The 72,089-nt window shown below is 42.6% G+C and overlaps 1 protein-coding gene and 1 pseudogene across 1 annotated transcript; one reads left to right on the top strand and one right to left on the bottom strand.

Annotated features, from left to right (window-relative positions):
* Positions 1-17,967: 17,967 nt before the first annotated feature.
* Positions 17,968-64,841, bottom strand: LOC124803106. Its single transcript, XM_047264263.1, has 6 exons — positions 64,801-64,841; positions 51,215-51,711; positions 36,595-36,694; positions 30,392-30,505; positions 23,438-23,593; positions 17,968-18,246 (listed from the first exon to the last, which is right to left on the bottom strand). Exons 1-6 carry the CDS (start codon positions 64,810-64,812, stop codon positions 18,187-18,189), a joined length of 939 nt encoding a protein of 312 aa, XP_047120219.1. The 5' UTR covers positions 64,813-64,841; the 3' UTR covers positions 17,968-18,186.
* Positions 28,700-28,817, top strand: LOC124803631 (annotated as a pseudogene).
* Positions 64,842-72,089: the final 7,248 nt, after the last annotated feature.

Here is a 72,089-nt window from a genome sequence, read left to right as displayed (position 1 = left end):
GCCGCTTCCATCAGCATGGCTGCCTCGTTAGCAGTCAACACGTCTGTCTCGGTACTCCCGGCGTAACTAACTGTCTAAGCTAGTCCCTCGGCCGTTACATACAGCCATCAGCAAAACGTCTTCCACAAGTTGCAGTACTGCAGTAGGCGCTCAACCAACCTCATTGCCGTAGCTTACATGCGAGCACTTATCCTTATGAAACATACCCAAGCCGCTGTTACCAGACAATGGGCCAAAGACGCTACGACAGAGGGGCCGCTATCGATAAAGGCTCTCGTTCGGCGCCATTGCCTTACCGTTAACATGAGCGTCAGAGGCTCAGACGCGATCTTAATTACAAGTGGCCTAATAATTTTGGATGATCTAACTCTCGTAAATAGTGAGCAACAAGATCAATAACTGTTTATCCGACAAACAGGCAATTTTTTTATCAACTTTCGTGTACCGTTCCTCACAAGCGACTTCTAATCAAGCTGCGAGCCTATAGGGTATCGTCTCAGTTGTGCGACTGGATTCGTGATTTCCTGTCAGGAAGGTCGCAGTTCGTAGTAATAGACGGCAAATCATCGAGTAAAACTGAGGTGATATCAGGTGTTCCCCAGGAAAGCGTCCTGGGACCTCTGCTGTTCCTGATCTATATAAATGACCTGGGCGACAATCTGAGCAGTTCTCTTAGGTTTTTCGCAGATGATGCTGCAATTTACCGTCCAGTAAGGTCATCCCAAAACCAGTATCAGTTGCAAAGTGATTTAGAAAAGATTACTGTATGGTGTGGCAGCTGGCAGTTGACGTTAAATAACGAACAGAGTGAGGTGATCCACATGAGTTCCAAAAGAAATCCGTTGGAATTCGATTACTCGATAAATAGTACAATTCTCAAGGCTGTCAATTCAACTAAGTACCTGGGTGTTAAAATTACGAACAACTTCAGTTGGAAAGACCAAATAGATAATATTGTGGGGAAGGCGAGCCAAAGGTTGCGTTTCATTGGCAGTACACTTAGAAGATGCAACAAGCCCACTAAATAGACAGCTTACACTACACTCGTTCGTCCTCTGTTAGAATATTGCTGCACGGTGTGGGATCCTTACCAGGTGGGATTGACGGAGGACATCGAAAGGGCGCAAAAAAGGGCAGCTCGTTTTGTATTATCACGTAATAGGGGAGATAGTGTGACAGATATGATACGCGAGTTGGGATGGAAGTTCATTAAAGCAAAGACGTTTTTCGTCGCGGCGAGATCTATTTACGAAATTTCAGTCACCAACTTTCTCTTCCGGATGCGAAAATATTTTGTTGAGCCCAACCTACATAGGTAGGAATGATCATCAAAATAAAATAAGAGAAATCCGAGCTCTAACAGAAAGGTTTAGGTGTTCGTTTTTCCCGCGCGCTGTTCGGGAGTGGAATGGTAGAGCGATAGTATGATTGTGGTTCGATGAACCCTCTGCCAAGCATTTAAATGTGAATTGCAGAGTAATCATGTAGATGTACCTGTAGCTCTCAATTACACTACCTCAATATGACACCTAAACGATAAGATCATGTGGTCTGGAGACTGAATTTATGACAGCAGAACAACTCGGATCCCAAGAGGCAGAGTTCTTACTGTGGGGGCTGTTTAACATATTCAATTTCAAAGAAAACATCTGACTTTCCATAGGGCTCTGTTTCTCGCAGCCAACATGATTGAGCTGATTTGCGTGGTTTTCAGCTGACTGCTTGGCTGCGTTAGGCTGCCAGGCACGTAATTCTTCTAGTGACCAGAACCGTTTTCCTCACACCTCACTGTTGCACTCATGCGCGAATTGCCGTTCAAAGGACTCCCGTAAAAAGGAAATCGCCAGCTTGGCAAATAATTGCAATCACGACAAACTGAAATTATTGACAATATCTGCATACTGAGGTTTCATTAATGGCTGTTAGACATCTCTCGTCTGACCACATAACACACATAAAACGGTGAATCAAATTATAGTGGAAATTAATTCACGTGCCATCGTGATATCATCGGCAGCCTGAAAAACTGGCGGACGAAGTGTATTCCAGTTATAACACCTCCGACTTTCTTCTCAGAAACTAATCACACAAAGCTGCAAAACTTGTGTCACTGTTCCATGTAATCTCCCTACAACTGTATACACCCTGCTACCGAATACATTTTTCACAAAGACGACGCTATGATTCCATGGCCTCTGCGAAGTATTTCTTTAGAATTCTGGTTTGACCATTGGAAAATCGCTGATGCAACAGCATCATGGCTAGTGAATACGCGACCGCGCATATTGTATTTAACCGTTAGCCAAAAGTCACTAAGAGCCAGGATGCTTGATTTGTTGGAGGAAATAGAAATTAACAGTAATAAGAAAAACGTGTCGTGATCTAATGGAAAACAACCAACGTGAATTTAATCGTAGCTGTTTTATCAAAATTTTTGAAGATAATCTGTGACAAAAATGTTGCACGTTTGGATTTTGAAAGCTTTGTTGCGATGGATCCGTTTGAACTAGTTCCGCATGAAAAACTACGACCTGCACTGCTGTCTTCCCCATGGCCATATGCGCACTCGCATGCCTGCATCGACCCTACTGCATACACATGGTGGGAGCTGATGGTACCTCAGTCACAACGTCAGACCATGTGTTTCTATTTTTTATTTTAATTCGGAGATTGCAATAATTTTGTTCTGTACATAATTGTTATAAAAATGGATATTACGTATCTTAATTCTGCCTTTGTTAATTAGTTGCATTCCGATAACTACTATTCGCTGTTATGCAGTCTGGATTAAGACACTACGAAACTCATATTTGTACTGTGAGTTGCATTTTCCATTGTCGTTTTCTTACTTATTTCATAATTCGAATTTACCGTATTTATAACAGTTTATAGCGGTATTTGAATTGAAACAGTTCCACCTGCCGAGTCGTCTGGAAAGATTTGATTGGTACTGACAGCCATACACAGCGGTTAGTGCTAATGACCTCAAAGGGTGACGAACAAGCCTGATCAGTTTTGCATAATTTCATTAATTTGTATTTGATATTCCTGTTATTGACGAGTTAAAGTTCATAACGAGGATGTGTAAACTTTGTACTTAGGTAACTTGTTAGTGAGCATGGTATTGTGATGTATCGTATTTCGCTCGCAATATCTTTATCTTTGTCTGTTAGTCTAAGACTTCAGAGGTCCATTTGTGCAGGCAGTTTAAGGCTCTCTCACGCTATTCTACATTCTACTCACTGAAATAAGAAAATATAGAATGAATATTCATACGTTATAGAAACCCTATTTGTTCGATTTTGTTGATCTGACATATTTGGAAGGAAAAAGTACTGCTGTCATAGTAATGTTTGATTAAACACAAAATCAGTTTGTTAAATGAAATACTTTGGCTCGATAACGTAATTTAAACAAACCCCTTTCATTGATATATAAATGGAATATTAGCAAATGATCTTCAGAGATCACACCATGAAAGAAAGAGTTCTAGAACATAATACACGATGTATTCGGTTTCTGTCTGTTTAGCTTATGACTGAACCGGTATTCGATCTTTTTTATTACGACTAATTTAAGAACTTGCAACTTTTTTTTTTTAGTGAATGCGGTATTTTTGTATCTTTCCTTACATTTCACATTTTCCTTTCCATCTCTTTCAAAGTAATTTATGTCTTTAAGCTGGTCTAATGTCTTTATTTTTGATATGTTTCTTTCGCTTATCGCCTTATACGAAACAGAGGAGAATCGAAGCATCTGAGATCTGGTGCTACAGAAGAATGTCGAAAATTAGGTGGACTGACACGATAAGAATGTGGAAGTTCTGTGCCGAATCGGCGAGGAAAGGAACATTTCCGATACACTACCAAGAAGAAGGGACAGGGTGATAGTGTAACACAAAATGGCTCTGAGCACTATGGGACTTAACATCTGAGGTCATCAGTCCCCTAGAACTTAGAACTAGTTAAACCTAACTAATCTAAGGACATCACACACACCCATGCCCGAGGCAGGATTCGAACCTGCGACCGTAGCAGTCGCGCGGTTCCGGACTGAAGCGCCTAGAACCGCACGGCCACCGCGGCCGGCGATAGTGTAACACAGTTGTCCTTCATGCATATGTAACGTTCCAAAAAAATTCTTTATTGTCCATCTTATAAAAATCGATTGGAAGTTTTCTGGCTTATCTATTAAAGTAAATAACCTTGAACAAAACTGCTATAAAGCATATCTATGTCTAAATTGTAATAAGATTTATTTGTATAAGATTTTTGTAGAACATTTTTTGAAAACAATTTATTTCTGAATAAGATAAATGTGTTTAAAGAAATATTGTCAACACTCAAAACTGGTACACGTTATGGGTATTACAGTCGTATATGTGAAATGTAAAGGAGGGAGTAATTCCCATGTCATACACGATGGAAAAGCGAGAAACGGAGTAAGTGGAATTATCTGGCACACTAAAGCTATGTAGAAAAAACAAGAGTGAACTTAGTCTGTAGGCAGAAGAGATAGTGGCAATACCTTAGGCTTAGTGTGAGAGTGGCTTATGTATCAATCATTGTCTAAATAGCCTGATCTTTTATAGTATCACTGCACTTGCAGTTGGGCGCAACGAAGAATTTATTACACCCAAAAACATTAAGAGCCTTGGCTGGTAATGCGAGGATTTTGTAGCCGCCACACAGAAAGCTCACAGCTCTTGCCTGCAGCAAAAGGTTAAGAATATTTAGAACTGTTACAGCTTCAACTTCTAAATTTTGTGTCTGTGTTTTTGAAATAATGATTTGTTACTACCATAAACTGATTCATGGAACTTCATTTTCCTAAGACATATATGTGTGCAACATCCCTTCCTAGTGAAAATGATTCCGAGTATCGTAAAATTGTAAAGAACTAGCATTTTAGAATCTTAATCTAGAAAAATATTTTGAAACAATTTTGTTATATAATCAGTAAATGTCTTTTATTGAGCATTAAATCTAAAGTTTTCTGAAAGTTACAATTTTGCTGAACTCAACATGTAAGTTATGAAATGAAAAGTAAAGTTAGGTGTTAAGTTTTGTGGATAGTATCTGCCAGTGTGTGAGCTTGTTAAGGGATAATGGTACACCAAACAGAGGCAGCCACCGATGTAGAACATACGTCTACTCACCGGTTTTTGATGTTCAGTATTGGACTGAAGAACTTCTTCTGCACTTCGATACACCCATTCACACCTCTCAAAACGTACCTTCTTTGACATTAGAATTATTAGATGCATCTTGAAATCTGAGCCACTTTCATATAATATGCATACCAGATGAAATATTTTTGTTACGATTGGCGTGCTCAAGAATTTCGGTAGCTTTGACGAAATATACTTGACTCCACAAGCCATGTTAAAAAATTCGGTCTTTCAGTTCTCCAACAAATTCTTGTCCCTACATCGTATCTCCCATCTGATTTACGTCCAGTTTGTGTTCCCTTTTATAATATTGTGTTTGAGATGATATCCATTCCGCAACTCTTGTTTATATATCTTCCATGTTTGAGCTTTCCCTTCTTTGTACTGGCTCCCCATCTGAGCTCCTAATATTTATAGAGATTCTTATATTTCCTCCAGAGTCCTCTTAATTTTATTATAGGTGATGGTTATGTCTGTCCTAGTCATTCATGCTTCTCTAGCTATCCCCGCATTCCCATCTTGCATTTTCTGACAGTCTAATTCTAAGATGTCTGTGTTCCTTTTTTTTCCTGTTTCATTTCTAAATTTCTATAATTTCTGCTTTCATCAGTGAAATTCATTATTATATAGCGTGCACTGTGATTATCTGTAGTCGAATATAGAAACAGGTAATTTTTTGAATCTTTGTTGGATGTTTTGCTGTAACAGAATATAAAAAGTGATTAAATTGCTATAGCTTTGTTTAATATTTATCGGTAACCAAATGATGCATTTGGGATAAAGGTGGTCGCCATCAATGAAGGGTAATGGCAGTCAGCAGACACACGTTAACAGATAGTCACCACGACTGGTAATTCAACTCAGAATGTAAACTGATTGAACCGTGCGCGGCTCGTGTTCGTGCCGCTTATTGCTTGACGTCTTGTCTTTCCTGTATTGCCGTCTCGTTTCTTATTCGATTTACTGGCGTCACTCAGTTGCTGGCTTGCCTGCCAGTGAGTGGCAGCAGCAGTGCTTATCGGTAAGAACACTGTCTTACTATCTTTGACGTGACCGCTAGTATTTCCGGGTCGTCGTGTGTCGGGAGTTCAGTCGAGATTGGGCACCAGCGAGGTCTAGACAGCGAGTACTCGCCCGACCATTTCCGGGCTCCTTTAGTTGGTCATCGGAGAAAGACGAAGGTAATGAGAAGTAGTAGAAATGAGAACAGCGAGAAACTTAACATCAGGATTGATGGTCACGAAGTCAATGAAGTTAAGGAATTCTGCTACATAGGCAGTAAAATAACCAATGACGGACGGAGCAAGGAGGACATCAAAACCAGACTCGCTATGGCAAAAAAGGCATTTCTGGCCAAGAGGAGTCTACTAATATCAAATACCGGCCTTAATTTGAGGAAGAAATTTCTGCGGATGTACGTCTGGAGTACAGCATTGTATGGTAGTGAAACATGGACTGTGGGAAAACCGGAACAGAAGAGAATCGAAGCATTTGAGATGTGGTGCTATAGACGAACGTTGAAAAGTAGGTGTGACTGATAAGGTAAGGAATGAGGAGGTTCTACGCAGAATCGGAGAGGAAAGGAACATGTGGAAAACACTGATGAGGAGAAGGGACAGGATGATAGGACATATGCTAAGACATGAGGAAATGACTTCCATGGTACTAGAGGGAGCTGTAGAGCGCAAAAACTGTAGAGTAAGACAGAGATTGGAATACGTCAAGGAAATAATTGAGGACGTAGGTTGCTACTCTGAGATGAAGTGGTTAGTACAGGAAAGGAATTCTTGGCGGGCCGAATCAAACCAGTCAGTAGACTGATGACCAAAAAAAAAATCTTGCGGGATGCTTGTGCAGAGAAGTCGGGTGGCCAATGGCCATGTGTTCCCTGTGCATGGTTGGGTCCGAGCCAGTGTCTCTGGGTCGGCGTGCGTCCGAAGAGAGTCTGGACGCAGCAGCAGAGAGGTCCGGACAGCTATGACTCGCCCAACCGTTGCCGACACACATCACTTGAGTGGAACGACCCTCGTTGGTCGTTCGGTCTGTCGTCTTATCGGACGACGTGTATTTGCTCGCCGACCGTTCCTGGATTCTCTGTGCGTGTCGATTTGTGATTCGTCCTTGTTATTCCAGAGTCACTGGTTTTAGTATTGTTCGAGTTGTTTATGGAAGTGTTTTCGCCGAACAGTGTGTAGCTTGTGTAGTTGGACAGAGCAGTTATAATTAATGCTCTCTGTGTGTGTGGCAGTGAGTCGGTTGAGAGCCAGCAGCAAGCAAGTCTCTGCAGCGCGAGGGCAGGCCGGGACTGCTGGCAGTGTGCTTCGCGCTGTCGGATCGTGTGGCGCAACCTGCAAGAGCGAAAAGTTCGTTGTCCACCGAACCTGGACGCTGAAGTTGAGTGATCAGTTAATCTGTTATGAAACCTCAACTATTGTGACATCTCTTCGTTCATTTGTGGCTTGTTGCCCCCTTGGCCGTTAGGGCTAGCAGCACCGTATGATGTGTTGGAGTCAGCGAAATCCTGCAGCCGTCTTCCTATGTTGTGATTAATTATTAAATTGACTGTTACTTACCAGTGAAGTGCACCAGCGGTATTTTCCGCCCTGCGGCCGTTAACGCTCTGGTTACTGCACTGGTCGTTAGCGTAGTTTGTAGGCAGTGTGCCTTTTCCTCGTCGTGTTGTTGCCGTCCAGCATGGCATGTAATTTGACAGACTTTTAAGTTGTTTGGTTCATATTTAGTTAGAGTGGTTATTGTTTCCATGGCTGTCTTTAGACGCCAATTTCTGGATGCTTAGTGCTGTTCATATTCTCGTCCTAGACTGATAGTCTCCATCGTTTTGCCGTTGATCGGACGGAAGGGAGTTGGTTAAATTGGTTGGTCCTTGGGCTGTACCTAGTTTGGGTTGCCACCTGATTACCTAACTTCAACTCTTGGCTGCCTGTATCACCTCACCTTACGTTTGAGCTACATTTCCAGGCTGACCCTTGGAACACTTCTGAGCAATAATTGTTCTGTTCGTTTGAAATTGTGATTTTCATTGTAGTTAAAGCACTGTGCGATGCCTTTGATCCTATATTAATTCAGTTTTTTTTTAACGATAAGGCCTTCAGCCGTGTTAAATTAAAGTTTTGAGCATTGATTGTTTTAGACAAATTTCTTTATTCTTAGAAATTGTTCTATCTGAAATTGTTTGTAGTCCAGACCCGAAGCCGTTAGTTGTTCCATGTGTTATGTGTGGCCTTCAGCTGAGGATTTGCGTGAAACCCTTAATAAGGCCTTCAGTCGAGTGTATTCTCTAAAGGAATTTTTTTTATCAGAAGCAAGATGTTTATTCTAAATTATTTATCTGACTTGTTGTTCAGGCATTCAGCCGTTGTTTCAAATTTGTTTGTGGCCTTCAGTGTGCAATAAGTTAATCAGGCTTCGGCCATTCTTTGTAAGTTTAAATGGAAATTTTCTTGCTTAGGAAACATTGTTATTAATGTGCCTTAATTATAGCTGTCATTCAGATGTGTAGTGTAGGCCTTCAGCCATTAATTGTTTTCATTCCATTTTTAAAAAAAATTCATTTCTAAGCTGGGCCTTCAGCCGTTCTTGTGTTTGCTATGTGTTTTTGGGCCTTCAGCCCAGAAAGCATCTCACGTTTTCTTTAACTAAGCCTTCAGCCGTATTGTTTAATAGTCATCTTTAAAGCCAGTGTGTAAATAAGTGGTTCCTAGAAAAATAAAGTTGTGTTTTTTTTGTACAACTCACAGTAACTGTTTACGGGCTCATCCACAATCTTAGGCTTATCCTGTGTCCTCTCTGACCACCTACCATCCAGGTCTCTCTGACCCTGATTTAGCTCCTAGTAGTACAGATGTTTTTGTTATTGGTGATATTGTATGGTAACATGGTAACCAAGTTAAAAGCAATTTCCATTCACTATGCAGAGAAAAAAAGACTTGTCTATAAAATGGCGATGTATGGGGTAATATGTTACAATTTCGTTTTGAGGGGGCTATCTGCTAATTAATGTGTGATACGAAAGTTGAAGTACTGTCGACAACAAGTGAACTTTATTGTTATTCTTCAGGCTTTCCCGGCGAGGGGTTGTCATGTTGATTAATCGGGTTTTTACACGATATTTCAACTTCGTGACTCGCAGTCTTTTTCAGGTGCTGTCCGATACTGATTCCAGTCTCTCTCTCTCTCTCTCTCTCTCTCTCTCTCTCTCTCTCTCTCTGGTATTGACAACCTCCTCTCAGGTCTTCTACAATATCTGAGTGTTTATCAGTTGACATTTACTCCACAAGGATAAGATAAAAATTATTTGTGTGGATTAAAAGGATTGACTAAGACTTGTCTGAGCTCGACAGGATAAAATACTGTGGGTGCTAGGGAACTAGCGGTGCGAGAAAGAACAATGTTTGTTCTTCTTCTTCTGATTGACTCTTGCTATACCAGCGATAATGCGATGAAGTCGTATTCGGTAAAGACAGGGATGCGGTTTATGAGGTCCGCGCACCTCGTCCGTCTCAGCCCGAAGTGCAGCCCTCTCCTCTGTCATGGCAGGTTTGAGAGCGTTGGCGACAGCATAATCGATCTTGCGAATGCTGTCGGGACTGCAGCAGCACGGCCCTCCACTCGCGCCAACACCGGCGGAAGTGGCGATGGCATGTTGTGCGGGCGGGGCGTGGTCCATTGCCACCTCGTCTTGAGCGGTGATTCGCCGTCGGCGTGTGTGCCGCCCCTTCCCGCGGCCACAGCTCTTAAGGTAACTACAGCCACGGTACTTGGCGGAGTGTGCGCCGCCGCAGTTGGGACATATAGCGGCGGCGTCCCTAGGCTTCGTGCACTCGCGTGAGAGATGTGGCTTTGCACACTTTAAACACCGGTGCAATCCGCGGCGAAGTGCCCCAGCTTCTGACAGCGAAAGCACTGTACAGGCTTCTGCCTCTTCTGCTTGCCGTCGAGCCCAAGCGCTTGGCCCAGGTGGCTGACGATCGCGTCTACTTGTTCTCCTCGTCTTCCCTTCCCGCGTCCAGGCATGTTGGCGCAGCGAGCGAGAGCAGCAGCGAGCAGCAGCGACGTGGTCCGCGGCGAGTCAGTAGCAAGATTCCAGAGTGTTTTTTTTTTCTTTATTGAGTTTCGATTCCCCCCGAAGGGGGTGGGCTGGCAACAGCTTAGTATGCCGCTCTTCAGCCTACAGACTTCGTTTTAAAAAGATGAAGGTAATAAGTGATAAAAACTGGCGATAAAATCGGAGACTTAAGTGCTAACATGACGACAAAATCGTGGAACTTAAAACATAGAACAAAGGGACGATGATGCTAATAGAATACATATGAAGCAGACAGGTAAAATAACAGACAGACAATTAAAAACACGGCGACAGTCTGGTTTCTGTTCGCAAAAGATATAAAATTCACACCCAGCGACAGCATGATTTCTGTTCCCCAACACTTTGGAAAGCTGAACAACACTGAACATTCACTCGAACACTGCACTAAAAAGTTGGCAAATATGACATACCACAGCCGAGAGCAGGTTGTGGGAAACTGGACAGATGATGGGAAAATAAAAAGGGGGGAAGGGGGAAGGAGCGGAAAAACGAAGAGGGGAGGGGGGAAAGGAGCCGATGGAGGATGAGGACCCTACGAGTGGTGGGAGGTGTTGGGCAGACGCGACAGGGAGTGGGGAAGACAGAGGAGGGGAATACAAAAGGACACGGGAGGGAGGAGAAGAGAGGTAGGGAGAGGTTTGGCGTGGAGAAAACAGGATGGAAGGGGGGAAGAGGGAGCCCAGGGAAAGGATGGAGGAAAGGAGGGGGCTCAGGATCAGAGTTTCTAGGAGGGATAAATGGAGGGAGCGAGGGCATCATCCGGGAGGGGGAGTTGATGGAAGCCACCTTGGGAAAGTTCGAGGAGTAGGAGCAGATGGAGTAAAGGAATGAGGTCATAGAGGTTCCGCGTGGGGGACGGGAGGCGTATACAGAACGCGAGGCGGAGTGCATGACGCTCAAGGATCTGGAGCGACTTATAGAATTTGGGGGGGGGGGCAGATATCCAGGCAGGACTGGCATAACAGAGGATGGAATTGATTTAGGATCTGTGGGTGTGGATGGTGGTAGAGGGGTGCAACCCCCATGTCCGGTTCCAGACTGGAACGAGTCCGGTGTTTATGCCCACGCTACAGCCGTTGCTATTGGTCGGGAACACCACAGACAGAGCGCCAGACGAGGCGCGGACCGTAGAGGGAACGCCTAGCACAACGTAGGCATAAATACCGGACTCGTTCCACACTGGAATCACTATCAGACAGCACCTGAAGAAGACTGCGAGTCACGCAGTTGAAATATCATGCAGGAAATACGCAAATGACCGGCAGAAACCCGATTAATGAGCATGACAAGTGAACTTGATGCTGAAAGTTATCTTAGCAGAAGATCCATGTGTGTTTTGTAATAACGTAGAGCAAATCTTTACATACTTTGATAAGTATTGCAGACAATTATGATTTCATTGAAGTGTAATAGAATAAACCAACATTTTTTACTGTCTACTCCACCTTAACCTGCAAGTTGAACCAGTACTGCCACTATGCAAGACAAAAGTATTTATTTAAATGTTATAGAACAGTTTAGTTAAGACAGCATTTCCGCGTGTGTTTTATATTGTCGCAGTAGAAATCTTAAGTTTTTAGATAAATAATATGTACATTTGCGTTTTGATTGTGTTTACTTATTGTCGTTGATAAAGTTCGACGTTTTACTTGCAGTGAGGGAGATACGACGAATCCCTTTAAGTTTTTTGCTTGTGAATATAATCAACCTCTTGAATAGAAGTGTGCCATTGTTTTCTTTAGGCTTACATGTTTGTTAAACGATACTCTGCAACGGAACTCTTCAGTTCCCTCCTAATCCCACTAATGCAAAAACCGTATGTGAAAAAGTTTAGAGAGAGATAGATTATTAACAGATTCTGCCGCGCGTCTCACTGGTTTTACTTTGATGGAGACCCGCCTGCCGTGCTTCAGCGTATGTTAACATCGGTTTCCACCAGTATCTCAGTGTGAACAGAGAAGAAACATCTGCAGTGACTCTTGTAATTACGAGGGTTGTTTTTTAAGTAAGGGCCGTTTTTGTTTTTAAAAAAAGATACAAATACTTTTGTAAAAAAACTTTTATTTTCTGATTCTACACACTTTTACCTATTTTTCTACGTAGTTGCCTTGTTTATTTAAGCACTTGTCATACCGTACAACAAAGTTTTTAATTCCCTCTTCAAAGAATTCGGCCGCCTGCTCCGTCAGCCAAGAGTTCACGGCCGCTTTCACTTTATCGTAGTCACTGAAGCGCTGCCCGCCAAGATGGTGTTTCAGGTACCGGAAAAAGTGGAAATCGCTAGGGGTAAGGTCGGGGCTGTATGGTGCATGGTCCAAAACTTCCCAGCCAAAAGAATCAATCAAATCCCGAGTCTTTTGAGAGGTGTGAGGCCTAGCGTTATCGTGCAGGAGCAAAACTCTTTTTGTCAGCATACCGCGCCTTTTGTTTTGAATTGCTCTGCGGAGCTTCTTTAGAGTTGCACAGTAGGCATCTGAGTTGATTGTCGTTCCTCGTGGCATAAAGTCCACTAGCAAAACACCGCGCCGGTCCCAGAACACAGTTGCCATAATCTTGCACTTTGACAGCGTCTGTTTGGCTTTGACCTTGACGGGTGAGGTTGTGTGTCACCATTCCATCGATTGTCGCTTGCTTTCGGGAGTGATATGGGATACCCATGTTTCATCTCCAGTGACAATTTGACTCAACATGTCATCCCCTTCTTCCTCGTAACGAATCAAAAAGTCCAATGAAGTGGCAAAACTCTTCTCTTTGTGGTCCTCTGTGAGGAGCCTGGGTACCTACCGAGAACACAGTTTCTTAAAGTTTTGTACAAAACCGATCTTGAAACTTGTGGAAATTCCAAAGAAAGAGTGGAAATTGTGAATCTTCTGTCCTCACGAATCTTTGTTTCGACTGCAGCCACCAAATCATCAGTGATCACAGAGGGCCGGCCTAAGCGTTCTTCGTCATGGTCGTTTTGACGGCCATTTTTAAACTCTCTAACCCATTGACGCACTTTACCTTCACTCATTGCATTCAAGCCATAAACTTCTGTTAACTGACGATGAATTTCTGCAGCTGATAGGCTTCTCGCGGTCAAAAAACATATCACTGACCGTATCTCACACGCGGCGGGCGATTCAATAATCGTAAACATTATAAAGTAGCACAGCGATACGTACACGTCAGCTACAGAACTGCAACTTGCATCAGTGTGAACGGGAAGGATGCCGGCAAGTGGCGCGGTGGCTTGTTGCGGCGTCCGCGCGAACTACGGGACTATACGCGCAAACGGCCCTTACTTAAAAAACAACCCTTGTACCTCCTTTTAATACAATTTAGACAGACAGCAGAATACTCCTCCTAACAAGTCAAGGAACAAGAAAGTAAAATCTTATTAAATAACAATTTTTGGCTTGTATGAAATGATGTTTATATTGCCAAATTTAACAGGTGGATCATGCTCTCCTTCCAGTAAGATGTGCCTGTTGTTCCTAGTGGATAACGAAAACTAAGGTACTCAACAGAACCACTGCCTGGCATGGTCGCTTTTCAAGCTCGCACGGGTTCACCAACGCTTGTTCCCACGTGTATGCAACATGGACGGCACTTTACCGATGAACTCTGGAGACACGCCCCTTGTAGACTCGCTGACTAACCCCAAAAGACAGCTCAGAAATTAATTATCATTTTATACCCCCAGGCGACATATTGGCGTCAGTCGAAGGTTGACATCTCGCAGATTCAGTAGGAAGCTGTTGGGGTCCGACAGACGTCCTGACGTCAAGAATGTTTACCAAAACAGTGGGGGGAGTTAAGACGCTTTCTGGGGCTCGTATAACGAGAGAAGTGAAGTTGCCTTATCCTTCTTTCTGATAGGTGACACAAATGAGCACGAACACGTGCTGACGTGCATTTTGTAGAAATAATGTTTGTTGACACGCCAGAGTTAGTGAAACGAACGAGTACAGATGATATTCAGTTCTGTAGGGCGAACAAAAAAGACATTCGATTTCGGAAAGCGTAGAGAAGTCTTTCGGTTTTGGAGAGCGGCGCAGCGAACATTCTTTCTTGAGGCGATAGAGAAAAGAGTGACTGAGGATAGCGGCTCCTGGTTCTAAGATGGATGGCTGACTCTTGAACTTCGTTCCAGATACGAGGAAGCAGCCAGTGTGGTGAGCATTCACGCTGCGCTGTTAGTATTCAATTGAGGTCGGTGTCCTGTGAAGTGTAAACACCTTTCGGCCAATTTGAGACGTTTCACAGCCATTCTTTCGCAATTCGGTACTGATGTTCGTTACAGTGAATCTTGAGCTACCGTTGACTTGATCGTCATCTTGTCTGTTGGATGTACTGATTCTGGTGCATGTCTAACCTTACCTTGATGGTATGCAATTATTTCTGTCAGATCATTCAAAGTTGAGTCAGTTGTGCTCTCTGGAAGTAACGCCCTTCTACACTGTGTTTCCCTGTACCCTGCTGGTCCATTACCTGCATCTGAGATAATATGATTCTTCATGTATTTATTACTTTAAACATAGCTGCGCTACAGCAACGGTTAGTCTGATGTTCATGTATTTATTGTTATTTTTTAATGAAGACGTCAGTAATGTTAAATTCTTTGTTCGTGTATATAGTTCACGGTTACTATATATGCAGTAATAGCATTCATCTGGATATTATTTCAATAATTAGTTAACCTCACATCACTTGAATATCCATTAACAAACGCAATCAGCCCTACTTATAGATCATGTAAGTTTCCTTCTAATTAGATAGCTCCCTATCAGCTGACAGGCCACAGGATGTAATTCTTTATTTTTGTGTTAATTATTGATGATGTGATATCCGGCGACCCTTCTATCAAAATTGTTAGCAGTAGTAGAATCAACTGCAGATATTTTCATTTGATTCCTCCCCACATAGATTTAATTTTGCTTAACTCACCCTGCCAGGATGTTTACCCCCCTACCAATTGTGTAGACATGTTTCATTCATCTTCTAACTCGCCAGAATCTCCACATAACTCCCCCGTCCCCTTCATGGCTCCTACTGCATTGACTTGTTTCAGCATGTTCCGACAAGTGACACGTGTGTTTTGTACTGTTACAGAATAAATCTTTACTTATTTTAATAACTTATACAGAAAATAATGTTTTGATACAAAGATCGAATATGTGAGATACCGAATTTTCCTCTCTGCGTGGAACCTTGTCCATCGTAATCCGTAACACAAGCAAAGCTTGTAGTGTTCATATATCATCTTTGGTGCAGTTAGAAGTTGTCTACTTCGGTCTATTGCACTAAAATATTATAAAAAGTGACGTTGGCGGATAAACATGCTTTTCTTTTAGTAGTTGATTATGGAGAAACTGTAAACATTTTTTCACGGTAGTGGAACATAGTCATCTGTTGAAATACTGTAAGATACACCATTATTGTCGATATATTTACATATTTTTTAATGAATTTTAGACACGGAAATAACATAGTGACATTTAACACAAACGTTGTGTGTGTTGCTGACTTTTTTATACATAATACAGACACTATTTAAATGGAAATGCTTTAAGTTACACCAATACTGAAAATATCTTTATGTATTTCGCGGAAATTATAGACGTAAAAATAACATTGACGTAAACGTTGTGTGTGTGGTTACATATTTTTGATAAATGATAAAGATGTGGAATTACTGTACATTAGACCAGTATTGTCAATCCATTTTTCGGTAAATAAAATAGTTGTGGAAATACTCTAAGTAACTCCTTTAACATATTTTTGGTGAACCTTCTAGATGTAAAAATAACACTGTGAAAGAAAGTGTGCATCAGTAGCGCCAATAAGAGAGCCATGTGTATGTGTACTGTTATAGAACAATATAGACGTAAAAATAAAATTTTAGTACTTAATTTGGAAGTACATTGTGGACTGAACCGAGTGCAGTACGATTATCTAACTTCACTCACAGACAAGTGTAGTTTAACCCATAAGTTACACGACTCGGAGCATGTGTGTGTTTTTTAGTGTCGTAGAAGTAATTCTGTGCTTATTTTGATAAATAATACACGCAATTTAAAAATTCAAATAGTTAAATGTACGTAGCAAGAAGTGTAGTACGGAGATCGTACTTTGCTCACTGAGAAGTGGTAAGTACAGAGGACAGGATGGGGATTGTCTGTTTTGTTTTAATGGCTGGAGAAAAGCCAGGCTATGATTGGTTGTTTCATTTTAACAGCTCGTAGGACACTGGATTGTGCCTGCAGGAGAGGAAAAGATGCTTCTATTGTCTTAAAAATTCTCCTACTGGCTACCTAGCATTGGTTTAGTATGGAGTTGAAAAATAGTAAAATGTTGGGTATTCATTGAAGGAACTAAATATGTCTGTTGTCTTAGAAACTCTGATTACCCTACGGGAGTGACTTAAAAAGAAGCAGAAAAAAATCTTATTAGTTGCTAAAACACTGGGCTGTAACTGGGAAATCCGAATATAGGTATGCTTTCCTAGAAGCTCTCTGACTGGCCACGGAGAGAGCCTTAAGATCCTTAAAAGTTTTCTTATTGGTCAATTTTCAAGGAAAGGGACATGGCATAGGAGAGAGGAAGAGGCGTTTCTTGTGACATGGAAATGGAATATGTGTGTATACGGTACGTACATGCGCACCAAAAAATGTTCCAGGCAGCACAACACTATTCGCTGACATTTCGTCTTTAAGTGCGGGAGATATCTTGGGATAAAGACAGCAGCTGTCTTCCATGGTCGCTGACGAAACATCAAGGTGCTGTTTTATATATCTACCATGGTCTCTCAACTCAGAAGTTTCAACTAAAGGAAGAAAGGAAGCAAGGAGAGAAGGAGGGAGGAATGAAGGAAGGAAGAAGTCATTAAAGAAAGTTTTAACCAAAGTAAACATCGAGCGTGATAGCACGTATCCTATAGTCCATTCTGTGTTCAGAGTTAATTATCTCAGTGGATTTCCCCATTTGCTGCCCGTATCACCCTCAGATTTACTGTCTGTTGGATCCTGTTCTGCTTGTATTCTTTACTTACCGCCATAACGTTACCAGACAGCACTCGTCTCGCAGTTGTTAGTGATCATAATGTTTTGGTTTATTAGTGTAGCGTCTTCACAGGCTATCGGCTATGTGATATTTTGAGCCACTGCTTAATTTATTTGTTCATACATATAAATTAATAATCCATCGTTTCGTTTCAATAAATGTGCTTCCGTATTACCATTGCAATCTGTTTCTAAGTCTACAAATTAAATTTTTGTTGGTTTACTTTCAGCAGGCAGCAGCCATTAAAACGGCTGATAGGATAAGAGCGTCACAACATAATTTAGTGCTCAACATTGGACCGATAAGAGTAACCATTACAACTTGGAACACCTGAGGAGCCTTATAACACCGAACGATTGCCCTATCAAATGATGGGTGACTGTTTATTCTCCTGTGATAAAATGTTTGTTCGTAAATATAAATCAATAATCCGTTGTTTCGTTTCAATAATTGCGCTTTAAGAATTACCGTTGCAATCTGTAGATTTTTGTTGGTTTACTTTCGGCAGTCAGCAGCCATTGAAACGGCTGATGGGACAGGAGCGTCACAACATAATTTAGTGGCAAACATTGGACCGATAAGAGTAACCGTTACAACTTGGAACACCTAATGAGTCTTATAACAAGGAAGAATATGGCTCGTGAAATGGTGTGTGACTGATTATTTTCCTGTGATAATGTATTGTGACTACCATACTTTTTCAACAGAATCAAGAGGGTACTAATCTTGAGCATTAATGCAAATAAATAGTTTTTCCTAACATGAAAGTTTATGTTTGTGGCAGATGAAATCTTTCCTGTCTATCAGGGTCTGTGATCAGCCAAAGGTCCACATGCATGCAGCCGTCGCGTGAAATTTTCTTGTGTTAATCTGCTGTCTGTAGATTGAAAAGCATGTTGAATAATGTGTACGAAGAATTCATCGCCTGCAACAACAGAAAATGCATTAGTCAATGCTGAAACATAGAAATTATACTTCAGATTGAAAGCTTGGAAGCACATCAACAACAGTAAAAACAAAAATTCCAATAGAATACTGACACATAGCAAAATTACTAGGTTACGACTTGCCACATCATTCATTTTACACGCAACTGGAATGTATTTTCTGAAGACGACCTCGCAGCATGGCTAAATTGTACAGCGGAATGGAGTGGTTTTCATATCCAGTATCAATGTGTTTCCATATGAACACACGGTTTACTTACTAAAGAAACAGCATTGGATGGTCATACATAGACTTAGTCTTTTTCCAGTGAAGTTAACTCCATTTATCGGGACGAACCTAAACTAAATTACCCACTGGGAATTTTACAGATCTAAAATCAAAGTCTTACTCATTTCACTGTATCTGTTACATAATATAATTTTGACATTTTCAAATATTACACTACGTTGTATGAAACGTAGTCACCAGTGCCATGATGATTTTAGTCAAATACTTCGTTACAACGAAAACTATACTCTGCTGAACACTGTGAAATACATGGCGAAGGCTGCTTCCCAAAGTACAACATATTGGGGTTTCTTCTGGAGCGCAATAATAATGATTGCGTAAGTACTGCTGTGCCGTCCATAATAAATCAAAACCTGTTTCCGCTGTCCATGCTGCAGCGACACAGTAGGTGGCTGTAGCATATTGCTAGGTTCTTTATTCGATTCCTGTGTTTGGAACTTTATACGCAGGCTTTCGAGAGATAATAGTCTATCTCTTATCGTATTAATTATGAGCATATTCACGACGCCCTCTCACTTGACAACCCTAAGAGATTCGTGCAGCTCTTTTGTGTATGAGCTAAATATGCCCTGTTAGTCACATTTCGTTTGAGCCCCAGACATTTCAGAAATATTCTATAGGTCGCAGGATAAGTTTGCGAGCAATCTCCTTTGTAAACTGATTGAATTTTCCCAGTATTCCTCCAAAGAACTTAAGTCTGATGCTTTATCAACAACTGAGTTTGCATGTCCATTCCCCTTGATTCAAATTCAAAACGCTCTGAGCACTAAGCGACTTAACATCTGGGGACATCAGTCCCCTAGAACTTTTAACTACATAAACCTAACTAACCTAAGGACATCACACACATCCATGACCGAGGCAGGATTCGAACCTGCAGCCGTAGCAGCAGCGCGGTTCCGGACTGAAGCACCTAGAACCGCTCGGTCACAGCGGCCGGCTATAATCCTCTGACTGGACGTTTCTCTAGGATCAAATTCATTTGCACACGCTTTTATGATGGCGGCTCAACTGAAGGCTTACTAGTACTCCGCATTCTGTTTTCTTCGAAATGAGCATTTCACTGTCACACGGTTCCGGACTGAAGTGCCTAGAACCGCTCGGCCACACCGGCCGGCTTTCCATTGATATCCCCTCGTTTTGTTAGGTATAGGTAATTGTAAGAATTGAGTGGTTCCAGTTATGTCCTACAGTCATCAGATACTACATGTGTACATTTTGTAAACTGCTGAATTTTTCTATTCTGAACACTGCACCGAGTTACCAGTTTTTGCACCACTTTTAAATCTTATCAAGATCGGACTCTGTAATCGCAGACCTTCCTCTAGTTAGAACACCGTTATAAGTAATTGCGATGACATCAAAAAGTTTGAGTTTACTATTAATATTGTTTCTAAGGTCTTTACACTATAGGAATAATACAACTGTAGAAGTATTGTCTGTCTGTTTAACACACTAATATCCAAAAATACTAGATGAGTTTCATTGCATTTTCATAGATAAACTGAGCGCATCTTGGCGAAACATACAGGCTTCATTTTTATCAAAATCGAAACATGGAAATATAGATATTGCAATTTAAAATTTTGTCTTATATCTCCTGCATAGCTTAGTACTTCAGATGTTTAATCATCACAGCATAGTACACTAAAGAACTAATAGACGGTACTGTTAGTATTTTAGTATGACAAACAATGAATAGATAGTGCTGTTAGTTTTTTTTAACTCAGTGACATGTGTATTTTCGGAATTTTACATCGGTGACAGATTAAACATTGTAATCTTATCTTTACCATTAGATACTAACACTGAATTTCTTTGGCTAGGATGTATCGATTTAATGATTTCATTTTTTGTATTAAAAGCTTAACGACACTGCGTTGTTTCTTTCGACAGGTTTTATTTATATTCTCCGTCATGAAAAACGAATTTATTACATTTGCATTGTGATTTGTGTGCCTACTCATTTCATTCTGATTTCGTTTTGTTCATGAATAAAAATGTCCGGAGAAGGGTCAAGCATTTCTGGATACACCGGAATGGCTAAAAGCCTTATGGGGACTATGTGGTCTGACGAATCCAATGAAGATCACGGAGCGAGACCAACTGCAGCTCCAGAACGTCAGACTTTAACGCGCTCTCTAGAAACTCCTTGTGGTGTGACGTAACTCCGAAAGAGAGCTTCGTGCATTATCTCGCTCCTCAGAACCCTTCACTCACAAAGGCGTTAAGTTACTCCTCTCAAACATAACACCATAGAAGCGGTAGTTTTGATAGAAAGTGGCAAAAGCAAGTGAGCTTTCGTACACCAAATGCCGTGAATTCATAATAATATATCATTTCACTTTGAATGTATACAGTTCCCGGTGAACTCATGTTATGTCATGATCATAAACAAAGCACAAAGCCAAATACTGTGTGTTACGCCCATGGATCTTAGTGTCAGTTGGTTTTCACAGAGTCAGCTGTACTTCGATATCACCCATGTTAATGAAGCAAACAAGCTCTTCGTACATGACCCAAATCACACTATTTCAAAAGTTGTATTCAAAGTAACTTTATAAGCCAAATGTAAATTCCACATGTATGAAGCCTCAGGCACAGCTATAAATAAATACTGGAGCAATGCCTTGCTTCTCAGCTAGTACACAATACGATCGGCTACATTCATTCACAGAAATAATTTTTAATCGTGGTTTCGAAGATATACTGACCTCCTCAAAAATCTATAAATCAAAGCTGAGAGTTATTTCATGAGTAGTATATAAACCTTTCCTAAAGCTACACTTAACATAGTATGAAGGATTTCACGACCGGATGACATATCTTCTGCTAAACCTTCCGGGATGTAAGGTCGTGGTCCATGAAACTCTTCAGCTCCCAACGTTTCGTCCAGAGCTGCGCTGGATATCTTCAGAGAGGTGTTTCTCCTCCGGCAAGACTCACCGGAGGAGAAACACCCCTCTGAAGATGTCCAGCGCAGCTCTGGACGAAACGTTAGGAGCTGAAGAGTTTCATGGACCACGACCTTACATCCCGGGAGGTTTACCAGAAGCTACACTAAACAGTTGAAAACACGAGCTGGAGGAGCTCCACAAGAATCGAGCCTGACTATGGGTTCATTTGGGTAAACACTGTGCAGCTTTCTCGTAGCCTTTCAGTATCTTACTTACAAATGTTGTTTTGCTTGCAGGTACGTTGCATCTACCGTTTAGAGCGTGCCGCACAGAAAAAGGCAGTTGCTGCACGTTTCAACCTCAACTGGAGTTATCGAAGTACGTATTTATATTTAACTGTTATTTTGTTTAAAGTTTCGGCATTAACTCACGAGTTAAGATGGAAGTGACACACGGAGCACTCTAATATGTTTATCGTGGTCATTTTCTATGCGCGGTACAGACAATAGAACTAATACAGATGAAATATGTTTGTAATCTACCAGAGCCTTAGCCACTTAAAATTGGAGAGGATTCTGAAGATATATTTGCCTCGGCTGCGATGGAAAGGGGGGGGTGGGTGAGGGAGGACAATACAACACGTTTACCTTATACGACCACGTAATTTCGTGACAGTAAATATAATCACTACAGATTTAATATGTCGTTACTTTCAAGGAAATCTCACTTTATTTTTTAAATGTAAAAATTATTATGAAAAAATTCGGACTATACAGACGTCGCTGTCTATTTTCGCTTCCGGACGTTAATTATCGGCACATTTACTCAGAAAACAGAGCAATAGACTGGAACATCTCCCATTATTTAGATACGCTCCAGAATCTTAAGACCATGTACTAATTTTGTTTGTTGTGATCGTGTCTCATAACTAATGTCAGATGGGTGTAATATAAGGGGTGATAAAAAAGTTCGAAGGCCCTAAGGTCGAGAATCGGTAAGCCAGTCGGAAGAAATTGTCAGGAACACTGTGGTACTCTTACCACCGACGCACCACGTTGCAGATACCGGATTGGAAAACTAACGTGTCCTGCTGCTTGAAGAAGTCCGTAACTGCGTGCTGCACATCCTCGTCCTATAGGAGTCGTAGACTCTGCAAGGCGTTTTCTAGGCGACCAAAGGCGTGATAATTACTTGGGGAGAGATCGGCATTATAGCGAGTGGCTGAGTGTTACCCACTTGAGGTGACGTAACTTCTGTTCAAAAATGGCAGGCGGTAGTGTTATAAGCTATGAAGTGCAGAGTTGCAAATTTCTTCACCTCTAGAAGTCCCATGTCTTAGTGAACTGTTCATCTTCTGTCGCAGTATTAGTGTATTATTGTGTGCGCTTTCGTGCAGGAATATACTGTGTTTAACAGGTATACCTTCAGATATGATACCTTGATATGTACACACATCAGTTTGTTGGCCATTTTACCTCTGCATCGAGCAGTCTTCCCACAGTCATGTCACAAACTTGAAGATATGATGTTTTCTGCGTGGTCATATTGCCTGTCAGTGTAGACTAATAGGTCCGCGTCAACACCTCCACACTTAAACAATTACCCTGCTCTCAAGGGGAAAATAAACATCAATGGCCTGCTCTTTCCACATGTGGCTGGAGGTACTCACCAGCCCAAAAACATGTGAGTTGAAATGGCCACAATGATTAGTATGAAAATGACATAAATACTGATGTAATATTGTTCAGTACACCATTCGCAACCACGAATAAAAATATCTACAATCTTACCCGTTACATCCTGTATACCTTCCGTCGGGTCCAAGCAACATGCAGCTGCAATCTGGGGGGGGGGTCAGTTTAGGGGGGGAGGGGGTTGTTTAGGCACTCCCGCGCAACGCCTCGGACCTCCTCTGACTCTTGCCACGGGCTGAAAAGAACGTGGAAATAAGCACTTAAGATTACATGTGTTTGAAGCAGGTACCTGCAGGAATGAGTTCCTTGACAGCTCGATGAGTTTTCCGACCCTCACGCTGAGCGGGCGCGCCGCCTGCAGCATGAAGATGCGTAGCGATCTGCAGAATGACTCGTCTGCCTGTGGCCAGTCACAGCTGAACGCAGAGAATTGCAGCCGGTCCGCCTGCAACAGCAAGCCCATACGGTACGGCGTGATAAGTGGAAGCAGAAGGCTTCCCCTTCACTTTGTGGCATCTGAATGTTCATAATAATGCTAAGACAAAAATAAGAACACCGGATGTACGATCAAGGATTTATAGAAACAGGACCGAAATTAGTAGATGTTACGTGCATGTAGAGACAAACAAATGATTACAATTTCAGGAAAACTGGTTGATACAGTCAAGAGAAACAGCTTCACAAATTGATCAAGTCAGTCAAGTGTCGGTTCCACCTTTGCCCTCGTGCAAGCATTTGTTCGTGTTGGTATTGACTGATAACAGTTGTTGCATGTCCTCCTCAGGGGTACAGTGCCAAATTCTGTCCAATTGACGCATTTAGTAGTCATAATCCCAAGACGATTAGAGGGCCCTGTCCATAATGCTCCAACCGTTCTCAAATGGGGAGAGATCTGGCGACCTTGGTGGTCAAGGTACAGTTTGGCAAACACGACCACAAGCAGTAGAAACTCTCGCAGTGTCTACATGTGCACTATCTTGCTGAAATATAATCCCGGCATGGCTTGCCATGTAGGGCAACGAAACGGAACATGGAATGTAGTCGAAGTCCTGCGGTACTGTAAGCCGAAGGGTTCCAACTATGAAAAGAAATGGCATACCAGACAAACAGCCCTGGTTGTCGGTACGTATAGTGGGCGACTGTCACCCTGGTGTCCCACTGCTGTCCAGGGCGTCTCCAGACCATTCCTCGGCCTGCAACTGCTTTGACTGAGGTAGGATTGTCTTCAGTGACGAGTCCCGCTCCTAAATGAGTCCCTCTTCGAACTTAGACCAGACGATCAGCGAAGACTTGCTGGAGCACGCCCCTGACAATGGTGGGATACCAACCTGACTATCGACCAACAGTGGTGGCCTCGGATGCCACTTCTCTTCATAGTATGACCCTTTTGGTTCTTATCCTCGTTAACCTTGCAGCACAGCAGTATGTCGAGGATATTCTACGCTCCATTTTGATGCCCTTCATGGAAATCCATCCTGAGCTTACATTTCCGCAACGTAATGCCCGCCTGCACACGCTACGAATTTCTGCTGCTTGTCTCTATGCTTATTAAACCCTACCACGACCAGAAAGATCACCGGATCTATCCCTTATTGAGAACGTTTGAAGCATTACGGGCAGGGCCCTCCAACCAACTCGGGATTTTGACGATATAACGTGCCAATTGCCCAGAACTTGGCACGGTATCTCTCAGGAGAACATCCAACAACTGTACCAATCAATGCCAAGGGCCAGAGTTGTTCAACTTTCTCTACTTGTGAAGTTGTTTCTCAGATTGTGAAACTTTTTCTCTTGCATAAATCAACCAATTATTCTGGAATTGTCATCATTTATATGTCTGTACATGTTCATCACATCTACTGCTTTCCGTCTCACTCGGCTAAATCTTTTGTGAGGCGTCCTTTTCGTTTGTTTATTTATTTATTAAGAGCGTTTTGTAACATTTCTGCCTCTCTGACCAATTGCATTATTGCTATAGATTGTACCTGAATAGAGTAAGGCTACACAAATAGACTACAACGTCACAATATGGGATGAGGCCTGATCGTCGTACTTCTAGTAAATGGTTCTCTATTACAATGGCGAAACCTTGTGTAGTGTTTGGTTTCACCTAAAGTTGCTTGAAATGGAGCGTCATTTCGTTCCCACAGGCAATGTTTTTATAAAAATACCACCAAATTTGGGAACACAGTTATTGAGAATAAGTCAGTGAATTCATAGCCTGAAACTATGGAATTATTTCGTTGCCAAGCCGTTACCGTGGGCTTCAGAGTTTTTATTTGTGTATAAATATTTGAATTGAATGATAAGGGTAATTAATACCATTTTCTTAAAAATATGTTGTGAGTTTTTTTGAGGTAATAAGTGCAAAGTATTTGCTGAAGTAACAGATAAATGATGATGGAAATAAATCCGAAACGCGTCAAGTGAGGAATCTAAGTAATAAAGTCATTTTTTTCACTGGCTGCATGACTTTGTTGAAGAGGTTTATTCAGTTCCAATACTGTACTATAATATAAAATTGATAATTTCTTTTACATAGTCTCGGAACTAGTTATAGTTTTCCTACTAATGAAGTAGGAAGACTAGTTTGAAATTTTGCTTTGAAAAATGAAAATTGTAAGCCTAAGCTATACCCAATTTTCTCCCAAATCTGTTTTACCCTCGGGTCATTAGTATCAGGAATATACTGAAGGCTTATGCTCTGCCATCAATTTTTTAATCTCCAGCGTGCTAAGAACCGAAAGAAAAAAAGAGGAAGGCAGAAATCGAAATGCTCCATACCACACTGATATTTTGTCTTCTACCCCTATGAATGCGGTTTGCTGAATGACTCATAATGGGTCAAAAACAGGAGTTTACTGAAGAACTGTAATTCTGTCGCTTGTAAAAGGAAATAACTGTCAATACAATGTTTCAAACTGTAGCCATTTCACATGGCCAAATGTTGAAAGCGGTAACCAATGCATTAGTATTGGGAATTTCGTAGAAATTAGGTTAGATGTACTACTACATGCGTAGTAGTAAACAAACAGGCGGTCCAATTGTCATAATCAATGCTTGATTTCCGTTATAAAACAGAAAGAATGTAACTCTCTGCTCCACTTCACGCAATGAGAGAAACTCTTGTTTCTGCCCTCCATCACATACTGGTATTTAGGTGTTTGTTTCTGCCTTAAGCACGGCAGAGATAGGGGTATGTGCGGCCTGCAGCTCGATTCAGCTGACTGTCAAAATATTGGTATTCAAATAAGAAGTATGTTGAAGTAAGCACGTGTTTGAATAATGCTACTATGTCCTTCTCAAACTTGTTGCTAATGAGCTCCTAAGAGTCCTGCAAAGGCATTTGTAAATAAAGACACAACATCGAAACTTACTAACAGATCCGGTGATTGCAATCTAAGGGTTTTCAGGCGACCTATGAAATCTTCGGAATTTCGAATGTGATGGTCATACTTGCTTACGAGAGGTCCCAATAGTGATGTCAGGTATTTGGCAAAAAAATAAGTAGGTGCTCCTATGTTACTTACAATGGAACGGAGAGGCACCCCATTCTTATGAATCTTGGGTAGGCCGTAGAGTGTAGGAGGAACTGCAGCCTGTTGACGCAAACCCTTAGCGACTTTCGCTCGGTTAGATCTCTTCCTGATGAGTTCCACAGTTTTCCTCTGGATCCTACCCGTCGGATCACTTTTTAATTTACTATATGCAGGATCGTCGATTAGTCTGTATACCTTATGTTATATTGTGTGCGTGAGAGAAGCACAGTAGCATTTCCTTTGTCAGCAGGTAAGATGACGATGTCTTGGTCTCCTCTCAGTTCTTATAGAGCATTTCTTTCAGCTGAGGTGATGTTAAAGTTGGACCTCTTAGATGAAGCTTGAGTCAAGATGCGGCATGTGTCACGCATATTGACTCGTCGGAACATATGACGTGTTTTCACTGATCAGCAGTCGAGGATCTATGCTCCTGACACCATGTTGTAAGACTTTGTGCGTAGGTTGTCCGCACTAATGGTTTTTGTATAGCAGCTCATTAATCTTCGCTTTATGGAGTTCTCGGCGAACAATGTCGATAGATGAGGGGTCTCTAAGATGGCTATTGAACTCTGTAGTCACTTTAGCAACCGTAGTTTTGTGTTGCTTTGACAAAATTCGTGTTAGCGTATGACGATCTCTGTCATTTTTTGCGCCCGCTATTGCGTTTACACGATAATGTCTTTCCACATTTCGTGTAGGCTGTCGTGACCATTGTTGCTCTTGAAACATTCAGTAAGTTGCCTGGCTGGGTTAATGATGCTCCAGTTAACCAGGCTACCAAAATCTGCCCTCTTTGAAACTCTGTTAGGTCTTTCATTTCACGTCGACCTCGTCCTCTGAATGCAAATAGGAAGTGTGCACTACTCGTAAACAACCTGCACTGAGGCGTAGTCCGTACTGGACATGCACAGCCCAGCGGGACACGCGCCGCAACTGCGTTGTCGACCGTCAAACACAACCATCCCATTACTACCACCGTTCACATTATTTTGCCTGTCCCTTGTACGTGCCACTGTAGAACAGTGGACCATTTGAAGGGGATCCCAATGGGTTTTTGAGAAGCCGGATAGGCGCATCGACGGGTTGCTGCTCGTGTTGGCCACAATGCACCAGTGCTTTGTCGCTGATTTCAGCCTGTGGAACATTTCCATACGCACAGACCAATTTCTTCGGCCAGGATACCAACGATTACCACAATAACGTCAAGTATGGTTATCTGGTGCAGTGAAAGAGTCAAATGGACAGTGGAATAACACTATGTTTCCTTCAGTGGTGAGAGTAGGCTATCACTGTATGCGAGTGATGCAATGTACAGTCGTACTGCGTAAACCCGGTGAGCGGCCTGTTATTGAGTACTCCCCCACGGCACATTAAGTCCAACCACCGCAGGCTTTATTGGTGGAGGGGGGAGGAGGGGGAGGGGCGGGTATCAATTACAAGTCGCAGTCGTATCTGGTGTATCCGTAACATAAAGTGAACAGTGACCCTCACTTTGGATAGGTTTTTATCACTGTGGTGCTGCCATTTATTTGACAGGAAGGTGATGCACTTTTTCATTAACACAGCGCACATTCATATGCGGCCGCTGTGTTACAACGTTCTCTTTGGGGTGTACAACTGCCACGGGCAACAAGATCACCAGATCTCTCGCCTATGGAACGCTTATGAGACATGGTTGAAACTTACTGGTATTCAGGGTCTGCAAGAATCATTGCTGAGTTCCAGCGAGGTGCAATATACTTGGGACAATCTATCGCAGGATGCTGCTCGGCACCCGTATGATCTTGTATACGCGACAATACACGCCTACGTTGCCACCAGAGGGGGTGATTATTTCAATGCAATGCGATTATTTCGGTGTCCTTTACTGCGACAAGTGTGTCTCATTTGGTCTGAAATTGTTTTCATACACTCGTACAAGGATGAACTACCTGTCAATCAAGTTTCTTATCAATAAAATGATCTTGTCTTTGACGTTTGAGCACTTTTTGTTCGTCCTTATATCATTGGGGGGCAACGGCCTTGCCGCAGTGGATACAACGGTTCCCGTCAGATCACCGGAGTTAAGCACTGTTGGGCGTGGCCGGCACTGGGATGGGTGACCGTCTGGGCCGCTGTGCGCTGTTGCCATTTTTCGGGGTGCACTCAGCCTCTTCATGACAATTGAGGAGCTACTTGACCGAATAGTAGCGACTCCGGTCACAGACAACCATCATAATGACCGGGAGAGCGGTGTGCGGACCACACGCCCCTCCTATCCGCTTCCTCAGCTGATGATACGGCGGTCGGATGGCCTGAAGACGGAGTGCTATATCCTTGGCCTAAGGAGAAGACGTCACTGGGTGGAATGAGGTAACCACGGCATGTTCTGATACCTTGATGCAGCCGCTGTGGAAAACTGCGCCAGCAGTAACTACTTGCCTTGTGACTGGCTGCTGTATTGAAAGCTAGAGGGGACTATCCTCTTGCCTGTGCGTAATTGATGGCAGCTAAATTAATTAACTCCTTGTCCAGCTTGTGAGGCATGGTGATGCGGCCTCCACCACGACCGGTTTCGGCCCTCACTACCATTATCTACAAGTTATATGTCAGGCGTCCTGAGACAACACAGATCTACTGAGCTACGAAAAATGAAGTTATTCTCTGCAGACGACGAAATAATCATAACAAAATTAAAATATGGTTATTTACATTGTTATTCCTTAAATCTGTAGTTATTATGAAGCACATAATTTTCAAATATATGTATATAAATCTAAGATACATGCATTCGTCTTTTGCTGCCTCTGGATCACAGGATCCCGGGTTCGATTCCGGTCGGGAGACTGGGTATTTGAGTTGTCCTCATCATATCATCATCATCATTCGTGACAGTGGCTAGAATGGACTGTGTAAAAACTGGACTGTGTAAAAATTGTGACTTTGTACGGGCGCTGATGGCAGCGCAGTTGAGCGCCCCTAAACCAAACCAAACGTCTTTTCTTCTTTGGCCGACGCGCATTACCTACGTGGGGTCGACGTGGTTATTTACCGTACTTCAAATTGTCTTGGTTATGACTTCAGGCAGCTAGACGGCATCTGAGTCCGAGAGCGCATCGAAAATTTGCGCAGATCAATTTCGAAATCACGGAGATGGCACAGTCTTAACGTACCTAATCCTTTTGATTATGCTGACAATGTTGATGATAGTAACCATGCTGGCGATGAAGATGGTAATGACGACGGTGATGATGACGTGTTGAGGCTCGGTACGTGTTAGTATCAGCCTGTTCTTCGATTGCTGGTTTTAAATTACGAATTGTGACTGTGATATCAAAGAAGAGTACTCTTCTGGAAAAAATCCTATTTTTCAGAAATGCTTTTCGTGATATGGCCTGTCAGCATTTAAATATCATCTCAGTTTCGGACTTCATCAGTTATTTTGCTATGCCACTGGCGAAACACAACTACTATGTCTAGTGCCTCATTTCCTGATCTAATTCACTCACCAGGACGTCATTTATTTAGACTAAGTTCCGTTACCTCACACTTTTTTCTTGATGTTCATCTAATTACCTCTTTTTCAATACACTATTCATTCCATTCAATTTCTCTTCTAAGTACTTTGATGACTCTTACAGAAATATAACGACACTGAAAAACATCAAAGTTCTTATTCTAGGCAGTACAAATAGTCGAAAGTTATAATAGCAAATGTTAAATACCTGATCGATTATTAGCTGTCCGATGAAGCAGAATAAGCCTGTCTGAGCCAGGAAAGATGCAAACGAGATCACTTCCTTAAATACGGTCGAACTTGTTGCTCCCTCCTGGAACAGCTGTAAGGGCGGAATTTTAAAATAAGAACAGTATGCAAAATCAATGAACATAGCCACCAGTAACACAAAATTTTATTTGAATGCCGTTATGTAACGCATGTGATAAAGTAAGGTAAAAAGTCCAAAAACGTGAGAATATTTCATTCAACGGAAATGGTAGTTAATTTTAATCACTACAGAAAGTTTAAGGAGATTCGTACCATAAACATGATTCAGGCAGTTACACCTAACACTCTACATGAAGGATTCTGTTGGTGCGTCACTTCATCTCTTACGAATCAAATAGAAATACGTGCAAATATATTTCGAAGTCTATGTTATGCTTCGGTTTCATTCAGATGTACTGATCAGAAATAAACAGTTTCGTATTTGGTTTATTTTCTGTTTTAAGCTGCATTAGCTTCTTAGATGTGTTTCCGGGAGCTGTTTCCAACTTTGTTCGTTTCATTTGTCGCGTTTAGTATTCTTTAGAGACGAACTTACTTCGATCTGGAAGTGGTATAGCAAAGTATCATCTGGCAAAACGTTCGAGCTTTTGCCACTAGTCAGCGGTGTAGATGCCGAAAAATCCAGGAGGGCACAAATGAGAAATTTGAAAATACAAGATGTCGCTGGAGGGAAATTAGGAAATGCGAATTACACTAGTGGGAAATTTAGATATGGGACATGGTGGTGATGGGAAATTAGGAAAGATGGCGCTGGTGGGAGATTTTAAAAATAATCCAAGACGGTGCAGGTAGCCAAGTTATATTTAACAGACCGATTGATATTACAGTCCAAGAAGTGTGATGTTCAAAATTATCCGAGCGACCTGTGTAACTTATCAAATGTTTATGTAAAATACTGTACCTGTCATCTCACATGCGCACACACAACTTAAAAAACATACATAAACTTGTCCTGAATTGCATAAATCAGTACCCTCTTCGGAAAATGTTGGCAGTACTGTTGTAGATCCATGTAGAAAAATTACGTAAACTTCAAGTGAATTGCAAAAATGGTGCCATATTTGAACATATTTGACAAAACTATACTGTTTCCAAAAATCGCTTAAGTAGTACCTGATTGTGTAAAATGGCATCATGTTCCAAAGCAGTATCGGCAATATTATATTATTTCCATGCCAAACAGCATGTAATTTTAACTTGAATTGCTGCTATGATAAAGATAATTACTTCAGCATCTTCACCTGAATTTGGAACACTATTGCCATTTAGCACACGTGCGCGAGCGCCTCCGCCCCCCCCCCCCCCCCCTACCACACATACACACACACACGCACGCACGCACCTCTGTGTTTCGTGCTCATTTATAAAAATGTTCACGTCAAATACCGTCTCCTTACACCTTACATCTTTCTCTTGCTATGTAATCCAAGAATTGAGTTTCTGTTTTTATGAAAATCCAACCATTTTACAAAAGTTTTATTAGCTTTTCTTCGTTACATACATGCGCTCACAAACACACACACACACACTAACATTTGAGAGACATATTATGGATATCAGTGCAGCCTCTAGCTGGATGACCGAGAGAGAGAGAGTGAGAGAGAGAGAGAGAGAGAGAGTGAGAGAGAGAGAGAGAGACAGAGAGAGACAGAGACGTCCAGCACAACAGGTAACTAACATCTCTGTGAAAGACGCCTCCTCACGTCAGCGTGTGGTTTGGTGGCCCAGATGCAGAGGTGATGTATGTTAAATCCACCAACGGAATGCCAAATAAGATCTCTTATTTCTGTGCAATGTTTACTTGCTTGAAGCACAAATGTAGGTATTACAAAGGGGGCAGGAAGGAGAAAATCTCAAACAGAATAATTCTAGAAAAAAAATTTGTTGTTATAAAATAACATTCCGAGGAGGATATGACTCACACTTGGGGTGTGCCCTTCCAACATAATTGTAATTATTCATGTAATTTTTCATTCTGTTTGTTAACCCGTCAGTAGATGCAGGTCTTTTGTAAGCCAGAGAATATTTTCATATTGATACAACGTTTGACAATTGCTTCCTAACGCAAACTTGTCAGTGTCTATTATTTTTCAACAGGAATACGAAAGAGCAAGTGAGAAGAAGAGAATTTTTAGGCATCTTTCTTTTGCTCTTCTGCCAGACCATTTTCAGCAAAAAAATAATGTCAAAAACTTCGCCAACAAGATAAATGAAAGAATTGGAGAAATCTGTTGTGTTAAAATCTCTGAAGTGGAATTAACTGTGACCTCTCGAGGAAGGTTTGTGGACTGAAAAAGCAAAAACAAGAATACTAGATAGGTTTTTAAAAATTGAAAGAAATAAATTTTCCTTGAAAATTTTGTTCCTGTATGCCAAGACTGTATCCACCAAGTATTCCACTGAATACGCGTATTATTTTGATAACAGATGTCGGTACAAGCTGTACAGACTCTCATTCGACCGTCAGAACGTACGTGTCCCTAATATGACTGAGCCTGACTACACAAACACTCTAATAATTGACGTTAGCTTTACTGATCGCAGCCACAGGAGACGGCGGTAAATATATGGTTTGCACGACCGCTCCGAGCTTGCAGTTCAAAATAACTTAACGTGCCTCGTCGCTAAATAGAACGCGTGCAAAAAATCTGCCATTGTCCCGTAATTTCTCTTGTGCCCAGTGGCAGAACTGTACACGACATTCAAAGTCGTCGCCATGCAATTCCTGGTGCATAGAAATATGGTACGGGTGCAATCGATGTTGATGTAGCATTCTCAACACCGACGTTTTTGAGATCACCGATTCTCGCGCAATTTGTCTGCTACTGATATGCGGATTAGCCGCGACAGCAGCTAAAACACCTATTTGGGCATCATCATTTGTTGCAGGTCGTGGTTGACGTTTCACATGTGGCTGAACACTTCCTGTTTCCTTACATACGTAAATATCCGGCGAACGGTCCGGACACTTGGATGATGTCGTCCAGGATACCGAGCTGCATACGTAGCACTGGCCCATTGGGCATTTTGATCAGAATAGCCATACATCAACCCGATCTCGACCTTTTCCGCAATTGGTAACATGGGTAATGTATCACGAAGCAAATACCGTCTGCACTGGCGGAATGTTACGTGGTACCACGTACTTACACGTTTGTGACTGTTTCAGCGCCATCCATCACAAAGCGAAATAAGTGGTCGAACTAAAACATTCATATTTCTTTACGTACTACACGAATATGTAATAAAATGGGGGTTCCTATTTCTAAAAACCGCAGTTGATATCCGTTTGACCTATGGCAGCACCATCTAGCGGGCCAACCACAACGCCTTCTGCTTTCCCTCTGCAAGCTAGACGAGTTTCGTTCTTTGTAGTTTTTTCGTACATATATATATATATATATATATATATATATATATATATATATATATATATATATATATAAAACTTTATTTGTAATTTGAACTGTGAGTTTTCAGCCGTGAAGGAATTGGAGTTTGAAACTCGTAGTTGTAAAAGTTCGGCTATGTGCCGCTTTGGCTGCAAATGTGTTATTAAATTACAATAAATTACAGTTTGATGTGAAACTGACCGGCACCTTATTTGGCCCTTTCCACAATCCTAATCACCTGTTCTTCCCAGCGGGTTTTGCGGGCGTCTCAATGTTTTTGTCCAAAATGCAGAATTTTTCTTTCAAAAATATGTAATAGAGTGATTGGTAATGATACTACTTACTTAGTAACACTTCCTTCCATAATATACATTAAAATGGAAATGAAAAGCGATGGAAACTGTAAGGGTTTGTGAAACTAGCTGCAAGTACTGACGTCGAGATCCCAGGTGTTGCACTGTCGGGTTAAGTATGATTCAAACCAGCTGTGTGTAAAGCCATTAATTTCATAAAACTTAAGCTTTTGTAAGCGAGTAACGTGAGATGTAATCAAACCATCTTTAAAAGATAACAAAAGTATCAGCTGGCGAGATTTCATTACGTAAAGTCTGCACTATTTTATGAGTGAATGAATAACTATGATACTTATTTGAGCAACCCTCCTGAAATCCAGTGATACGCTAACTGTTCCTACTTAAGCCTGCTACTACTCTTGAGTACATTGCTTTTCGAATATCTTGGGAAAAGGTAAGAAATTATATAGTAATTGTTAGATTTTATATATTAAGTTAAACAACTTCCGAGAATTCTGTCTGAAATTTCATCAAAACCACGTTTGCTTTTGCTTTTTAGAATTTTTGTAATCGTATTAACTTCAGTGAAGGATGTTGGTGCTACTTTTAGTTACTTGTGGAATTACATTTTTAATATATTGTCTTGGTTCTTCAGCTGAGCCATTGAATTATATTTTTGCTGCTACATTTAGAAAGTGATTGTAAAAATTGCTCGCAACTTGTGAATTATCAGTCACAATATTGTCATTTAGTTTGTTATGGAATATTCTACATTGACTGATTGTTCCTTTTTACAATATTCTGTAAAATTTTTATGATGTTATATGCATTATTTATTTCTGTTGAGACGTTCATATTTCTGTTTTTTTACTTAAAGCACTACGCTAATTTTTGCAGTATACAAGCAATTTCTGATCTTGACGTAGTCTGCCATTTATGTAAGGTTCCCTCTCTTTCTTCCTCGAGATTCTGATTCCTTTAGTTTCGGTGACTTACTTGTTGTTAATTGATCTTCCGCCTAACGTTCTAACAAAGCAGCTTCCAAATGTTGACATAAATTGGGAGAAAATTGAATCTGACATTAGCATCTATTTCTGCGTACATCTCATCACATGCCACCTGTCTCAACATACTCTTAAAACATTTTATCCTGTTCTCATTAATAAGCCTCACTGCTTCTTTATGAACCTTCCTTAGGCCTGCACGGTGCCATGTTGTTTACTTCCATTAACTGTGCAGTATGAGCAATAGTCGATTAACAATAGAGAACACATTAATTTTCTTAGTCTGAGCACTGTCTATAAAAGTGTTATCAATCAGTGTCCTACTGTCTTGCTGCACACGAGTTGGAAAAATGACTATTGAAATTAGTTTGAGGCACTCAAATAATAATTCTAGTTCATTTTTTCTGTCCATATCTTTTGAGAAATCTACATTGAAATCTCCACAAACTACTAACTGTCTACACTGAAATCTCCACAAACTACTAACAGTCTGAGATTGCTCAATAATGCATCTAGATGTTGTCATCAATAGCTGAAAGGTTCCTAGAAGGGATCTGTAGTTATTGTCGCCTCAGTTGTATCATGTCTGTGAAACTGTGTGCCTTGTTTCACGACAAGACCAAAACGAGCTGCCGGTCTTTGAATTATTTCAACGTACACATTTAATCCCGTCTGGAAAGTACCCCATACGGAGTAATACCCCATAACAGAGTGGACAAGTGTAGTGATTGCGTCTCCTAAGTGTACTCCTTATTCACGCTGTTTGCATCAGATTACTACTCTGGCACTGCCTTGGTCGACGTTCATACGAAGAGTTGCCTCTGTAACGACAGCTACCAGTTGTGTCATTCCTAAGAGTAGTCATGTTTAGGGTTCCGAAGTACTGTATGCCGTGATATAGGGGTGCAGCCACCCAGAGCGATGGGCTCTCCATCAACAGGTTCTATATGATGCCAGTTTCAGTGGACACTTTCACGTCACTATTCTTCAAAGAGTGAACCAATGTGTACAACTGGCAGAGTGGTAGAAATTCCGTATACAATAATGTTCTCTTCATAGATATTTTACTGACACCGTTCGTAGAGGGCAAGTAATGACACTGTTCAACACACAACACTTTACTAAAATAAAACCAGCTAAATCTTGTTATTTTAGTGCCACAGAGTTCTAAATTCCCCATAACACATGCGTACTAATTCCAGATTTCGGTTTTCAGCCATTTTATTTAGTTGTGAATCCTGAAAAGAAGACACATACACATGTTCTAACTATATTTTTGCGCCTAATATGAGTTCTAAAAACGTGTTTGCCAATCGGAACATATATTCAGTATACAGACATATTAACGGTATTGAAGTTTAACTTCCTTACCAAATTACTCACTTGAACGCATGCATACACAAACCATATTACGAGCCACCCTGATCGAAATAGCAAGACACACACACTTACCGCTACAATTCCAAAAGAATGCAAACAAATATTTAGTGCATTCGTAAGCAACAGGACATAGACAGATGCGCTCAGCACGATTTCCAGATCATTGATGTACCTGAAAATAATAACATATTTTACTGCTGTGCTTCATTTATCAATAAGATACACATTATGCAATGACACCTGATCTCTGCCTCGTGATGACTGCGTGTTGTGTGATGTCCTTAGGTTAGTTAGGTTTAAGTAGTTCTAAGTTCTAGGGGACTGATGACCATAGATGTTAAGTCCCTTAGTGCTCAGAGCCATTTGAACCAATGGCACCTGATGTATACCTTATTGGTATGTATCACAACTAGTTCCATGATCGCTCATCATCAAACTTTGTAAAATAACCGATACGAATAATGTAACTGTTCACTGCTTCCTCGATCCGCTGGCCTAGGGTCATGCCTAGAATTTGATGGTGCCGGGATTTGAACTGGCGCCATCTGCTGGGGCTGGGAGGGGACTACTTACTCTCTCACTTCTCTTTTGTATACGGAAAACTATTAAAGATTTTGTTACAACCTTACACACCTTGAGCGAGACTCTAGAAAGTTAACGACTGAGATGATGTTGATGGAGCCTGGTAGGGCGATAAAAGCATGAGGTATTTTTATGGTTCTTAGCTCTCAGAAACAGCATGTTGGAAGTTGAATGCAATTGACGGCGAGCCCATACCTCAGTAAATCTTGCCGGACAGGTCCACAGCCAGACTGGGCAGACCAGAGCAGCCCCTAGTCGAGACAGTTCTCCAGCAGAAAATTTGCTGAGCTACCTGCCATGGCGCCAGTGGAAGGCTGGGCTGGGGGCAATGGACTGTAGGGATGCGTCTACATAGTGGAGTCGTGAACCGGGCATTGTGTGTAGAGCCATGCATGATAAAAATTCACAAGATTTCGTGTTCGCCAGTATTGGAAATAGGCCTGTGACCCACGTCCATTAGCGGCCTCGGTTGTATAAGAAACTCCAGCGTCTGAGAAACGTTGAGATAATGTTTATCACACCCCATAGCTACGACTAACATGCTCCAAGGCACAGGCGATTTAAGGAAAGATCTTTAAGGCTATATCTGTTCGCTTGTTGCCATGGGAAGCGACACAACTTCGGGGAAAAACATCTTCCACCCGTGCGAAAACTTAAAAAAAAGCCAGCAATTGTCAGTTTCTTTCTTTTACAGAGATGAAGGTTCCTTAACTCTTGCCCTGGTTCGACAGGATTTGTGCTGTCGTCTGGAAGGGAAGATGTAGCGCCTCTAAAGCCCTGTGATTGGCGCAAGACGTGGTGAAGACAGTGTCGTTCGTGCACTTTGCGGGAAAACGGAAATTTTTTATCTAGAGAGGTGCGAAGGCAATCATTAGATTTACTCCTGGTAAGCAAAACTTTTCTTATAAATGACTTATTAAATAATGTAATGTCACACTGTTCACTCATATCTCACATTCAGTCACTGCACACACTATACACACATTGTTTCATAACACTTCACTCACTACACACACACACACACACACACACACACACACACACACACACACATTGGTGATCTCTGGGCCATTTTCTGTACCCCAACTTCCCATTTGCTATCCTGAAAAATTGAGTCAGTATCCCTCCATAATGAGTAAGATATTGAGCTCAGAAAGAGGAAGGGGTGTTAGTATTGTGCTGTGCATAGCTTGGGGGTAAGTATTTCTAGAAAGGAAAGAAGAAGGAAAAAAAAATAAAGTGAAGGTGTTATGTGGAATGTTGGACGCTTTATAATCATTATTATTATTATTTATTTGTATAACATTGTCCGTCTGCGGAGCGTAGCGGTAGTGTTACCGCCTACTACGCAGGGGGCCCGGGTTCGAGTCCCTGCAGGGGACTGGGTGTTGTGTGTTCTTCATCATCATTGACTCGCAAGTCGCCGAAGTGGCGACAACTAAAGAGGACTTGCAATATGGCGCCCGAACTCCCCGAATTGGGCCTCCCAGCCAATAATACCATACCATCATTTCATTTCATTTCATGTATAACATTTTTTATCAAACCCCTGCTCTGTTTTATCTAAGTAATCCTTCAATGTATAAAATGTAGTGCATAACAGGTCTGTACTGCATAACGGTCTGGAAGCATCTTCTGGTCGAAGCTCTGGAATGTGTGGTTAGTGCTTGGGACCTGTGCTGAGACTGACTTCACTTGCAAGTAGTTAAACTGGAGAGCCTGTGGCGAATTTCTTACTGTACCAACACTGTGGCTTCAAACTTCTCGGACTGTTCGTTTGCTGTGGCCACACTTATTTGTTTTTGGTTTACCAGTTTCGACGTTTGGTATCCTTGTGCCCTCTGTTGTATAAGTGTGCCAAATTGGTCCTTGGCACGACCAGCGAACGGGTGTGTCACACACTGATATCTACCGTGATTTCAGGACTCTGGTAGAGAGTGAATTGCGATCCGTCTGCCTGTTCGCTGGACTGTGACATTTTTTTCATTTCTTCCGTGGCTGCGGTCGATTCACAGGTGCTGCCTCAACGTCTCGTCACCACCGTGCATTTCTCGACAGCTGGAATTTACATCACCGCACAAAGTAAACAGGGTAACATACAGCTGCACTGGCCTTATCAGGGAGTACAGATCTCGAACACCACTTGCTCTCAGCTGCACCTACGAGGTGTGACAGTAATGAAATTGATGTGGAAAAAAAAAGTTGATTACCGTTTTAGTCAATTTTAGTCTTGTCTCCTTCAAATTAGTTGCCTTCTGATTGCACACGCTTTTTCCAGAGCTTTTGCCATTGATGGTAACATTTCTCGAACTAATCTTCTGTAATATCCTCCAAGACCTTCGTCACAGCTTTTTGGACATCTTGAGTTGTTTGAAAATGGTGTCCCTTGACCGCCGTTTTGACTTTTGCAAATAGAAAAATGTCGCACGGAGCGATATTTGATGAATAATAAGTTTTGAGGTTAAAAATTGCTCTACCGACAGAGCAGTGCATTATCGTGATGCAGAATCCAATTATCAGCAATGTAGTCACGGAGACGAAGAACTCTTTTACGAAGACTTTCTAAAATTTCTTTGTAGTAATATTGGTTATCTGTTTGTCCAGGAGGCACCCACTCTTTATGAACAATTCCCTTGGAATCAAAGAAGCACACAGGCATGCATTCACATTTGACTTTGGCATGCGAGCTTTTTATGGTCTGAGTGATCCCTTTTAGCACCATTGAGAACTTTGGCGTTTTGTCTCTGGATCGTACTGAAAAAACCAACTTTGATCACCAGTGATAACACGGCTCAACAATTCCGGATTGATTTCCGTTTGCTCTAACAGATCGGCTGCCATATTTTTCCGTGTTTCTCGCTGTTGCGGTGTGAAATTATTGGGGACCATATTTGCACAAATCTTTCTCATACCAAGATCTTCAGTTATTATTAGACGAACCGTTTCTCGATTGATGTTCACTTCTTCTGCAATCATTTTCACGGATAATCTTCGATCAGATCGTACGATATCACGCACCCTGGCCAAGTTGACATCCGTCCTTGAGGTTGATGGTCGTCCACTGCGGTCTTCATCTTCAACATTCGTTCTGCCTTCACTAAATATTTTATGCCAACGACAAACGTGAGATATTCACATAACCACCTCTCCAAAAGCCTTCTGAAGCTTACCGTAAGTTGTCGTCGCGTTTTCACCCAATTTAACGCAAAAAGAAATGGAATACCTTTGCGCAATATTATTCCGTTCCATTTCCGTGACGATAGACACAAACACGTTGTAACTTATTACAGCACAACTCACAACTGAGCAGCTGCAAAAGTGTGCTTCTTGGACTAGAAGCAGCTTATAGACCAAGGTCGAAGATATGGTGCCTATGCAAGCCCGTAAGGTCGCCACATCTTGCAAAGAAAACCAGTCTCATTACTTTGCTGTAGCACCTCGTATATTGAGAAACTTCTGTAGATTATCAATCAAAGTCTGCTCAGTGTCAGATCAATTCAGATTGCGTAATCCACATTTTAGGGCCAGAGTACCTGACTCATTTCTGCCACCCAGGATCCGTGTCCATTTTTCTCTGAACTCGAATGTTAGTTGTTTACAGCATTCAATCAATGACTATGATTTATGTCTGTTTTTTCTTTTGAAAAACAATTGTTGTTAGTAAACTAAATTTTGCATACCTTCTGAATCAATTTATATAGTCACCCCAAGGGTTAACTTCCATTGTGGCGTCCCATGCTAGGATAACTTTTAGAGCCTCCTGCTGACTTGGAAGCTTTGGTTTTCGAGTGCAGACGAAAATTTGAGGATGTTCAGAGTCAATATATAGGGCAATTCGGTAAAAATGTAGCAATCAAAGATGAGGGACCACAGTCTGGAAACGACCAAGTCGAAAAGTATGAGCGACAATTTACTCATGTTCCACCTTAGCCTAGTGCAGAACCTAGACTAAGGGCCCCAACTTCCGAACCATGATCATGAGGTACAGAATTCCCTTTGAATACTCAGCAATACCCTCAGGTGATAAAGACTGTTGATGGACCAGTAACGGCGCACTAACTCGATATCAGAGAGACCAAAAATTCTGAGTAATAATGAATTTTACTTACCCGCACAAGTTTCACATGTTGCTACATTTCCATTTGTTCAGAATAACGACTAGCAGAGTCTGTGCGGGCGTGGCATGTTATCACAAATTTCTGTCGTACCCAATGGTACGCATGTGACAGCATGTGTTGCCATTATGTTCCAAAATGTCACACTAAAAAATCGAATTTTTGTGTGGTTCATAAGGCGGATTCTGTTGGTGACAAAAAGATAGAGTAAATTGTTTTCAACAGTCCTTGTGCTACAGACCATTTGTGCATCCAACAGAAGGATCGTATTATGGTAACTATCCTGCAGAACGAGGTCAAAGTCTAAATACTACACCTTAGGGAAATGAAGCGAATCAGTTGGTTCTTTCTGCAATAGATGTGGCCTACAGTTCACCTTAAAGGGCTTACGGCGGCACCATTTAGTTCATTGGCGCTTTCTAGGAAAACCCGGAACAAGTGTTTTTCATCATTTTTTCAGTGTTATCAGTGGATATCTAAATAACAAATGCTCAAATTTTTACGGCATGTTCTGTCCAGGCATTTATCTAAAAATATTCCCTAAGATCCATATCTCAAACACCCTAGAGAATTGTCCTGATATTTTTATCCGTTTCCGGGACACAGAGATTCAAAGTTGTCCTACTTGTACACAAAAAATACGCACGTAAAATCAGATGTGAGACGAAAAAGTAATTTATAAAGACACTTTAGGGGGAAGAAACTTGCTTTAATGTGTCTCCATTACCGTTATAAGGCTCTCGAATCCCATGTTGTAATACAGCCAAAGCCAAAATTTTTGTGCATGTGAAATACACTCTTAGGTTTAAAACTAATTTTGGTTATTTCTATTTCACGTCAGTAAACTATCAAAATTTTACTGACCCATAAAGTTCTTTTAATGTGAACGGCATATCCTAGTGTTTCAAGGAAAAAACGGAACCATGGGAGAAATGCTCCCCTTAGAACACAAAAAGGCGAATATGCTCCTTTTTAATATACTCTGACAGAAAATTGCGGTAGCAGCTGCTTGATTCTAGGTTACTCATCACCTGTAAGAATGTTCCCAAAAATTTTGACGTGTGAACACAGTTACACTTTTTTTTTACTGAGGGAGAAGGAGATAATGGCAGTGGGAAAGAGACAGAGAGGTAATAAATGCTGGAAGATAGTAGACAGTGTTTGTACTTTAGAGAGTGTGTAGGAGGCAATGGCAGTATGAGAGAAAGAGAGCGATACCGTGATCGTGGAGCTTGGTTGACAGTGACAGAACAGTCCTAGGAAAGAAGTGAATGGCGCAGTACCTGTGGCAGAGAAATAAAGAGAAGGTGAAAGTTGAAGTAGGTGAGAACCAGTAACAATGAGAGACAGGCTCTACCACAATGACTATGAGGAAGAGAGAGATAATGGAAGTGAGAAGACACAGCAACAGTAGGAATGAATGAGTGAGATTGCAGCAGTAAGAGAGAGTCAGTGACAGTGAGAGAAGACAGTAGTAGTAGGACAGAACGGAGGAGGTTGTGGCTGTGAGACAAGCGACAGTGGAAGTTAGAGAGATTCATAGAGATGATGACAGTGAGTTGGGCTGAATAACTGAGTGAGCAAGGACTGACAAGTTAGAGTGGATGGGTATTAGGGGCTTACAGCAATGGACTAGTGGGTATGACTGAGTTATAGTTTGGGGAGTTTGTGGGAGTGATAGTTGTGTGTTAAAAAGAGGGCTAGTACGTTCGCGTGCCAAATTTTTTGGAAAATTTTTAACGGTGCTGAGGAAGTAGGATGAGGCAACCCACTTTTCTGTCAGAATGTTTTGAACAGGAGCATATTCGCCTTTCTCTTCTCAGAAAGGAGAGTTTTTCTGCTGGTTCTAATGTCCCTGATGTCGTTTGAACAGTGTCGCCAGCAGCGAAAGATCTTCCCGGGAGATCCTCTTCAGTCTCGGCAGGAGTCTTGTAAACATGACTTTTCACACGGCTTCACAGAAGAAACAAGTACGGCGAGATCAGGTGAACGTACTGGCCACGAACAGTCCCTCCTCTGTCCAACCAGTCTTCAGGGAATTATCAGAGTCATTCCGGGGATTATCAGCATATGTGTCGAGCAAAGGCCAAGCTGAGTGACCGTGCAGTTTGTGGCACCATCTAATGGATTGTGCTGCCCCTCCCGAAGGAGATTTGAGTCCTCCCTCGGATATGAGTGTGTGTATTGTTCTTACAAGGGAACCTCCCCATCGCACCCCCCTCAGATTTAGTTATAAGTTGGCACAATGGATAGGCCTTGAAAAACTGAACACAGATCAATCGAGAAAACAGGAAGAAGTTGTGTGGAACTATGAAAAAAATAAGCAAAATATACAAACTGAGTAGTCCATCTGCAAGATATGCAACATCACAGGAAAGCGCAAGCTTAAAAGCGCCGTGGTCACGTGGATAGCGTGAGCAAATGCGATACGAGAGGTCCTAGGTTCAAGTCTTCCCTTCAGTGAAAAATTTTTCTTTCTTTATTTTCGCAAAGTTATGATCTGCCGTTCGTTCACTGACGTCTCTGTTCACTGTAATAAGTTTAGTGTATGTGTTTTGCGACCGCACCGCAAAACCGTGCGATTAGTAGGCGAAAGGACGTGCCTCTCCAATGGGAACCGAAAACATTTGATCGCAGGGTCATAGGTCAACCGATTCCTCCACAGGAAAACACGTCTGATATATTCTATACGACACTGTTGGCGGTATGTGCGTCACATGACAGGAATATGTTGTCGACCCACCTAACCTGTACACTTGGCGAATGGGTAAAAAGATTCTTCTACCTTGCCTGATTTAGGATTTCTTGTGGATGTGATAATCACTCCCAAAAAAGTGATGAAAACATAAGAGTTTGTCACATAAATTGCAAGAAATGAATGCAACAGTTTCACAGTCGCACTGTTTTCCCTGTGTTCTGTCAAAACATATGTTTTTAACGTTTTCAAATTTTTCCGTGCGTAGACCGTCAAATCCTGCATATGTCCAAGCAAATCTGAACATGTCCTGGAGTTTTGGAGAGCGAAGTTGATTATGTGTGAGTGCCTGAACTTTGGTAATTGTCTGAAAATTAAAAATTAATCTTGTCACTCGAGGGTAGAATTGAACCAAGGACCTCTCGTTCTGCAGCCGCTCATGCTAACCACGGGACCACGGCGCTCCTGGGCTCACTGGCAACTGTGATGTTCCTTGTGTTGCGCATCGACTACTCAGTTTGTATATTTTGCTTATTTTTTTCGTAGTTCCACACAACTTCTTCCTGTTTTCTCGATTGATCTGTGTTCAGTTTTTCAAGGCCTATCCATTGTGCCAACTTATAACTAAATCTGAGAGAGGTGCGATGGGGAGGTTCCCTTGTTAGCATAAATTAAAGTTTAGTGTGTAAGCTGCGGAACCGCTGACCTCAGCAGTTTGGTTCCCTAGGAATTCACACATTTGAACATATTTTAGTCAAGCAAACTGCAGGCGGAAATTACGAAATAGTTAGCTGGGGCCATAGGCACAGCAACGGTTTTAGGAGAAATAGTGTTGGTAACTCGAGTCCGTGATAGGAGAAAAATATTTTTCCCTGACGTACAGCGAAATTGTAAGATGGTTCAAATGGCTCTGAGCACTATGGGACTTAACAGCTGAGGTCATCAGTTCCCTAGAACTTAGAACTACCTAAACCTAACTAACCTAAGGACATCACACATATCCTTGCCCGAGGCAGGATTCGAACCTGCGACCGTAGCGGTCGCGCGGTTCCAGACTGAGGCGCCTAGAACCGCTCGACCACACCGGCCGGCAAACTGTAAGAACTGTGGGAAAGTTAGACATGGAGAATGGGGCTGTAGACAAAGTGAAGGGCATAATATGGTCGGACGTATTAGGAATAATCAGTTGTTGAACAACAGTGATAACGCCAGAAGCGCTGATCGGTGCTCCTAATAATTTTTAACGTGACTGTAGTGTATGCAGAAACGGAATCTTGCTTGATTGGCATAGTGGATGGAAGTTTTTAATACAAACAGATGCACACGTGTTTGTGGTAAGTTGGGACCTCGTGGGCAAGAGCCAGTTAAACCCTCCTCAGTATTCAGTTGGGGGCAAAAAGTTCTACGAATGTACTGAAATTTTATCTCACATAGGTGACGGTCACTGCGCCATCTTGCAGTTACATTTCCTTTATGACTTCACTCTAAAATTGACCTTGGGAAACGTGTCACAGAACTTCGTGGGACACACTGCAACAAGGTTCACCTATCTTAAAAGATGAAGCAATTAGGCTGTATCCAAGCACACTAAGGATCAGTTTGCGTAATACAGTACTGCAGGATACATGGAAACTGCAAGGATTAGCGTAGTAACAAAGTACCCTATAAGGTAGTGTGTTTGGTTGCGCCACTGGGAGAAAAACACGAATTACATAAAGCAGGATTTTATTTTTTCCACCAGAGCATTTTACTTCTATGGGTGGTAGGCAGTGACTAGTTAGTACCAGTCAGTGTTTTGGGACCAAGGGCATGGATTTCTCTAAAGATTGTCGGTCGCTAATTTAAATGTTCTAGATAAAGATGATCTTGGTAGGATCAATTCGGACCCTAACTATAAGCAAGCCACCAGTATAACTTCATTACGTAAGAAAGTGAAGCACTTATAATGAATAGAGGAAGCAGTGATGGATAATCATTAATAGAGTTTAAGGGGTTATTTAGTCCTCATGGGTATTTACCAGCTACCCTGGTGATGCAACACAGAATCACAACTCTGAATAAATGAATGACCATTATGCCACAAGCTACATCAGGTGCCCCATCAACTACAGCTACTGATGGAGCAGTGCACTGATGAGCAATTAGGACACAGTGTCATTGAGGAATGTACCCACTGATGGGATGTTAAAAACGATCAGCATATTCCACTGCAAAGGCTACCGGATGCCAGTAACCCTTTTCAGATGATTTTAGTGGATATTTTAGGGCCTTTTTCACAAACACCAGCGTGGACTGGCGTGGCGCTGCTCGCTCTTCCCATTGGCGCGCGGTCAGTGCCTTCTTGATACTGTTTTGCAGCGCTGCGCTGGTTGGAGGCAGTCGATGCAAAGGACTGCGTAGAAAATTTGACACATGGAACTCTGGTGCGGACTGGGAAGCGTGCAAGGATGGCCAAAGTGGTTAAGGCGACCGATGGTCGTAAGCGGGAAATCCGGACTAGAGTCGCGATCTGGTACAAATTTTCAACTTTCACTACTGGCTAGTGGATGTATACCCAAAACAGCCGACATCAAGTGGTTATCAGTCAGCGAATAAATATCTAAAAATGCAGGTGTGTGTGTGGATACTGTCTTCGAAATTTGTTGCGAACAGAGTTAGTTGTAAGAAAGAAACAAACCGTCATGTATAATGCGGCTGTTTCTCACGCATCTCAGTTTTTACGACGTCATATCTCCTGAACTACGTGACGGACAGTGATATAATTTTGCAGGTACATTCCGTGGTAGAGTGGATAGTTTCTGCAAAATGTGTTGCCAATAGACTTAGCAGTAAATTAAGTAAAAATTAAAACGTCGTGCGCGATGGGCAGTTTTACTGCACGAACGGCGATAACGTAGTAAGCGACAAACTTCCTTTGTTTCTTCATTTTCTGATATGTGTCAGCGAGGAAAAGTTCCATTAAGCTTTCAAATAATGTGCAAAGTCGCTAAGTGCTCTCATTCTCAAAGACGGGATGAATATATGATGCGTATTTGCGTGCATTGCGTTACACGGTTTTATCAGCCTTACACCCGCCCCTTTGAGAGATAGATGGTTATTACTCTCACACTTCTTTCCAGATAGCAAATGATGTGTATACCAAGTTTGGCTGAAATCCATAGAGTAGTTTCTGAGGAGATGATGAACAACAATACTTTACAGATTTGTCTTGGTAGTGTAGTGAGGTGTGGATTTGTTTTGTTTAGATTCGCAATGTGTTGAAGATTATGTGTTTTTTGTTTACCTTATCGTATGAATGTGGTCTAGTAAGGCGTCGAGTGTTTCCTGGTGGTATGACTGTGGTCACAGCTGTTGAAACAACATCTTTATTTTGTGAAAGCAGCAAATAAAGAGGAAAGAAGGTATTTATAAAGTATTTGGAGAAATGAAAAGAAAAGTATACGCAAAAAGAAAAACCTGCAGTAGGAATTAAAGATCAGGAAGAAGAAATGAAAATTATGAACTTTGCTGCTGGCATTGTAATCCTGTAAGAGACAGCAAAGGACCATGAGAAGCAGTTGAAAGGAATGGACAATGTGTTGAAAGGAGCATGTAATATGAACATCAATAAAAGCAAAACAGGAATAATCAAATACAGCCGAAATAAATCAGGTAACGCTGAAGGAATTACATTATGAAGCGAGACAGTTAAAGTAGTAAATGAGTTTTGTTACTTGGACGCCGAAATTAACTGATTATGGCTGAAGTAGAGAGTATATAAAATGCAGACTGAAAAAGGTAGGAAAAGCGTTTCAGAAGAATAAAACTTTATTGACATCGAATATAGAATTAAGCGTCAGGAATTCCTTACGGAACCTGTTTGAATGGAGTGTAGACATGCATAAAAGTGAAACAGTTTAGACAAAAAGAGAATAGAAGCTTCCGGAATGTGCTGCTACAGAAAAATGGTGATGATTACATGGATAGGACACACGACTGATTAGGTAATACTGAATAGAATTGGAGAGCATAGACATTTGTGGTACAACCTGACTAAAAGAAGGTATCGGTTGACAGAACACAATCTGAGATCTCAAGGGATCACCAATTTAGTGTTAGAGGGAAGTGTGGGGGGTAAAAACCGTAGAGGGAGGCCAAGAGATGCCTTTAGTAAGCAGAGTCAGAATGATGTAGGTTGCAGTAGTTATTCGGAGATGAAGAGGCTGTTACAGGTTAAAGCAGTAAGGAAAGCTTGATTAAACCACTCTTCGGAATGATAATCACAACCATACCAACAACAGCAACAAAAGTGATGAAATGTATGTTGCAATTAATGGTATACTGATTTAGGAAGGGAATATCGTAACCATATCTGGCAAGAACAATGGCGCGTTGAATAGTGTGTAACGCTAACTAGGACGATCGAGAGTTACACAGCGTTGTGTGAAATGCAGTTGTTCTTACGAGAGGCCACAGCGGACGGATGTCAGCAGGACATCCTCGCACCATACCATATGTCTAAAAGGCAGATCCACACTGGTTGCACTCAGTATACGATTAGGTAGCAGTTATCATGAATTCTAAGGGCAAAGGCGATCTAAGGCTGCAGAACTTTTGGAGCTCCAAGGTAGGGGAATACTGACAACTGGTAGCATTTTGGGGCAATGTTTACGGCTTCAAGCATATATAACAGCAGTACTGAACCCGATACTCTCACTGCTGTACCTTCCCAACAAAGCTTTGTAAGTACACTCAAGAGCCAAAGACACTCCTACATCCACCTAATATCGTGTAGGGCTCCTCGCAAGCACGCAACACGACGTGACATGGACTTGACTAATGTCTGAAGTAGTGATGGAGGGAACTGACGCCACGAATTCTGCAGGGTTGTCCGTAAATCCGTAAGAGTACGAGGGGGCGTAGGACTCTACTGAAGAACACGTTGTAAGGCATCCTAGCTATGCTCAATAATGTTCATGCCTGGGGAGTTTGGTGGCCAGCGGAAGTGTTTAAACACAGAAGAGTGTTTCTGGAGCCACTTTGTAGCAATTCTGAACCTGTGGAGTGTCGTGTTGTCCTGCTGGAATTGCCCACGTCCCTCGGAATGCACAGTTGAGATGAATGGATGCAGGTGATCAGACAGGATGCTTACGTACGTGTCACCTATCAGAATCGTATCTAGACGTATCAGGGGTCCCGTACCACTCCAAATGGACTCGCCCCACACCATTGCAGAACCTCCACCAGCCTTAACAGTCCCCTGCGGACATTCAGGGTCCATGGATTCATGAGGTTGTCCTTCCGCTCGATACAGTTTGAAATGACACTCGTCCGGCCAGGCAATACGTTTCCAGTCATGGACAGGCCAATGTCGATGTTCACGGACCCAGGCTAGGCCTAAAGCTTTGTGTCGTGTAGTCATCTTCGGTACACCAGTAGGTCATCAGCTCCGAAGGCCCATGTCGATGATGTTCCGCTGAATGGTTCGCACGCTGACATCTGTTGGTGGTCCAGCATTTAAATCTGTAGCAATTTGCGGAAGGGTTGCACTTCTGTTACGTTGAACGATTATCTTCAGTTGTCGTTGGTCCTGTACTTGCAGGATCCTTTTCCGGCCGCAGCGATGTTGGAGATTTCATATTTTACCGAATTCCTCATATTCACGGTACACTCTCTAAGTGGTCGTACGGGAAAATCCCCACTTCATCACTACCTCAGAAATGCTGTGTCCTATCGCTCGTTCGCCGACTATAACACCAGCAGCAGTAACCGATTTAACAGCAGCGCCAGAGATTTGTCGTCTTATATAGACGTTGCCGACCGCAGCACTATTTTCCGCCTGTTTACATATTCTGAAATTAAATATGCATGCCTATACCAGTTTATTTAGCACTTTATACCTGCTCAGAGCTTGAAGTTCCTGCACAACACCTTGAATCTCTTACCCCTTCAGTTCTCTAGACCGGTTTACAGCAGCACATAAGGGGTGTACAATTGCATGGCAAAATATTTCAATAAGTACAGTAGTTCTCAGTAGGCACGACCAGCAAATGACAGTGATACACGTCTCAATTTTCTGTACCATTTTTGTTCCGGTTCTAGTTTGTGCAGCCTATGGCTACCTATGTGGGAAAGCCCCCATATGGCTGAAATCCCTGTCCTCCATATACTGACCGAATGGCTCGCTTTTAGAGTGTTAACAGATCATTTGGAACGAGAAGAGGACACAAATACAAAATTTGCACACACTGCAACAACGCTATGTACCTGTCTAGTAGTGCTTGTCAGTAGTTGTTTGCTACCCGCCGACTAATACTCGCAGGTAACCCCAACAGAATGTGACAGAATTACTGGTTAGTTTTCTCGGGCTGTAACGCGCCAGCCAGTACCCAGCAGGCTCCACGGTCAATTGGGTTCCTAGGTGTCTTTGCGAATCCACAGAACCATCGTTCATATAAACGGTGGACAAGAAAACCCCGGAAATATAAGCTGGATTGATGGCGTTGGGTTCTCACCACTGGAGAATGCAAGGTTTGCGTGTCGCCGGATCGTAGTCGTAGAATACGGAGCCAACCTTGTAGGATGTTGAGGGTATTTTAAGATGCAGTACAGTATCACAACATGATTCTGTATGCATTTGTCCAGTCCTGCAGACCATATTTAGGCGATAAAACACGATAAAGCACACAATGCTCACCAAGCGAATGCTTTCCACAAAAAGGAAGTAACCCACTAAATGGAGTGGGCTGTGACCTCTGCAGATAACAGCCAGATTGATCCAGCTTGTGACCGGTTAGCACTTGCTTGCAGGAAGCATCGTCGCACACTTGATGACCTTAGGAGAGCCACCTCGAACATCTGAACAGGGTTGAGAAGCAACATCTCGAATACCTGATAGACAGCATTTAAGCATTAAATACTCGTGATTTTAAGAAGGCTTATATTTTCAGCACTGCTCGTCCCCCCACCGTCCCCCCACCTTCTCCCCCCCCCCCCCCTCCAGATATGTTTGGCTCTGAGCACTATGGGACTCAACTTCTGAGGTCATCAGTCCCCTAGAACTTAGAACTACTTAAGCCTAACTAACCTAAGGACATCACACACATCCATGCCCGAGGCAGGATTCGAACCTGAGACCGTAGCGGTCTTGCGGTTCCAGACTGTAGCGCCTATAACCGCACGGCCACTCCGGCCGGCACCAGATATGTTTACAATTATACATGTGACATAACTGGTTTTCAGACATTTTATATGGTTTATATGAGTGAGTTGTCACAAATGTTAGAATATATTTTAGACCTTAAATGAAACAGATACTTACGTTAGAATAACTTCATGATGTTGTATGTTCTTCACTAAACTGCTGTGTAGTTTCCAGTACGTGTCGTGTCTATCCAGAACGAAAAGATTGCGCTTACTGTCTGAACTGTACTCGCTGAACACGTAGGCTGTTTGTGATATGCTCACTTCATCAGTACTCCTTTCTAGAGCTTGTAGCCCCTTGTCTGGCTCTACTTTTTCTCGCTCACGAGTGTTCGAAAGCCTCATTCCAGCGATATTCTCATTCAGAACAGCTATTTCACCTGCTGCATAGACTAAGAGAACTATCAGAATTATGTCTATCAGGATGCTCGTCTCCGTAGCAGATCCTATGCAAAACGCCTCGATGGCGTAGGTTATTTCGTAGGCAGGCGAATGTTGCACTTCTACGGGAATCCAGAAGATGAGCGGCCTGGTGCCGTTCTCGGCTGGTGGCGACGTGAGGTTCTGTATGAATGGGTCTGCCATCCACAGCATCACCGTCACCGCTGGCATTGACTGAAACACAGAGGTTCACTTTTCAACTTCAGATCCAGTACAAGAAGTCTGACATAGTTCTGTCGAATTCTCCACTGTTTTGTAAACCTAACGTCTAGTGCCAGCTCTCGAAATGTACCCAATCTGTCGTATGGGGACGCAGTACAAGCTGGCACAGACTGCATGTCTGCCAGAAATCCCAAATAGACAGGATCAAGGATTCAACGTGCCCCCATCTTCTACAGTACTGGAGTGACGTATGAATGATGGGAGATTAAAAAGTTGGGGATGAAGCATTTCACTACTTACTGCAGGTAGTGACCCAGCCAGCATGGCTGCCAGATTTTCAATTTTAATGGCTAGAATTCTATGTCCCATAATGGTGACAGTTCATTAAACCAGGATGTAAGCTGCAATCAAAACATGAGTGTCTCTATATTTATGTCATTGATATCAAATTTATGACTCAGTATCCCTGTATCCCTGTATCCCTGTACAAAGAGTTACACACATTTCAGTCACAAACGTTAAGAGGATGAAATACTTGCACAGTAAACGTCTACTTTCTTGTGTATGATCGACTTCTGCGATGTATCTGAGTGTGGAAATCACAATGCTCGTAGAATGTCTCTGTCAAAGTACAAATAAATGGTGTCATCTCCCACTTACAACGGAACATAATCCTCTTTGACAAAATGTTCTTACGTTATGTAGTGTTATGTTTACACATTATTTAAGCAAAATGAATCTGTAGCATTGTCCTCACAGGCTTACATATACAACTAGCAGTTGCACGGCAGTAAATCCACCAAGTTTCTTCTGCACAGACGCATACAGACGTTTTTGAACTGTAATAATAATTGTTATTGCATTGTCTGACCGGCAGAGGGTGACGGGGTACAAAACTGAATGAGATCTATAAAAGAAATTACACAATTCTATTTAGAGCATATCCTGTAGTTAATAGGGGATTGTACAGGAATTTAGGTTACTAATAAATAGACATTGGGTGGCCCAAAAAGGATGGTCGGATTTGAACTGCGTAGTACCATTGAAAGGTGAGGAGGGGGGACCACTGCCGGCCGTCTGCAAGTCGGCCATTACACCCAGTTTGCCACGAGAAGGCGCAGTGGACGGTCGAGCATCGTGTTTTTGCTGTGGAACAGTTTTTCAGAAATGATGAATCGTTTATTACTGTGCAACGATTGTTTCGACAACGTTTTGGTGTAGCGCGTGATGGACCCATTCCAGATCGCAGATCCATATCACGTTGGGTGACTGCATTCCGGACAACAGGGTCTGTCAAAAGTAGTAAATCTACAGGGCGTACACGTACGGCAGTTACTCCACAGAACATTGATGATGTTAGAGCGTCAGTGCTGCAAAGCCCGCGTCGTTCCACTAGGCGTCGTGCTCAAACTTTAGGCCTCAGCCGTAGTTCGTTGCAGCGTATTTTAAGCCGTGAGTTACAGTTTTACCCATACAAAATTATGATCACGCAAAAGCTGTATGATCGTGATTTTGAGCAGCGAAGACGATTTTGTGAATCAATGCTTGACATTTTGTACTCTAATAATGATGTTGTGCTTCTTATGTCAGATGAAGCCCATTTCCATTTAGACGGCTATGTCAATAAACAAAACTGCAGGTATTGGACAGCAGATAATCCCAGAGAATTGCACCAAAAGCCTCTTCATAGTGCTAAGGTAACAGTCTGATGTGGAATTTCAAGATTGGGGACTGTTGGTCCTTATTTTTTTGAGGAGAACAACGCTACAGTCACAGTGAACTCGAAACGTTACGTTAACATGCTACGTAGCTTTTTGGTGCCGAAACTGCGAGAGTTACATGTAAATCGAGATCGAATTTGGTTTCAACAGGACGGGGCCACGGCCCACACAGCCAATGACTCCATGTGTGTTTTAAGGCAGATGTTCCCCCACCACATCATCTCGCGTTTTGGAGATGTCCACTGGCCCGCGAGATCATCTGACCTCTCAGCCTGTGATTTTTTTCTTTGGGGATACCTAAAGTCAAAAGTCTACGTAAAGAAGCCCCGAAACTTAATTGATCTGAAGGAGGCAATCAGTGCGGAAATTATGGCAATTCAAGAAGAAACAGTAGTGAAAGTGATGAAAAATTTCGAGGAAAGACTTGTGGAATGCATCACCGAGGAAGGACACCATCTTCCGGAAGTCACTTTCCGTACATGATTTTTTGTGGTTAGTTCTTGTAATTGGGTGCCTGGGAGCATTTAGTTACGTAATTGAATAAAAGTAATTTGTAAAACTGATGGAGTTATAGTTATTTAAAATGTGACCATCCTTTTTGGGCCACCCTTTATAACATTTGAGATGAGCATTACTTAGTCTTAAAGTATCTTCTTACGAGGTTCTTCACACACAGTGCAAAGATGCTTTAACAGTATATAAAGATTTACGGTTTTAATATATACATTTTGTTCATGTGCTGTTTGGTAGCGGAATGGTGGCCGAGCGGTTCTAGGCGCTGCAGTCTGGAATCTGCGACCGCTACGGTCGCAGGTTCGAATTCTGCCCCGGGCATGGATCTGTGTGATGTCCTTAGGTTAGTTAGGTTTCAGTAGTTCTTAGTTCTAGGGGACTGATGACCTCAGAAGTTAAGTCCCATAGTGCTCAGAGCCATTTGAGCCATTTTTGTAGCGGAATGGTCTATATGATTTCCTTTGATATCGGATTTCAGATACAGTAGCGTACATCTCCTCTGACAGTGCACGTGCACACAATAGGAGATTTCATTACAAATCATATTAACTATACGTTATTCCTCAAAAAACGTGGAAGAAAGGATTACATTTACAACTTATGTGTAAAAGATAACACGGAGTCACAAAATGATTCTTTACTTTTGCGGTAGTTAGGAACTAAACAAATGTGCATATTGTAACACTGGAAGCTCCATAAAGCATTCTCTTGTCGATTCTAGTGTCTATACAAAGGTTGTACCGAAAATCAGATGTGTAACACCCGCATACCTCCTTACAACATGTGTTTGAGGGTACCTGCACCACACAGCCACACAACCACGTGCCCACACTCCCTTTGCGTGGAAGGAATGATATGCGGTAAACCTCCGTATTAGCAGCTCTTATTTCCTGGTGTGGGATGCATGTGGGAGGAAGTACTGTGTTGCTTGGAACATACTCTATCGGATTTTCAAAAGTAAGTCGTCTCCATGATGCAGAACGCTTCTCTCGCAGAATCTACTACAGGAGACCCCCTGAATAAATAATTGTGTGTATGTCGTTAACTTTTGGTCTATTAAGGTGACCTGATAATGGTTCCAAGCAGATAAGCAATTTTCGCAAAGAAGTCGGTTGAACAAGTGTTCTGTAACCCTGTTCTTTCGTGAACGGATTATATTTCATTATGATTCAACCAAACGAATCTGAGCCCATGGCATAGGCTTTTCGCTTGTAAAGTCAGTCCACTTTAGATCGCTCCTGACGATTACCCTTACGCATAATGTGGCAGTCATTGTTTCAACCATATTGTGAGTCGTACAGTGCAGGATGTCTTCTTCTCCCTATGTGCAGTACGTCACATTTGTTTACATTCAGTCTCGGTACCAGTCGTTGATCCTCTGCACTTCACTACAGTTTTCTGATGCTGTTATCCCCTCATAGTAACCAACACCGTCGACGAACAGCCTACAACTACAAAACTAATCACATACTCCACGGTGTACGGTGCATGGCAGAGGGTACGTAACAATAGTGTAATGGTTTTTTTCTGATATTCCACTCTCATGTACTGGTACAGGAAGAAAATAGTTGTCCGTATGTCTCTGTACATGCTTTAACCACTCTTATCTCATTCTCAAGAATGGTACGTCAGACATACGACGGTGGTGGCACAATGCTATCACAGTCTTCCTTTAAAGCAGTTTATTTAAATCCACCGAATAGGTATTTGCAGAAATCTTTTTTTCCAGCAATTCCACGAGCTTTTCTGTCACTTTTAAGAAATGAATCTATCAATCTGATATGAGCCTCACAGCATCATGGAGCTATAAAGACTATCCAGTGGATCATTTACGTAAATGCAGCTGCTTGCATGGCAACCACAACCAATCACGTAAAGCGGTTTTACCTTTAGTAATGTCCGCCCCCGGTAGCTGAGTGGTCAGCGCGACAGAATGTCAATCCTAAGGGCCCGGGTTCGATTCCCTGCTGGGTTGGAGAGTTTCTTCGCTCAGGGATTGGGTGTTGTGTTGTCGTCATCATCATCATTTCATCCCCATTGACGCGCAAGTCGCCGAAGTGGCGTAAAATCGAAAGACTTGTACCCGGCGAACGGTCTACCCAACGGGAGGCCCTAGTCACACGACATTTATACCTTTAGTAATGTTTTGTAAACAATTTCTATCTATACGAAAGTAATGGTATGTCTACAAGACACATGCAGGTTGCTCATTGTAGTATGCTAAGGCTGGTCACAGATAAGCGAAATAGAGTACCGGCTGACTGTAGCGAATTGCAGAGGATCGAAGATTGGCAAAGAGACTGGAAGTTTATACTGGATGCAAATAAATGCAACATAGTGCATACATTGAAGAATAAATCCAGTACTCTTCTGTTACATTGTTGCAGAGAAATCACTGGAAACAGTAACTGCCTAATGAGGAATGACTACGTAACAGAATGTAAGAAAAGCAGATTCCGCACTTTTACTAGTAGTCGGACACTTTAGGAATTATAACTGCTACGAAAAAGATGTGGTTTACGAAACACTACTACTGATGAAATCGCTTTGCTGCGGTTGGTTTTGTTTGGCCTGCGAAGTAGCTGCATCGATGTAAGTGATCCACTGGATAGTGCTGGAAGCGCCGTAATGCAGAAAGGGTCATATAAAGTTAGTACACCCCACTCGAAAAATTTAACAGAGAAGCTTGGGGAATCCCTGTAAAAAATCCGACGTATTTCTCTCGAAACACTAGAGGGTAAATTTAAAGAAAGTACTTTAATACAGCATAGGGGAACAATTGACAGGAATGGGGGAGAGAAATACAGTAGAAGAAGAATGGGTAGCTCTGAGGGATGAAGTAGTGAAGGCAGCAGACGATCAAGTAAGTAAAGAGACGAGGGCTAGTAGAAATCCGTGGGTAACAGAAGAAATATTGAGTTTAATTGATGAAAGGAGAAAATATAAAAATGCAGTAAACGAAGCAGGCAAAAAGCAATACAAACATCTCAAAATTAGATCGACAGGAAGTGCAAAATGGCTAAGCAGGGTGGTTAGTGGACAAATTTAAGGATGTAGAGGCTTATCTCACTAGGGGCACGATAGATACTGCCTACAGGAAAATTAAAGAGACCTTTGGAGAAAAGAGAGCCACTTGTATGAACATCAAGAGCTCAGGTGGATACCCAATTCTAAGCAAAGAAGGGAAAGCAGAAACGTGGAAGGAGTATATAGAAGGTCTATACAAGGGCAATGTACTTGAGGACAATATTATGGAAATGGAAGAGGATGTAGATGAAGATGAAATGCGAGATACAATACTGTGTGAAGAGTTTGACACAGCACTGAAAGACCTAAGTCGAAACGAGACCCCCGGAGTAGACAACATTCCATTAGAACTACTAACGGCCTTGGGAGAGCCAGTCCTGACAAAACTCTACCATCTGGTGAGCAAGATGTATGAGACAGGCGAAATATCCTCAGACTTCAAGAAGAATATAATAATTCCAATCCCAAAAAAGGCAGGTGTTGACTGATGTGAAAATTACCGAACTATCAGTTTAATAAGTCAAAGCTGCAAAATACTAACGTGAATTCTTTAGAGACGAATGGGAAAACTGGTAGATGCCGACCTCGGGGAGGATCAGTCTGGATTCCGTAGAAATATCGGAACACGTGAGGCAATACTGACCTTACGCCTTATCTTAGAAGAAAGATTAAGGAAAGGCAAACCTACCTTTCTAGCATTTGTGGACTTAGAGAAAGCTTTTCACAATGTTGACTGGAATACTCACTTTCAATTTCTAAAGGTGGCAGGGATAAAATACAAGGAGCGAAAGGTTATTTACAATTTGTACAGAAACCAGATGGCAGTTATAAGAGTCGAGGGGCATCAAAGGGAAGCAGTAGTTGGAAAGGGAGTGAGACAGGGCTGTAGCCTCTCCCCGATGTTATTCAATCTGTACATTGAGCAAGCAGTGAAGGAAACAAAAGAAAAATTCGGAGTAGGTATTAAAATCCATGGAGAAGAAATAAAAAGTTTGAGGTTCGCGGATGACATTGTAATTCTGTCAGAGACAGCAAAGGACTTGGAAGAGCAGTTGAACGGAATGGATAGCGTCTTGAAAGGAGGATATAAGATGAACATCAACAAAAGCAAAACGAGGATAATGGAATGTAGTCGAATTAAGTCGGGTGATGCTGAGGGAATTAGATTAGCAAATGAGACACTTAAAGTAGTAAAGGAGTTTTGCTATTTAGGGAGTAAAATAACCGATGATGGTCGAAGTAGAGAGGATATAAAATGTAGACTGGCAATGGCAAGGAAAGCGTTTCTGAAGAAGAGAAATTTGTTAACATCGAGTATAGATTTAAGTGTCAGGAAGTCGTTTCTGAAAGTATTTGTATGGAATGTAGCCATGTATGGATGTGAAACATGGACGCTAAGTAGTTAGGACAAGAAGAGAATAGAAGCTTTCGAAATGTGGTGCTACAGAAGAATGCTGAAGATTAGATGGGTAGATCACGTAACTAATGAGGAGGTATTGAGTAGAATAGGAGAGGAGTTTGTGGCACAACTTGACAAGAAGAAGGGACCGGTTGGTAGGTCCAGTTCTGAGGCATCAAGGGATCACAAATTTAACATTGGAGGGCAGCGTGGAGGGTAAAAATCGTAGAGGGAGACCAAGAGATGAATACGCTAAGCAGATTCAGAAGGATGTAGGTTGCAGTAAGTACTGGAAGATGAAGAAGCTTGCACAGGATAGAGTAGCATGGAGAGCTGCATCAAACCAGTCTCAGGACAGAAGACCACAACATCATCTACTTTAAACGAATGCTGTGATAACATTATGCCTCCATCATCGTATTCCTGACGCAGCGTTTCGAATAATGAGATAAGAGAGGTTATGGCACTTGCAGAGGCAAATAGGCAGTCATTTTTCACTCTATCAGTACCTGCGAATGGAATAAGAAAACAATTCATTGATACTGTTCCGATGTACCCTCCGCCATACACTGTTCAGTGGCTTACGGATGTGTCTGTTAAGATGCAGATGCAGGATGTTCGTGGTCGATGTCGGTATCCCCAAGGTGATAGTAACACCAGAAGACCGTAGCGAATTCCAGAGGATACGCGATTGTTACAGAGGCTTAGTGTGAACAAATATAGCGTACTGCATATACAAAGGAGAACAAATCCTGTACTGTATGATTAACGCTACTAGTGGAAACAGTAACAGTATTTAATTTCTAGGAGTATCCTCAGGAGCGATTGAAAGTGGAAGGACTTCATAAACGAAATTCATATGCCAGGGGGCCGTATTCGTTTGGATGAATCTCAAGAAAATATATTCCATTCACGAAGGAAGCACTTGTTCGATCGACTTCTTTGCGAATATTGCTCTGCAGCGTGGGCGCGTAACAAGGCTACGTTAATGGAAGATTCAAAGCTAGTGATATGCACATAATCGGTTACTCAGAGCATCTCCTGTAGCAGGTGCGCCGGCCGGAGTAGCCGAACGGTTCTAGGCGCTACAGTCTGGAACCGCGCGACCGCTACGGACGCATGTTCCAATCCTGCCTCGGGCATGGGTGTGTGGCATGTCCTTGGGACTGATGACTTCAGCAGTTAAGTTCCATAGTGCTCAGAGCCATTTTTTGTAGCAGGTGCTGTGAGAGGCGTTGTGTGTTACGGAGATTTACAGTTGAAAATTAGAGACATTGCGTGTCAGGCAACATGTTTATTATCATTTACATCCCGCAAAACGACCGCAACGGGAAATTAGACCTAAAACGGAAGTTTCCGAACAATCATTCTTACCACGCGAAAGAATGAACATATTGATAAACTGCAGTCTGTTGCCGTGCAGGTGCGGCTCATGTGCTAATCATAATATGATTTGCATTCATTACTGTGTGAATTTAATTCCCGTCATTTAATAAATGACTGCAGTGAATAACACCGGCGATTGTCAGAAATAAATCTACCTCTATATTAATTACTTCTCTTTAATGGTGGAGGTTTTGCTTGTACACTACCGGCCATTACAATTGCTACACAACGAAGATGACGTGCTACAGACGCGAAATTTTACCGACAGGAAGAACATGCTGTGATATGCAAATGATTAGTTCTTCAGAGCATTCACACAAGGTTGGCGCCGGTGGCGACACCTACAACGTGCTGACATGAGGAAAGTTTCGAACCGATTTCTCATACACAAACAGCAGTTGACCGGCGTTGCCTCGTGAAACGTTGTTGTGATGCTTCGTGTAAGGAGGAGAAATGAGTACCATCACGTTTCCGCTTTGATAAAGGTCGGATTCTAGCCTATCGCGATTGCGGTTTATCGTATCGCGACATTACTGCTCGCGTTGGTCGAGATCCAATGACTGTTAGCAGAATTTGGAATAGGTAGGTCAGGAGGGTAATATGGAACGCCGCGTTGGGTCCCAACGGCCTCCTATCACTAGCAGTCGAGATGACAGGCATCTTATCCGCGTGGCTGTAACGGATCGTGCAGCCGCGTCTCGATCCCTCAGTCAACAAATGGGGACGTTTACAAGACAACAACCATCTACACAAACAGTTCGACGACCTATACAGCAGCATGGACTATCATCTCGGAAATCATGGCTGCGGTTGCCCTTGAAGCTGCATCACAGACAGGAGTGCCTGCGATGGTGTACTCTTCGAGGAACCTGGGTGCACGAATGGCAAAACGTCATTTTTTCGATGAATCCAGGTTCTGTTTACAGTATCATGATGTTCACATCCATGTTTGGCGACATCGCGGTGAACGCACATTGGAAGCGTGTATTCGTCATCGCCATACAGGCGTATCACCCGGCGTGGTGGTATGGGGTTCCATTGGTTACGCGTCTCGGTCACCTCTTGTTCGCAGTGGACGTTACATTTCAGATGTGTTACGACCCGTGGCTCTACCCTTCATTCGATCCCTGCGAAAGCCTACCTTTCAACAGGATAATCCACGACCGCATGTTGCAGGTCCTTTAGGGTCCTTTCTGGATACATAAAATGTTCGACTGCTGCCCTGGCCAGCACATTCTCCAGACCTCTCACCAACTGAAAACATCTGGTCAGTGGTTGCCGAGCAACTGGCTCATCAAAATACGCTAGTCACTACTCTTGATGAACTGTGGTACCGTGTTGAAGCTGCATGGGCAGCTGCACATGTACACACCATCCAAGCTCTGTTTGACTCAATGCCCCGGCGTATCAAGGCCGTTATTACGGCCAGAGGTGGTTGTTCTGGGTACTGATTTCTCAGTATCTATGCACACAAATTGCGTGAAAAGGTAATCACATGTCAGTTCTAGTACAATATATTTGTCCAATGAATATCCGTTTATCATCTGCATTTCTTCTTGGTGTAGCAATTTTAATGGCCAGTAGTGTAATTTTCTCTTTTGCTTAGAAGAGTGTATGAAGAGCCAAGCCACATCAGCAAAATCAGTTACCCAAAGTTAAGAAGACCGCCTTGGGGGCTCTAGGATTACTTTTATAGGAAACACCGCGAGCTGGTGCGATGCTAAAGGCAGGTGGTTGGCGCCTTCACCGCTGTTTTCAATACCGGCAATGGCCAGGTGCCTTCCTGCCAGTTTCACACAATGTTACGCGCTCTGAGATACGCACACCCTGGACAGGATTCCTAGAAATAACGTGGCGTGACGAAAACGTTTTCTCGGCAGGCGGCCGCAAATTTAACGAGTATGGGCCCCGAGCCAAACAAACCTCAAGGGAACTTTCTTTTTCGCCGATAACTCGCCTTCTGGAAATTCTGTGTGAAAGGCAGTCAGTTGAAGACAAACACCTCGGAATGCCGCGAGAAGCAGCTGCCCTGCTATGTGAAAAAGATTTTTTTTTAAATTAAGACACTGTCTGCGATTCCTTGACATCAACTGTATTACGTATAGATCTATTACCCAGTAGTGAAATTTGAAAAGTTGTGAGGTAGCGGGACTCAAACCCGGATGTCCCACTTACCACTACAGTTATCCGTACATGTTCCGAGGACCAACCCAAACTTCCATATGTCACACAGTGCTAACAGACAACCAGCTCTGAATGACACAACCACAGAAATCAATGTAGGACATAGAATGAACGCATCCCTTAGGACAGTGCATCGGAATTCGGTCTTAATGAGCTGTGGAAGTAGACGACTGGCTCGAGTACATTTGCTAGCAGCACTACATTGCCTGTAGTGCCTATCCTGGTCTCGTGGTCACACAGTGTACATCTTTAAAATGCACCCAATGCTCGGTATATCACTTGGATTCCCACATTAGGGATAACGAGATACCTAAGAATCTAGGGGTCTGTTATCGTCATGAGCCTGCCTTTGTCTAAGAGACTGATATGCATGTCTCAAAGTGGTGACACTGTTGAGGATCCACCGCTATAAGAAACACTTCGAAGTTAATTCGCTGACAGCGAATTCCTCGCCGTCAGCTGTATAGGTATACGAGGTGCGACAATGCAGTAATGCGACTGATGTGAAAAAAATGTTGCTTACCGTTTTAGTCAAGTTTAGTGTTATCTCCTTCAAAGTAGTTCCCTTCTGATTGCACACACTTTTTCCAGCGATTCTGCCATTGATGTCAACATTTCTGAAAGTCATCTTCGGTAATATTCTCCAAGACCCTCGTTACAGCTTTTTGGACATCTTGAAAATGGTGTCCCTAGGCCGCCGTTTTGACTCTTTGAAATAGAGAAATAGAGAAAAGTCGCACAGGGCGATATCTGGTGAATAAGGTGGCTGTGGTAGTACTGAAATTTGTTTTGATGTGAAAAATTACTATACTGACAGAGCAGTATGGGATGGCACATTCTCATACCAAGATCTCCAGATATTATTAGACGAACCGTTTCTTGATTGGTGTTCAGTTCTTCTGCAATCATTTTCACGGATAATCTTTGATCAGATTGTACGAGTTCACGCATCCTGGCCAAGTTGACATCTGTCCATGAGGTTGATGGTCGTCCACTGCAGTCTTCATCTCCAACATTCGTTCTGCCTTCGTTAAACATTTTATGCCAACGAAAGACTTGAGCTCTTGACGTAACCTCCTCTCCAAAAGCCTTCTGAAGCTTACCGTAAGTTGTCGTCACGGTTTTACCCAGTTTAACACAAAAGGAAATGGCATACCGTTGCGCAATATTATGCGGTACCATTTCCGTTACTAGAGACACAAACTCGTGTTAACTTATTACAGCATGACTGAGTAGTTGCATCGATGTGCCGCTTTGACTGGAAGCAGCTTATAAACCAAGGTCAGAGATATTGTGCCTACGCAAGCCTGCAGGGTTGCCACATCTTGCAAAGAAAATCAGTCTCATTACTTTATTGTCGCACCTCATAGATCCACGACCCTACAGTGACACAGGAAAATTTATGCTGTACTGGGACTCGAACCCTGATGTCCAGCTTATAGTGAGCTGTTATCATAACCACTTCGGCCATCCGCATGCGATCCATGCTCCAACACGAAGTTCCCTATTTCACACTGTCGACATCGTAGTCCACTAAATTTATCATATATGGCTCGCATCATTACTTGGACTCCCGCAAAAAGCAGAATGACGCGGTGAGGAATCGAGATGTGTTGCTGTTTTCGTGTATCCGTCTACGATTGTAGTGGTACAGTAAGGTGACGGAAGTCACGGGGTCCCTCCTAATCTCGTTTCGGACCTCCTTTTCCCCGTTGTAATGCAGCAACTCGACATGACAGGGACTCCACAAGTCGTTGGAAGTCTACAGAAATACTGAGGCGTCTGCCTCTATAGCCGTCCATAACTGCTAAACTTTTCCAGTGCAGAATTTTGTGCACGAACTGATCTCTTGATTATGTTCCATAAATGTTCAATGGGACTCATGTCGGGCAATGTGGATGACCAAATCAGTAGCTCGAATCGTCCAGAACGTTCTTCAAGTCAATTGCTAACAGTTGTGGTCCGGTGGCATGTGGCATTGTCATCCATAAAAATTCCATCGCTGTTTGGGAAAGCGAAATCCATGAATGGCTGCGTATTGTCTCCAAGTAGCCGAAAACAACCATTTCCATTCAATGATCGGTTCACACCATACCACAACATTATGGAGCCACCATCAGCTTGCACAGTGACTTGTTGACAACTTTGATCCATGACTTTGTGGGGACTGCGCCACATTCGAACCATACCACCAGCTCTTACCAACTGAAGTCGGGACTCATCTGATCATATCACGGTTTTCCAGTCGTCTATGGTCGAGCCGATATGACCACGAGACCAGGAGAGGCACTACAGGCAATGTAGTGCTGCTAGCAAATGTACTCGAGCCGGTCGTCCACTGCCACAGCTCATTAAGACTAAATTCCGATGCACTGTCCTAAGGGATACTTTCATTCTATGTCCCACATTGATTTCTGTGGTTGTGTCACTCAGAGCTGTTTGTCTGTTAGCACTGACAACTACTCAAACCTCTCTGCACTCCGTCCTTAAGTGAGGGCCACCAGTCACTGCGTTGTCCGTTGTGAGAGGTAAAGCCTGAAATTTAATATTCTCGAGACACTATACTCTTGACACTGTGGATCTTGGAATATTGAATTACCTAACGATTTCCGAAAAGGAATGTCCCCTGCGTTTAGCTCCAACTAGCATTCCACGTTAAGCCTGTTAATTCCGGTCTTGCTCCCATAATCATGTAGGAGACCTTTTTACATTAATCACATAAGTACAAATGATAGCTCCGCCGATGTGTTTCCCTTTTATACCTTGTGTCCGCGATACAGCTACCATCTGTGTGTGGGCACACCGCTATCATCTGATAGTGCTGTCGCGCCTCTGGACGGATACTGACTACTAACGTTTGAGAGCACTGACCTGCCACCACATCCAGACTCTGTAGGCGGTCCTGGCGTATCTCTCCCGGACGCCTGTTCCATTGTCGGGAAACCGTATCTTCGCATCCAGCAGACTCAACACCATTCGCTGCAGTCGCCTCCATTGCGCCACGAACGACACCAACTACCAACATAATACGGCGTATTAGATAATATCTAAACACTATCAATTATAACCAGTCTGCAATAAATAGATGATAGAATTCAAGCAGTCTTCAAATATGATGCGTTAGCTAGAAGCAATAAGGGTCTAAGTGTGTCCAGTGTGTGACACGACAGACTGAAAAGAGCTCCGAGGTGGTTCGGGACTGGGTTTTGTTTGAGCACACGGCCGTTTGTCTAGACGCCGTTGTGATTTTTTTTTACATTTAAAAAATTTAAAGTTTTTTATTTGTGGCTTTGGATAACGAATAGTGCCATATTAATGTAATTACAATTTCCACAGTAAAATAACAAAAGTGGTTCGATGTACAAATGTAAGTTCTTAATATAAAATACAAACTTTTTTCGGGGTGTTGTTCCAGCAATATTATCAATACTATTGTATGGGCCCAACAGGAAGGACCACGCGAGGTACAATCAATGGATGTCGTGTTTGATGGCTTGCCTTTCTTAGTGTCCAAATTTGTTTCATCCTTTCAGAATGAAGTCTCTTTCTCTCATCAGACCACGGTGTTCTAATCCGTTTTGTAATTTCCCTCTGACCAACTATCCAGACACATATCTTTTGTCTGAATCTACGAAAGCCGGCTATTTTAAGATCATCGTTAATTTCAGCGATCCATTTAATTGGCTAGGTCTGCCTTTGTAGAATTCTGCTGTTTGTTTTGTCAACCTAATGGGTGCCATTCTTTTAATGTTCCCATAAAATTTAAGTCTTCATTTTCTCATGTCACCATGTATGACAATGCATTCTTCTATTTCCTTATTGCTTCTCGGCCTATAAGTTTCTTCATCGGTAATTTTGGGGTCTAATATTTTCCTAATAATCTTTCTTTCTTTTGAATTTCTTCAGTATCCCTCTTTCTGTTTCAAATTAAAGTTTCTGCTCCGTAAACACAATCAGGTATTATTACAGTGCTATAATGCCCTAGTTTACTGAAATTAGAACGCGATTTCTTATTATAAATATTTTGTGTTAATCCGATTGCAGTTGCCAATTTTTGACAGCGAACTTCAGGAACATATTACAATTTATTTCAGTACACACGCACCCATGTTGACAGCTGACGGTACTTACGGATTCCACGGCATTGCCTTAGTTAGTAGCTGGTGTCCCTCTTGCCATGGAAATTCATAATATCTTTGAGTAATGGTGTAACGTATATCGTCTCCTTAGTTATCAAGCTGATGACCAACCGACTGTCTTTGGCACATTTAAGTTTACCAGAAGGCAGCTCACATTTAAACGAGCACTGTCATTGGGTGGTGACTTTTTATTTCGTCGTCTTTTAACATCAAATTTCTTCGGTGTTTTCTCAAGGACTAGACTCTTACTACATGTTCTTCCTACAATATAAACAGTTCTCACGGCCACTGCCTACCAGTAACGTTATCCAAGAGACAATAGGCGTGGCTACAGCTATTTTAACCTCCGGCAGGCGAACCGTATTTAGCAATATTCTCGACGCCTCCAGAGATGGACCTGCTCCACGCCAACATTTCCTGCAGTCATCAAGGGTGTACCAGATGCACTTTGTGACCACATTATTCTATTTTAGTGCCCGTTCCGATTGTAACTAAGCCATTAAGTTATATTCTACTCCACAGGATGTAAGATCTGAAGGTGATTTCTTATAAGATCGAAAGTGGCCGTTTAAAAATAAAAATTAACATCTTAAACGTTACCACGAGCGTGTATACTGAAATATATTATAAAATAAAAACACTAAAAGAGAAACACCAGACAATTACAGACAACCAGCAGTAGCTACAACAGTACCAAGATAGCGACAGAGCAGTTTTCACAATAGAGCAACGATAAAAGTGTGAAGTACAAAGACAGGTTCGTTATACAAATTAAAAACACAAAATTACGATCCAGGGTTCCCAATGGATCAGTCCCAGAGGAGGACGACAACCACACGGACGTGTATCTAAAGGCTGGATAAGGTCGTCTTTTCCAAGGTAAGTTCTTAACGCAAAGTAAAAACACTAACAGATGTCCCAGTTTCGAGCCGGGCTGGTTCCATAGAATGACAGGATCCACACATTATACACTACTGGCCATTAAAATTGCTACACCAAGAAGAAATGCAGATGATAAACGGGTATTCATTGGACAAATATATTATACTAGAACTGAGATGTGATTATATTTTCACACAATTTGGGTGCATATATCCTTACAAATCAGTACCCAGAACAACCACCTCTGGCCGTAATAACGGCCTTGATACGCCTCGGCTTTAGTCAAACAGAGCTTGGATGGCATGTACAGGTACAGCTGCCCATGCAGCTTCAACACGATACCACAGTTCATCAAAAGTAGTGACTGGCGTATTGTGACGAGCCAGTTGCTCGGCCACCATTGACAAAGACCTTTTCAATTGGCGAGAGATCTGGAGAATGTGCTGGCCAGGGCAGCAGTCGAACATTTTCTGTATCCAGAAAGGCGCGTACAGGACCTGCAACATGTGGTCGTGCATTATGCTGCTGAAATGTAGGGTTTCGCAGGGATCGAATGTAGGGTAGGGCCACGGGTCGTAACACATCTGAAATGTACCGTCCAATGTTCAAAGTGCCGACAGTGCGAACAAGAGGTGACCGATACGTGTAACCAATGGCACCCCATACCATCACGCCAGCTGATACGCCAGTATGGCGATGACGAATACACGCTTCCAATGTGCGTTCACCACGATGTCGCCAAATACGGATGCGACCATCATGATACTGTAAACAGAACCTGGATTCATCCGAAAAAATGACGTTTTGCCATTCGTGCACCCAGGTTCGTCGTTGAGTACACCATCGTAGGAACTCCTGTCTGTGATGCAGCGTTAAGGGTAACCGCAGCCATGGTCTGCGAACTGATAGTCCATGCTGCTGAAAACGTCGTCGAACTGTTCGTGTAGATTGTTGTTGTCTTGAAAACGTCCCCATCTGTTGCCTCAGGGATGGAGACGTGGCTGCACGATCCGTTACAGCCATGCGGATAAGATGCCTGTCATCTCGACTGTTAGTGATGAAATGCCGCTGGGATCCAGCACAGCGTTCCGTATTACCCTCCTGAACCCACCGATTCCGTATTCTGCTAACAGTCATTGGATCTCGTCCAACGCGATACGATAAACAGCAATCGCGATAGGCTACAATCCGACCTTTATCAAAGTCGGAAACGTGATGATACGCATTTCTCCTCCTTACACGAGACACCACAACAACGTTTCACCAGGCAACGCCGGTCAGCTGCTCTTTGTGTATGAGAAATCGGTTAGAAAGTTTCCTCATGTCAGCACGTTGTAGGTGTCGCCACCGGCGTCAACCTTGTGTGAATGCTCTGAAGAGCTACCCATCTGCATATCACAGCTTGTTCTTCCTGTCGGCTAAATTTCGCGTCTGTAGCACGTCATCTTCGCGGTGTAGAAATTTTAGTGGCCAGTAGTGTACATTCACACAGGGGTCCAAAACCAAAGCAACAAACTGCTATTTCCCCGTCCTGAGTCCAATTCATGATATAACCATACAAACTGTCAACAGATGTCGTTACAGTCGTGTTCTGCACGGAAGATGGCATTCCGATCAACGGACAACCACGCCAACAGTTACGTCAGGGCACATATCAGGCGGGTAATGTTTGCAGGTTAGTCCCACACCCACAATCGCTGCGTACAGTCACAGACAATGCAGTATGACAGAGAGAAGACGCCTACAGGCTGTTTGCTGTGAAGGGACGTAAGAAAAATGAAAACAGGAGAGTCGCAAACTGATGTGGCCGGATGGCTTAATGTGAATCGTTCTGTTGTTTCTCGGATGAGGCTACAGTTTATAGAGACCGAAACTGTATCCTGGAGACCAGGACAGGGCCGACTTCATGTGACATCAGAAAGATTGGACCGCTATTTGGCAGTAAGGACACGACGGTACCGCCTTACTACTGCACTGCAACTGGCGTCTGACCTCGCAGCATCCTCTGGACGTGTTGTATCGAGGCAAATGGTGTAGGGAAGGCTTCGACAGACTGGCCTTTATTAACGGCGATATGCTGTATGTGTGCCTCTAACGTGTCTTCATAGAAGAGAACGTATAGAGGGGAGACATCAGCTTGCCTCGTGGACGTCTGAACAGTGTGTCAATGTTCTTTTCACAGATGAGTCCCTACTTGGTCTGGAGAGCGATTCTTGCTGGATTCGCATCTGGAGGGCACGGGGAACGCGATTTCAGGACACAAACATTGTGGAAAGAGACCGATATCGAAGAGGATCTCTAATATTGTGGACAGAGATTCTGTTGACCACTCGAACACCCATTTATGAAATTTTACAGGTGAATCAACAAGATATAACTGCTTTCAGGTGCAGTGAGGCGATTTTGGGATCACATGCGCTACGAGCCTTGCAAATGGCCTCTTACAGCGCGAACAACACTGGTGCAGATACGTTTAGGCTGTCTGTGACAGTGTATTTACGTGTTCCTTACCCGATCGGAATGGAAAAAGCGCCGAAATTGTTTAAATACTCAACACACAGCGATCTATTTCCAGACAAGTTCTCTAAATAAACTATATTCCAGACACCGCCTTGTATTTTATAAACTGTTTGTAAACAATATGCTATACACTGCAGTCGGTCTACCACAAAATCACCAGTGATCTGAGTCTTCATCCCACATATGTCAAGGTGGGGGAGGAGGAGGGGGAGGTCTGGGAAGTTCTCCAGAGTGGCAGGAGTTAATTAATTGATCGATTTAATTAATTAGACAATCAAATTGATATGTATAATGTGCTAGTATCGATGAGGGGAGTTCCCAAAGGGGTGGGGAAGCAGTATTCTGAGGAGGATGGGCAGGGGGGGGGGAGGAGAGGGGTGTGACATGGAAAACCAATTAATCCAACAATAGGCTAAGGACCTGTCAATCAGAAAGACGTATTTTCTCCAGGTGGTCATAACCCACTTAGCAGAACAATAGGTGAAGGTCCTGTCAGTCAAAAAAGAATAACAGGTTTGCCCCTGAATGTAGGCAACCTGCAATGTGAGGCCATGCTCTCTTTGCCTTACTATTCAAGTAACAATAACCATGCATTTATCCCTGAGAAAAAATAATGCTGGACCACAATGCTAACTTATCAGGAAATACAATCACAACCAACTACAACCGAAGCCTTAAGCACACACCAGGCAGTCAACACATGTAAATAAAACATTCTACACTGACACAACAAGCTAGCATACAGTCAAGGATATACTATTACAAAACTTATCTCTATGTCCCATCACTATGTCTTTTCGATTCAGTTGGAGTTGTAACATAATCAGACCACACCACAGTGTCATCAAGCCTATTCAAATCAAGTACTGCTATTTGAGTACTCCTGTACCAATACATGTGCAACATGGCGTCACAGTGTTTTGACAGTTCCAACCCTTCTCACACACTAATGCTGTAGAATACTCAGTATTGTAGAACATTCAGCATAATGTCGTTTATTGAAACTGAACTACACTTCTCGAACAATCACTACATACACAAAAAAACAAAATAATATGTAGACGACCATTAATCAAGAGTGTCGGTGAGGTTTGTCAGAGCTGGTCCTAGCTCGGCGAGGAACTGGCTGTACTGCTGCTGCGCTGGCCTTACAGTCGGCGGAGGTCGGCGGATTACTCCAACTTTCCCTGTATCTGTGAGGCGACCTCTGTAGAAAAAAGTTCGCATTAGTCTCTAGCAAGTTCTGTTTGTTTTGAAGAATTGCTTTCCTCTTGGTTGCGCCTGCCAGTGCTTGTGTATGTTTTATGGTACATAGGGGTCCTGAGTGTAGTCTGCCTGGCAGGGGCCGTCTGTGGCAGATGTAATAAATGCCAGCACAAATGCAGTTCTGAGGACACTGAATGGCACAAATCACTCTTATGCCCTGCTTTAGAATCGTCATAATCAAAACCCCCTTGCACTGGTCCTGCCTGGATGCCAGGAGCCATTTATTTTGGATGCCCCAGCAAAACGATATCTGCGTGGCATCCGCCCACACCCAACGCTGACCATTGCATTCCCACAGCTCCATTGTTCCATCAGCTTCTCCGACTCCTGTGCAGTCTCGTTTTGCCAACGTAAGCTAACTGTGTTCTCTATGCATCTTGCCATCTGTGGTCGACGAGGGAGGTGCTCACAAAGTTTCGCACTACCTCCTACTCACGTCTCACTTGGCTGCACACGTGTTCAGCTAGGGACTCCAAATGTGCAACAATACACAACACACTGCGATCAGCAGGTTGGAAATTAGTTGGCGCGCAGATACCCTTAGGTTGGCTCACCTTCACAAACCACGAGAAGCCACAGGTGCAGATGAAGAAAACCTCACGGAAGACTTCGGGGTCAGTCGGCGTGTCGATGAGCATCTGGACGGCAGTGAGCGAGCTGATGACGATTTCGGTGGTGACGATGAAGATGGCGCCCAGAAGCCGGAAGCCCGGCCTGCGTCCGCCAGGGGGCATCCAGACCCCAATCCACGACAGCGCCACCGAGCTGGGACCGAGCAGCTCTTGGCTCTGGCGAGCCGTGTCCGCCATCCCAAGCACCAGTAGGGCCGCCAACGGATCTACAATGGAATAGGGGTGCCGTAAAGTGACAGACGAAACGCCGTAATCACTGTTGTAGTTTATACACTAACTTACACACTGAAAAGCCAAAGAAAGTTGTACTCCTGCCTAATATCGAGTAGGGCTCCGCGAGCGTGCAGAAGTGTTGCAACATGACTTGCAATGGACTCGGCTAATGTCTGAAGTAGTGCTGGAGGAAACACCACGAATCCTGCAGTGCTGTCCATAAATCTGTAAGAGTACAAGAGGGTGGAGGTCTCTTCTGAACAGCACGTTAAATGGATATGCTGAATAATGTTCATGTCTGGGTGGTTTGGTGACCAGCACAAGTGTTTAAACTCAGAAGAGTGTTCTTGGAGCGACTCTGTAGCAATTCTGGAAGTATGAGGTGTCGTACTGTCTTGCTGGAATTGCCCAACTCTGTTGGAATGCACAATGGACATGAATGGATACAGTTGATCAGACAGGATGCTTACGTACTGTGTCTTGTCAGTGCCGTGTATCTAGACGTATC

This window comes from Schistocerca piceifrons, chromosome 6 (assembly GCF_021461385.2).
Source record: "Schistocerca piceifrons isolate TAMUIC-IGC-003096 chromosome 6, iqSchPice1.1, whole genome shotgun sequence".
In the NCBI taxonomy this organism is placed as follows: Eukaryota; Metazoa; Arthropoda; class Insecta; order Orthoptera; family Acrididae; genus Schistocerca; species Schistocerca piceifrons.
This window is presented reverse-complemented; position numbering and strand designations above follow the sequence as displayed.

What these genes read in the sequence shown, in the direction of transcription:
- LOC124803106 (XM_047264263.1), bottom strand. An exon ending in ATTCTTTTGGAATTGTAGCG is followed by an intron (nt 30,506 to 36,594) that starts GTAAGTGTGTGT and finishes CCGCCCTTACAG; the next exon opens with CTGTTCCAGGAGGGAGCAAC. An exon ending in GACAGCTAATAATCGATCAG is followed by an intron (nt 23,594 to 30,391) that starts GTATTTAACATT and finishes TTGCTGTTGCAG; the next exon opens with GCGGACCGGCTGCAATTCTC.